Below are 71919 nucleotides of genomic sequence, written 5' to 3' on the forward strand. Positions count from 1 at the left end.
ACAATAAAAAATAAATAGGGAAGGGTTAGAGTTAACATCAATCAAATTTAAGTTGCTTGCTGCTTGAAAAAAGTCAAAATGTTTTAATCATCACCATATTGTTGTTGCTGTTGTACAAGCCCAGTACATCAAAAACTGTGCCATTATTAAATTCAGGACAACATTTACAGCCATTGCAGCTGAAAGTATGGCTTTTAGGATAGAAGGGGGGAGAGACAGAACTGGGTTGAAAACATTTATTCAAACAATTAGGCCACCATTAATCTATACAAAAATTCAACTGTCACATTTCAAAAGAATGAACTAGCTTACAGGAATATTTCAAAATCAGGTGAACAAAATTAACAATTCTTGGCTACGGGTTTTTTTAAAAAAAGATTTACAATATACCCAATGAAAACATTATGACAACAATATTGTCATAAAACAACATTTAATCCAAGGATTAGTTTGTTTTGCTAGTAGTAAAAGTTTCTGATCAAGATTAAGTTGACCTGCAACAAAGAAAGAGATTTTAGACATGTATTTGCATTTCTGTAATATTCAGAATGAATTTTTAACTTTCAAAGCAGCAGATCCTTATAAAATCTCAAAAAGATTTAGCATTTCCTTATATTTCAAAACATGTCAAAACAAAATTATTACAAGAATTTTAGAAATCGTAATAGAAAAAGTAAGTCAGGAGCTATTATCATTTTTATTATTGAATGTGCTTATTTTACTGGATCACTATAAAATGTCTATCGCATCTGGATGAAGAAAGGAATAAACATGTAGAAAAATAAATTAAACTTTCAGAAATTCATTTATAGAGAGAAACAAGTCCAAATAGATGCCTGTCTAAATGCATTGCAATTATGTTACAATTATTTTGCAAATAAACAGATACAGAATGCTCTGCCTTGTCTCAGCTCATTACCGATTCAAACAATTTGCCCTTCTGGGATCAATTGTTTACTAATAAATAATTGTTTGCAGCCACAAAATGATATTAAGTGCTATTCTTATTAGTTTTGCTTCTACATCCTGTAATAAGATTCAAAACTAACCAACTCCCAAGAGTCCAACCTTAACCTTGCTGTTTTTAACAGCCCAGGAAATGATGAACCATCTGTTTCAGAAAATAATGGACAGCTAAGAGGAAATATTGTTTAATTGCAGATTAACCTCCTCGAAAAGCAGAATGAAGCATCCCTATAATTAGCAAGCACAACACAAGTATCGAAACAGCTGAATGTAAAGTCATATGGTTGTCTTCACTCTACTAAGAGTTTCCCATGTTAAATTCTCGCAATGCAAATAATTTACAGGAAGACGCCCATTAGAAAAAGGATAATATGATAAGTGAAAACAATTGCACTAAGCTGATTTTTACACTTTCTGCCAAGCATAACAGATCATACACAAAAATAAACTGACTAAAAAAAATAAAATATAAAATGTAGAATTATTATGATTGACATATTAAAACACAGTAAGTCTAAGTCCTGTTGCTATTGCTACAGTGCTGTTTTGGGATGCTGTGGCTGTCTCTATCATTTCTGACAGTATTTTTAAAGAAATACATTCAAGCACAGCAACAAATTTTCACACAAAAAAATCTCATATTATTCAATGGTACCCTTAACTAAAACATTAAAACTTTCTATTGGGGTCTCTCTCTACACAGATAGAATACCTGAATATATTAACTAAAAATGTAATGAGCATTTGCTGGGACTGTGGGCTATATTTAACTGGCTCCATTGTAAGGTCATGTGATGCTGCTTTAAGAGAATTCTGGAAAAATGTGACTTGAAATGCAACGCTACTTATATATATATATATATACTTGAAGCAGATCCTACAGCTCAGTGGAAAAAATGTACACAGTACTGAATTCCAGGACAGCATGCAGTTTTAGATTAACCTATGGAATATCATCACTTTAATCCTTTATTGTAAACTGCATTCAGAAATGGGGTTTGGGATTATTTTTATTTTACAAGTACGGTTGGGTAAACATAATGAATTTTATAAGTCAAAATAAAATAAATTAAATAATTATTATAAATAAATAATCTTTGAAATCTAAACATTCTTCACAATTCTAGTTATTTTGCTTGAGTGCTGCATCATTCTAACTGAACTGACTGACTTTGGAAATAACCTTCCATAAATTCTGTCTCAAAATGCAGTAATCAGGTTAAATTTCATATTGTGAGATACTTTTAATCCAATTACAAGTTTTAATGATACAAAAGATACAATGTGATTCACAGTCTCTTTAACATGCAAAATTTAAGATGACTCAAAACTTTCCCAATCACAAGAGCTCAAAATGCAATCTAACTCTAAATTGAGAATTGTACATGTATCTTTTTTTCTCATATAATATGTGACTATTCAGATTTTATATTAAGAGATTTACCTTTCCTACAGACATTTAGGCAATTGTACATATGTACCTGCCCTACCTTTCCTTCCAAAAGATCCATATACCAATGGCAGTCAGATACTTGTAAGCTAATGACAGCAATCAATATCCTATTTTAAAACCTTACAAGCATATGCAATGCATTTTCTTATTTTAATATACACTAGAAACAATATAGCTGAACAGCACTAATGACAAAAAAAGTCACAATATATTTAGTTTGAGAGTACATATAAAAAATCTGTGCGCCTTCCGATTTTGTCTGTTACCAGTGGTGGCATAATTTTGGATATCAAAGGATTTAAAGTATTGGTGGAGCATTCTTACTTGGGTTTTGTCTCTGCATCAGTCACTTGGCGAATGTAGATACCATCTTCAGGATGTTCAATGTCATCCATTTCATACATATATGAGGATGCTATTGCAAGAGTAGTCCCATCATTACTGAAAGCTAGTGAAGCTATACTGGTAGGGTACCGATGAAATTGGCAGAGTCTTTTTTTGTTGAATGGATCCCAAATATTGACAAAGCCATCGGAGCCACCTACAAATAGGTGTGTAAGAAGGGAGCTATTAAGGACTAATTATACATTCTTCTATAATCTTATTGCAAACTTGTAAGGTTAGTGCAAAAAGTTTTATTTTCTTTATAAGAGTAAACAAATTCAGAAAAGAAACAAGCCCAACAATCTGAAATCAGTGCAAATCAATCATAAATTTTAAATGGCATTACACACTGTACATTTTCCCCCTCAATTTAATATGCTGCAAATGTTCAGGAACTACAGTTACAGCCAATTAAAATAAGTTCAGGCACTAAATACTAGTCCAAGACTTCACAATATCCTATATTCAAAAAAAAATAATCATAAAATGGTTCAGGGCTTGCTGGAGAAATCCAAGTTCCAAGCCACTCCACAGACACAGAAACTCATTGCATAACCCTGGACATGTCAAGTTTTTGAAGAGAGTAGTAGCTGTGGAAGAAAAATACCATAAATAGAAACCTATGTATGCTGCTTAGCTACCAAATAAATAATAAAATGGATGAAATATTGCATATGAAACCAGGATCACTACCCATACAAATCAGTTCTGAATATCTATTACAAGTGATACAATAAGAAAATAATTACCTGTAGCAAATGTGTTATGGACATTATGAAAAGAGATGGCATTGACAGGGTAAATCTGCTCAATGTTATTCTCCTTCAATCTGTGGCATTTGAAAGCATATTTTTTCTTCTGCACCTCCAAACTTGGGTCCAAATATTCAACTGCAACCCGACCTTCTATGGAGCTCAACACATAACCCTGTCAAATGCACAAAGGTCCTTCAGTTATTACAAACAAGAATGTAAAGTTTTCTTTTGTATAAATACTTCTATCACATTCTACATTTGTGCACTTCAAAATGAATCATGTACTGTGGAATAAACGATTCCAAAGATAATTGGAAATAATTTCCTACTTCATGTCTACTGAGAAAGATTAATTCAGAAATCTTGGAAAAAGAAATATATCCCACCTTTTCAAAAATGAAAAGCCATCTCAAAGAACGTATTTGTCCACAAGTAATATTTGAAATTAATTCCTTCACTGCGTTAAAAAAAGAAATCTACTTCTAGGACTCCTTACTATTTTTTAATCAAGAGCACAATTTGTTTCCTTCTTTTTTCTTCTACCACAAGAATAGAAAATAATGCTGCATTGAATCTCATAAAAAATAGTAGTACAATAACCAAAACAAAGACTCTCTTGTTTCAAAATTAATTTTCTTCATAGTGTTGACAGGTTCAGGAAAAAGCCAATCTAGAAAGGGCTCCTAAGCAAGTAGTTTTATGTATTTTCTGAAAGCCTAACTTTTAGAGGAATAAAACCATATTAAGCATGATACTGTTGTAATATTTGCTGTACATTAATTGAGCTGAATTTTCATACACTAGAATTGATTCATCAAATTTGATTGACTAACTTCAAAACAACTCTGGGCATGCAAACACATAAACACAAAGAAAAATAGCAAAATTCAAAAGTTTCAATAAGCCAGGAGACAGCTAAAGTAACAGCATGTTTCATTCCACCAGCTTAAATCTGAAACATTGCTATACAAGTTAAATACCTGTTTGTTGGGAAATGCCCTGATGCAACGGGTCTGATATTTAAGACTTGATTCTCTTCTCTGCTGAACATAGCCCATGTTCCGTAAGTCCCACACCAGAACTCTTCGACCAGCTGTTCCCACTATCAATCTGTCACCAGATACAGACAATGTATACACCTTGAAAAAAGAAGGAAAATATTGCATTAGTATATGGGCTGCTGAAGTTTGTTATACCAAGAATCAAACCCTTGCCAGCATTTCAAAGATATTACATATATGCTTTCCAAATAGGCCCAAAGAGGAAAATATTAGTCCTCAATTTACAACTACAATGGAGCCCAAAATTTATGTTGCTAAGTGACACATTTGTTAAGTGAGCGTTGCCCCATTTACGACCTTCCTTGCCACAGTTGTTAAGTGAATCATTGCATTTCTTAAATTAATAACGTGGTGGTTAAGAAAATTTCACAATGTAAAATCTCAGGACAATGACCTAATCTGGGAGGTATTTTAATTGCTCAAAACATTTTAGTTGCTTGTAAACTTAACTGTTCTAAGTGAACATTCTTGAGAATATTGAACATTCTATTTTTCCTCCTGATCATACTTGTTTGGAACATCCAGATGTTGTTCTACGAATGTTTCATTCACAGAAAAGTAAGTTTTGCACATCTCTATTACACTTGTTATTTTTTAACTATGCAATTATACGTTTATTGATATCTATGGTAATCAGAAGAATTAATCCATGTTGAAATGATGTACAGAACTCTAAATAATTTAAGAACAAACCTTTTCAGGCTGAGAAAAAGTTCCCGCATTACAAGGTGTTCTTGGATCCCATAACTTGACTGTTTGATCCCAACTTCCTGTTACCATTACATTCACTTCTGGACAATATTCAACACATCTTATAGGCGCATCGTGACTGCCAACAAGATTTTCTGTTTGGAAAAAAAAATAATGCATTTAGCTTTACTAGATTCAGGGATAGTGAAATGTAATAAAAGGATTAAGGCAATATTTATGCACAAGTATCAAGGTTTGACAGGCCATTCATTAATCTATGTAGATGCTGGGGCATCCTTTAAAAAATGCTTGATCCTCTAATCTTTGCAACAGATATACACTCCTGAAGTGTTAAATGTAGACTAATAGGTATCAACTCACTATTTCAAAGAAGCTTAGCAGGGAAGTTGGTGCCCATGCAGAGGTTTTCAAATGAATAAAAGATTAATGCACATAACTGCTGGAGACAACTGAAAATTCTAGTCATGAACAGCTTATCAGAAAGGTCTAATAATTGTGAATGTGACATGACATTATTAGTGCATACCTTTGCTGCTATTTAAGATACAAAACAATTTCAACAAACCATTGTCGATAAGCTCTTCTTCTTACATTACTATTCATTTTATTAACATAGTAGTATTAAACTGTTTAGAACCTTTTACCGTGATGTTTGATACAATTTTTAGTTTAAAATCTTTTATTGCTTTAAATAGCTTTTTCCTTCAAAGTTGCAGCCGAGCTTTCCAACATCTTCAATTTATGCAAACATCCTATAGAAAGTTTTATTAATTTATGTCATAGCATCTCACTTCATTCAGCTGGTCTACTTCCAAATATCTACCGTATTTTTTGGAGAATAAGACGCACCTTTTCCCCTCTAAAAGAGGGTGAAAATTTGGGTGCATCTTATACACCGAATGTAGTCCCATCCAGCCTCTGAAACAGAAGTTTCAGAAGCTGAAAAAAAGCATCTTAAAGGGAGGTTTCAGAGGCTGAAAAAAAAAGCAAGACGCAGAGCTCACAACCAACGAACCTGTTGCTAAAGTTCACCTCTGGGAACAGCTGATTGGGGGGTATTCTGGGAGGCCATCCACCCACCGATCGGCTTATAAGGTGTGTCTTATATTCCGGTGCATCTTATAGCCCGAAAAATACGGTAAGTGCCTGATCGTAGTTTCCAATAATATAGGTGAAATTTAAATAAATGAAGTTTTTAAAATGAGGATGGGCATTAGAAGATATACTCTTAACAAGTTACATGTTGCAATTATATACTATACTCACATATCACAAACTTAATAAACTGCTTTCTTCAGATTGCACCATTAGTCTCCAATTTTTTTAAAAAATGAGAAAAACTCTCATGAAAATTTTTCAAAGAAAAAAATCAACCAAATATAAAGTTCACTTTAAAAAAATATTTGAAAGTTCCTCTTTAACTAAACGAAGTTTCAGGAACAATTTAGCATAATTTGAGTAAGAAACTGTCAAATACTGGGATACACATGGACATGGTATTTCACTAATTTATAGATGAATGAATGCCTATTTTTCACAATCTCAGCAAATAGAATATTGTGAAAAGGAAGCCTATGACAGTAAATTGCCGTGAATACAACCTAGAAAAGAGAGAATAAGTGAAACAATCACTGCCTACAGTATGAGAGATAATATTCGTTGTCACCTCCCCATGTTTTGTTAGAAAAATGAATAAAAGATTAATGCACATAACTGCTGGAGACAACTGAAAATTCTAGTCATGAACAGCTTATCAGAAAGATCTAATAATTGTGAATGTGACATGACATTATTAGTGCATACCTTTGCTGCTATTTAAGATACAAAACAATTTCAACAAACCATTGTCGATAAGCTCTTCTTCTTACATTACTATTCATTTTATTAACATAGTAGTATTAAACTGTTTAGAACCTTTTACCGTGATGTTTGATACAATTTTTAGTTTAAAATCTTTTATTGCTTTAAATAGCTTTTTCCTTCAAAGTTGCAGCCGAGCTTTCCAACATCTTCAATTTATGCAAACATCCTATAGAAAGTTTTATTAATTTATGTCATAGCATCTCACTTCATTCAGCTGGTCTACTTCCAAATATCTACCGTATTTTTTGGAGAATAAGACGCACCTTTTCCCCTCTAAAAGAGGGTGAAAATTTGGGTGCATCTTATACACCGAATGTAGTCCCATCCAGCCTCTGAAACAGAAGTTTCAGAAGCTGAAAAAAAGCATCTTAAAGGGAGGTTTCAGAGGCTGAAAAAAAAAGCAAGACGCAGAGCTCACAACCAACGAACCTGTTGCTAAAGTTCACCTCTGGGAACAGCTGATTGGGGGTATTCTGGGAGGCCATCCACCCACCGATCGGCTTATAAGGTGTGTCTTATATTCCGGTGCATCTTATAGCCCGAAAAATACGGTAAGTGCCTGTTCGTAGTTTCCAATAATATAGGTGAAATTTAAATAAATGAAGTTTTTAAAATGAGGATGGGCATTAGAAGATATGCTCTTAATAAGTTACATGTTGCAATTATATACTATACTCACATATCACAAACTTAATAAACTGCTTTCTTCAGATTGCACCATTAGTCTCCAATTTTTTTAAAAAATGAGAAAAACTCTCATGAAAATTTTTCAAAGAAAAAAATCAACCAAATATAAAGTTCACTTTAAAAAAATATTTGAAAGTTCCTCTTTAACTAAACGAAGTTTCAGGAACAATTTAGCATAATTTGAGTAAGAAACTGTCAAATACTGGGATACACATGGACATGGTATTTCACTAATTTATAGATGAATGAATGCCTATTTTTCACAATCTCAGCAAATAGAATATTGTGAAAAGGAAGCCTATGACAGTAAATTGCCGTGAATACAACCTAGAAAAGAGAGAATAAGTGAAACAATCACTGTCTACAGTATGAGAGATAATATTGGTTGTCACCTCCCCATGTTTTGTTAGAAAAATGAATAAAGATGAATAAGATGTTTAAATAAGTTGACTTTGTAAAAATATACAAATAGAATGAGACTATTGCCTTATACACTGTAAGCCGCCCTGAGTCTTCAGAGAAGGGCGGGGTATAAATGTAAACAAACAAAAAAAAAATAAAAAAAAATTACACTGCAGCTGGTTTTAGAGGGAAAAAAAACATTTTCTTTCAGAAACATCTATAGCAATAATGTACAAAATTTGGCCAAAATTTTCTATTTTGTTGAATTGTACTGAAGTCCCATATCTTGACTCAGAAATAAGTTCCAAGGATTTATAGAAGTCTATTCTCAGATAATAAGTAATGGTTTGGTACCCTCATGGTTCAGCTATTTAAGCATATTCTGTTTTCTGACTGCAGACTCTATGACACTATCAGGTGAGTTTACCTTGATCAGTGTTCAAGTCATGCATTTTCAGCTGCCGATCTAATCCTCCACTCCAGGCATGTGTTGGGTCCTTCAAAACAAAGTTATTTACATGTTCTATAATTGCAGACTAAATACGGTAAAAGCCATTTTTTTCCTCCAATGATATATATAAAACTTTAAAGCATATAAATGTTGCATACATGTGGAATTAGTAGGTTGCTGTCTTATTAATTATTGTGATTGGGTTCCCGTGTTATTTTATGGTAATGCCAACAAGACACATAAGCAGAAAACGTAATGAAAGTTATGCAGGACCCTCACTGTATATGAGGAAGGAATAGTAGCTCAACTTACTAGAGATGAGTTTATTTTCAACCACATTGAAAAATAAAGATTAAAACATAAGCTCTCATTCAACAAATTTCTCAACAATATTAACTGGATTAATGTCTACCCATCTTTGTGTCAAGAATCATCCTGACTTCTTTCAAAATCTTCAATACAAGCCAATTATCTGGGAGTCATTTCAAGATGCAAAGTAAAAGGGAAGATTGGAAATAAGGCTATTCCATCACCCCTATTAAAATGAGCTCTCTTCATCATCCTTTAATAGTCACCTAGCAACAACCATTCCAACATGCTACACAATTAAAGGACAAGGGAAAAATCATTCCAGCACCTCTGAAAAACAATCTGCATTGTATTCTTGCTCAACTATCAATTAGTTAACAGTACTTCCACCAGGCTGAAAAGCAGGTTAGGAACAGATCTAGATTTCAGTTTTTAGTCCTTTTAAATTGTGACGCTCACTCTTCCTGCTGCCTAAACTTTAAGAATGAAACAAGAAAAAAATTAATTAAAGCATTGTGGCAACTAATATGAAGCACTTTTGTTTTTCTCCTCCAACTTTTCATCCTTGTTCTTTATGTCTTTTAGATAGTTGCCATCTTTGAGTTTACAAGATCACTTTTGTTATTTATAATCAGCCTGGAACTTGCCTTTTTTCCAATTCCCCAAATTACAAAAAAAAGTTTTTTATTAGTGTGAAATATGTCAACTCATTTGAATATGGCAGTATACATATATAAAGAAAACCACCAGAATTATACCAATACATAACAAACGTGGTTCATATTTTCACCAATTAATTGAAGGCCTGGATAAAGAGTAGCCCATGTAGGAATGCAAAGATTTTTGAGGATAATATAGACTATTTCCAGAAAGGAAGAGCTAAAAAGTCCACATATGTGCAAAACGCTAACATGTTTCAGAATACTGTCCAGCCCAAAGTTCTGATAACCTATTAGATGAACTAAGTAATTCCTTTGTGTTTTCTTGGTAGTTTCAAATTTCAAAACATGAGAAGAAAAAACTTACATAAAAAGCACAGTCAAGTACTGCTCCAGTGTGTTGATACTTGAGTCTCATGGTATTAGCAGGAACATCATACAATCGAACAGATGTGTCCCAAGAAGAAACAAGCAAAAACTGAGATGTGTTTGGATTGAATTTCACTGACGAGATTCCATCTTCTGGAGGTTGATTCAGCTTAAATTCATTTGATCCAGTCATCTGATAAAATTGTGCAAAGTTAGATGTTTACTTTTAAATTATTGCTTAAAATTTCTAGGTAAACATGTTTGGAAGTGCAATTACTAATCATTTCACTACAAAATTCTTAATTGTATAATACTGACAACATGCACCTGCACAGTATGAATTTAATTGAAGAACTTTGTAGCATTACTATTATACTTCTTGTTCATTTTGATGAGTACAAATTCACATTATGCATATTTGTGGCAGTGGAGTCATTGGTGCTCCCTGAGGTTAGTTATTTGCTTGCAGACGTTTCATCATCTAACTAGACAACATTATCAGCAACACTAATATGCATGCCAGTGGCAGAGATGATGTTACCTAGTTGAATAATGAAATATCTGCAAGGAAACAGCCAAGCTCAGAAAGCACCAAGGACTCCATACAGTTCAACCCTGAACTACATATATTCTCTTCCATTGGTATATGTGTGACATTTATGTTGTAAAAATTATGTTATGATTTAAACTAAAAAAAAAAATCATTCTAGCCATAAAGTTTTTAAATGTATTGATCATTTTTCCTACATTACTAAAGACTACATCAATTATTAAAAACAAATAAGTTATTATTGAAATTACATTTACATACATACACACACACGCACACACACATCGCATTGTGAGCCACATACGTGATTTATTAGGATGTTTTTTTCCTTTGTGGAGCCACGGTGGGCATAGCCTGCCCTGGCCATATTTGGTTTGTGGGTCGCCATTTTGACAGGTCTGTCCTACACATAAAATCTTTTTATGAGGCATTCATTCTCTCTTGTAATAATAGCATCTGAAATGTTATTTTGCATCTTACAGCAAACCTGCAAAGCGGTCTTTAATGCTGTCAGTCAAAGAAGGAAATACAGTTGACCTGGAGTACTGTTCAAACCACCAGACTCTTTCCTGATCAAACTCAACCCTCAAATTACTTTAGAAAACAGGTCCAACTTGCTCTTTAAGTGGGCAATATTGTACATGGTTACCTGACATCAGCACATCATTCACTGCAATCGGTTTTTTATATCTCACCTTATTTTTTAAAAATAACTCAAGGCTGCAAACATATCCATCACACCTTTCACCTTCTTTTGTCCCCACAACAACCCTGTGAGTTGGGCTGAGTGTGTGTGACTGGCCCATTGTCACCCAGCTGACTTTCAATAACTAAGGCAGAACTAGAACTCACAGTCTCCCACTTTCTAGTCTAGTCAACCACTAGACCAAAGTGACTCCACAAGTCATACCACTAATTCTCTTAAAATAAAAAGAATTAAAAGGGGAGGGGGGGACAGAAAAGCACAGTAACAAAGTACAGATAAACAGAATTGGGCTTTATTTAAAAAAATGCACATGCACAGCAAGAAATCCTGTCTTTGATACTTTTAGTAGTGAGATTACCCACTACTAAATCTGGCCTATAAAAACCTAGATAACCCATATAAATGACAATGAAGCCTTAATGCCTGGCTGCCATCTGCTAATTGTCCAGATGTTTACAACCAGCTCTAGTAGCCCTTCACCTCTTCAAATTCAAATTCAGTGCCTTTTCCTCTAAAACTCATTCTGTCTTTTATGACTCTGGATAAACCTTTTCCTAATATGAAAATTCTGGAAGTGGTGGCCCTAAAATTTCTAAAGAGCTTCAGATGGCGAAAATCTGTCAAAGCATGAACACTTTTATTACAGTGACCTCAATTTACAATTGATAGTCCTCGATTTAAATTGAGCCCAAAATTTGTTGCTAAGTGAAACATTTGTAAAGTGAGTTTTGCCCCATTTTGACTTTTTTATTGTTAAGTGAATCATTACAGTTGTTAAGTTAGTAACATGGTTGTTAAGTGAATCTGGCTTCTCCATTGACTTTTGCTTGTCAGAAGATTGCAAAAGCTGATGACATAACCCCAAGACACTGCAACCATCATTAACGTGAACCAGTTGTCAAACATCAGAATGTAAATCATGTGACCATGGGAATTCTGCAACAGTCGTAAGTGTGAAAAATGGTCATATGTCACTTTTTTCAGTGCCACTGTAACTTTTAATTGTCACTAAATGGATTGTTGGAAGTTAAGGACTACTGTATACCTTTCTCGTTTAGTGCCTGTGATCCACTGTGGGATGCAAGCTGGATACTCTCCAAGTTTACGAAGCCAAAGACTGCCCCGACTTAGGCAGCCTTGAAGGCAGGAAAAGACAAGTAAGGAAGGGAGGGAGGGAGGAGGGAGGGAAGCCATGATGGATGGATGGATGGATGGAAGGAAGTGTTGGAAGAAATATCCATCTGGGTTCAGTTCCAAGTGGGGACAAAGACACTGGAAACATGGAGGCTGCTTGTAAAGATGGTTTAATGGTGGCCAGGATCACATGGCTTGAGATCCTGAACAGAAAAGGGATGAGATCCTGTGCGCTCCCTGGCTTTATGCTTTTTCTGAGCTTTGAACTTTTTGGGGCACAGGAAGAGTATCCTGATTGGTTGTCAGACTCCCAGGGGGTGGGGGTCTTAGCTAGCCTTGCTGGCTGATGTAATCTTCCCAGGTGTCATGTGGTGAGTTTCAGTTGCTAGATGGGTCCTATTATGTTGCAGATGATGGCCCATTGACAAAGGTGGGGAGAATGAGTTTCTACCTCTGACCCATTGACAAAGGTGGGGGGAGTCAGGAAGCTGCTTTGTCTTTAAAACATGTTTCTCCATTTCTCATCCAGGGAAATATATTCTGCCTTTTAAATATTTTCTAAAATGTTTCATTCTTCTAGGAGAGGGGTGGGTGCTAACTTCCTACAGAAGGAAGGGAGGGAGGAAATATGGGAGAAAGGCAGACAGGAAGGAAGGAAGGCAGGAAAGAAGGCAGGAAGGAAGGAAATATATGAGGGAGGGAGGAAACAATGATGGATGGAAAGGAAAGGAAAGGAAAGGAAAGGAAAGGAAAGGAAAGGAAAGGAAAGGAAAAAGAAAACTGGGGCCCTCAACTCCAGTAACGTGGGGATGGATTAAAAGGCCTACTTCGTTTTTCATGGACTGCTCTCTCGATTTGAAGGCACTAACCCACCACGAGGCTCACCCTCCCCACTTACCTTGTCCTCCAGCGTTACTCCGAGCTACGCCTCCCGCGCCAACCGCTCTTCCGCTCCGCACCAGACGTAGAGTAAGGAGGGCGCGCGCGCGCAAATCCACCGGACCGATTCTCCCTCCCAGCAGCCTCAGCGCCGACAAACGAGCTCCTGGCCGGGATTGGCTGGTTTGAATAACTCAGCGGCACGCACGGGCAGACCAGCACGCTCCGTGAAGCTAAGACTACAACGACCGGCATGCAGTGCGCCCCAGCTTCTCGTTGGCCGCCTTCACTTCGTGCCGGGGAAATAGGCGTTGCCCTTCCATGTCAGTTGTCTCGTTTCTAAGGTCTTGGTTTCAACCGGCGCTGTCAGCCTCGGGACAAAATAAACTGAGGGAGAACTTTTAAGGAACCACCGATTTAAGTTTGCGGGTGTTTTTCCCCTTCGTCGGGACGACCTTTACGGCATTCAAGCCTAAAGATGAAGTTGTAGTTAGCACCTCTCGAGTGCAAACATCCGAAGGATCGCTAGGCGGCAATAAAGAGACGCTGTGTTTGTGTTGGCTGCGATTTTTTTCAATCCCAAACCCGGTAACCCATGTCAACCAACGTGAACTCATCTATCTACCTAATTGGCAGACGCATAGAAAGGGGAGCATGATTGCAAACCTCCGTAATTCGGAGAAGCAGACTCCTGGAAAACGGAAGGGAAGCACCAGTACAAAATGTATTCTTCTTTAACCAAGATAAAAGACACTTTATCAGGATGCTCCCATTGGGGAGCGAAGATTTCACATAAAGCAGCAATTTCTGCCTGACCTAACTCCCACCCTACCCCACCCCACTCCACCTTGCGATCAGAGGTTCCCTTGATTTTAGTAAGAATTCGGTTCAAAAGAACGAGTAGACTTTTACCCGTTGCCATCAGGTCGTTTAAAAATTCATGGACAAATGGAACCAATTCTATTTTTCGATGTCTTCTTGCAAAACACACATTCAAGCCACTTTTCGTCTTGAGAAGCCCAGCATTTCCAGTAAAGCCTACCGTATATGCCTTCCAGCGCAGAAGAAAATAAGTGACACTGACGTTTCCGCGAGGAATTCATGATTCCTATTACATCTTTTCAAAGCATATCCTACTTTTTTTTCTCATTGTGTTCAGGATATAAAATAAACATCTCATTGGCCATTAATACAATTGTCAATTTGCCTTCCAAAGAAGACACTTTTTAATCCCTCTTTTCTGCTGTTAATGGATAGATTCTTAATAAATCGTATATGGGCTACTTCTGTTTCTCCGAATTTTCACATTTTTCTCCACGTGAAACAATTTTATTATCGTTGATAATAAAAATGTAGTTTTTGTAAATTCCTCTGGTGTTTTGAAGTTTCATACCCTATGTCGGGAAAGGCGCTTCTTCAAATTGTTTTTCCCCTCCTGACTGATTTACTTTTAAACAAACTTGGACAAAGTTTTCCACATGGAAAGAAGGCAGCTCAGTGAGCCTTAGTGATTGTGGATGAGTCAAGACACTTCACATTTACAGAAAAATTATAAAGGCGCTTTAATGCGGGGGGAAATCCATCATCTACAAAGAAAGTGATATAGATCTTCCTCCCAAACCTCTGGCTTTGTCACTGATTCAAAGCGAGCGACCATGTCTTCTCCTCCTTAAAAGCTGTAGGTATAAAGTGCTTAATTCTTTATCTCCGCCGTTCTACCCAGCACAATCAGCTCCCAAGTTTTTAAAGTACGAGGGATTAATCCGTGATGTGATGTTGCATCTTGCCTTACCTGAAACAATATTTGTTTTGATTTAGATGGATTTGGTCCTGAAGTTTGTGGATTCTAGGCCGAATATCTGAGGCTGAAGAATACATTTCCTCAGGCTCTAAAAATGAATATGTTTTTATTTTATTGCTACTACTGGAAAACCTAGAATGAGAGCTAATCTACTATCTAGTATTTACCATTTGTTGGATGGGGGGGAATTACATGGATTTAATATGAAGCATCTCACTAGCACGTTTAATTTATCTGAGCAAAGAGAGATAGGATTCCTACTTTTTAAATATTTTTGTTGTTAGTTGCGAAGTCGTGTCCGACCCATCGCGACCCCATGGGCAACATTAAATATTAATTAAATATTAATTTAATATTAATATTAATATTAATTAAATATCAATTTCCCCAAAAAATGCATATTCCGTTGAGGATGTGGAAGCTCTAATCCCCATCTCCTTTTTTAAAAAAACATCGTGAATGTAAATTTTAGATAGAGCGGAGATACTCGCTGCATTTTCAGATAGCCTTCCCTCCTAAGATCAAAACTAACCAAAGAAACAGGTGGCTGCACTAACCACGTAAGAACTCCTGCGATTTAAATAACACTTGATAAACTATTTACTTTTTTTTTTCCTTAAACGATTAGCGGTCTCCTTTCGGCAGATCCGAGGCTGCAGGTGTTTTTCAGCGCTTGGATGAACGCTCAGATCAATCACGGGTGGGCTATAATGTCACTTTCTGGTTTTAAAAGGCCTGGTGAAAGTACTTTACTTGAGATGGTGGCATTGAACAGAATGCGCCTCAAATTCAGAAGAAAGCCCATTTCCGGAAACACTTGTCAATTCGGATCACTTAATAGAGAAGATACACACACACACCCTTTCAAATAAAGAAAAGCAGGAACCGCTTCAATCTAGGGGCGGCTGAAATTTGCGCGTCTGTTTATCAATGGAACTTTCCTGAACATTTCAATGGGGCGATAGTTGTTAATAGCAGTTGAAAATGAGCAAGGGTTTCATCTGGGGGTTATAGAAAGGGGCACAGAAATAGACGTAGATGTTTTCGTGAATATCAATAGAGTGGCTGAAAATAGCATGTTTAAGTCATCCGAATGTGGTTAAAGCCATTCAAATCAACCGTCACCTTTAACTGTTCGTCCTATTGATTTCGAAAGGTAGCTCTTCCAGCTGAATGGTTTATATTAGTCCACGATCTACACTGCCATGAGATATTTTTTTCCCAAAAAATGATCCACGTCAGAATTCTCTAAATTAAGTTGCTCTGTTGCTTAAATGATAAATTCTCTAAATTCTGACGTGGATTCTAAATTCTCTAAATCAAGGAATTACCCTAAGTGAGATGGAAAGAAAAAAAGAAAACCATATAAATAAAGAAGATTCAGTTTCAAATAAATCCTATTTGTGTGAATAGAATAGAATAGATTGGGGAATTTAAAAATCAAGGACTGATGAACTGAGCATGCGGCCAAAATTGTTAGAAACAAGGCTCCTAAACTTAATTTAATCACCAGGGAGCTTGAATCACAAAATGTAAACAGATTGTTTTTAGAAGAACCCTCTTATCTTTTTTGTAACCCAGCCAAAACGCCTAATTGTGAAATATCAAACCTTAACCATCGAGCGAGTATACAGTATTTATCCATCACGTTACTTAAATGATAAAAAGGATTCTAACCATTTGGTCACGGCGATGTCTACTCAGAAGTAAGAGTTCTTAGACGTATACAGTACGCTTTGTAAGAGTAAGGTAAGGTATGTGTCTAAGCTAAGCTCAGAGATTTTCACTTCCAAGAAGACAAGCTCATTGATCCAAACAATTAAATACTGTTGCCTAAGAAATCAGAGAGGCAAATTTCCTCTCCTTGTCCCTCCCCTGGTCTATGGGAGCTGTGTTGTAGGCCCTGCGAATTCCAGAATAACTAATATTTCACATTTGTTTTGATCAGTGCTCAGCCTACTATTGATTTCCAAGTAATGCCGGATTTTTAGAACACTGACGATTACTCAAAATTCCCTCCCTATCTTCCTCCCCCATCCCCCCAAAAAAGAAGCCCTTTATGCTCAGAGGAAACTTTTCCCCAGCGCCCAGATTTGCGCTTCCATCCCAGAGCTGCTCGAATCGTGGCAACTCCTAAGCTCCAAGCGTTTTGCCAAGGGAAAGCCAAGCAGGCTACGTCATAAACAATCTAACCCAAATTAGCCAACGACGCTTTAAAATTATTTTATTTTTCTTGAAAAATATGTACAGGTCTGAAGTATGCCTCTTTTGAGCCCACCCACCCAAACCCTTTGTTTTGCTTGCTTTCCCGCAAGGCATAATTAATGCTCGGGGTGAAGCGGAAGGGTGAGAAGAGCCTCGGGAACGGCAGAGGGTTTCCAGCGCCCTGACTTTGCCTACCGATGTACGAAGGCGCCCCCCACCCCACCCCAGCAGCAGCAACAAGCTGGCTTAGGTATGTCTGGACCAGGAACGAGACCAAACAAGAGAAGACGGAAGTCATATAATTCTTTCTCCAGCCTAGAAAACAACCGAAAGAAACCACCCCAAAGAGGATTCCCATAAATATTTTAAATATATATATATATATATAATATAATAGCAATGAATACACATGGTGTATTTCTTAACAATGCCAAAAGCACAATTCTTCTTTCCGATCAACAACAGACTGATGGGTGAAGAAAAGGGCGCAAGGGTTGAGGGCCAGGCTGGGTCGGGGCCGGCTGGCCTCCAAGATTGTCCGAGTCCGGTCTCAGTAGTCGAGCTTATTGTAGAGGTTGTAAAGAGGTAAGGCGGACAGGTTGCTGCCGGGATAGTATAAGGGCGCCGGGAAGGCGATGGACCTGGGCACGGGTACCCTGAGGACGGAATTGTCTCTGAAAACCAGCGGCATCCCCACCAGAGTCTGGGCCGAGGCGTGGGCCATGTTGGCCGCCTCCAGTTCGGCCGAGAGCTGCCGCTTCCATTTGTTCCGCCGGTTCTGAAACCAGGTTTTCACTTGAGTCTCTGTCAGTTGCAAGCTGGAGGCCAGGCAGGCCCGCTCGGAGCTGCTCAGGTAGCGCTTCATGTCGAAGGTCGACTCCAGCTGGTAGACTTGGCTCCGCGAAAAGACCGTGCGCGTCTTCTTCTTGGCCGAACCGGCCTGTCTCTCCGCCCCGTCCCTTTGCCGGTCCGCCGAGCAGGCAGGCGAATTCGGAGCGAACGGCTTCTCTTTCTCTTCCTTAAAATCCGGCTGGGACGGAGAGAGGAAAGGGGGCGTCCGGTCTGAACCGAGCGCTGCGCCGGTCCCCTTGGAATTGCCTGGAGTAAAGAGGAAGAGAAGAAGAAGTGGACATTGATACTGCTATTTGTCCTGGGCGGAGGAGAGGGGAAATCTAGCATAGCCCACCCCAAATAATACACTCTGGGGGGTAAACCGCTGGGGCTTAAACCCTAACCCTTACACATATTGCTGTGTTGTGTTGTGTTGTAATCTATCTGTCTATGTCTATCTACCTATCCACCTCAGAGAAGGGGGGATGAGCGCATTGGTCTCCCCACTCCTTCATCTTTTTATGGTTGTGTACAGATCCTATTTGTAGCTCTTCCGAGAAGTTGATCTGATCAATTGCAGCTCTAGACTCACGAGCCGAGTCTCCTCAGTTGCCGCATCCTGTTTAGATTCGTTTCTACTTTCTAGATCGCGCAAGCCTTCTCCCAGGCGTGCTTTCTCGGCAGGAAGTCCCACCGCGTCGCTGGGGTTTGCTCTCCACTAGGTTCTGCCTTGCACTGGGCTGTGGGCAGTTCTTACCAACCTTCCGTGGCTACAGAGCTCAGAGAAGCGAACAAAAGGAATCGAGTGGAATTTATTCAGACTCTCCTTTTCGCAATGAATTAGGAGGGCCGGTTGTGTTGCTTTTTACAAAGTACACCACCCTTTAAAAAAAAAATATTCGGAGCTTAGTCTGTAGATTCCTTGCTCCCTTATTTTAGGAGAGGCCAGAAAGTCCAAAGACATCGATCAGAAAAAATGCGGGTGGCATGAGTAACCTTTTTTTTTTTTTTTTAAATCGCTCTCCCTAAATCGTTATTTTAAAAAGGGAAGAGACACCAGAGATAATTATTGAAATTATCACGACAAAGGCGGGGGGGGGGATCCAAAACTATATTCCCCCCATCCCCACCCCCGGATCTCTTAATTTAACCCACCGCCTTCTCTGAAGAGTAAAAGAAGAGTAGAAAACAGATTTGTGGATAACTCTGCACCAAAAGTAAAAATTTTTAAAAAAAACACCCCAGGCTGAACTTTCGTTATTACACCGTCCGCCTTTATAAATAAGATGCACCTAGAGATCATTCTTCCTAATTAGGAAGCAAAGGGTGCTTCTATGAGCCCCCCCCCCCCCGCTTCCCCGCCATCCCGGGCCAATACTTACTGAGACACGTGAAACCGAGAGGCTGATGCTTGTGGCACGTTTCTTCAGGGGCCTGCGAGTCGGAGCAGAAGCAAGTGGGATGTTTCCAGCTCTCGTCCGGCTCTTCTTCTTCGGAAGAGACGGACAGGCTCCTCTTCCTGCTCGGCCAGGCGGAGGCGGTCTGCTTGGAGCTGGGCTCTCTGCCTCCTCCCGAGGTGCTGCTGCCTAAGATCGACTGGATGGTAAAACTGGAGACCGGAGCTGCCGCAGGACAACCCTTGCCGGCATCTTCTTTGTTGCTCATCCTGGGCTCATAAGAAACGAGAGAAGTACACCGCTCGCGTTAGAGGCGCGCTGGGGAGCAGGGGTCAAATCTGGGCGTAGGGAGCTGCCGGAGGGGCTTTATCTGCCTAGCCTGGCTTTGGGGAGACCGGTTTGGGGGGCTTTTTTGGCGTGCCTCGGCAGGTTTTCCTTGAGCTTGCCGAGTCTGAATGCATGCTCCTTTCTCTCTCGGATCTCTATTGATCTACGGACTGCGAGGTGGCGGGGCTTCATTTGCATGGAGGTTACCTCCGCCTTGGCCAATCACAAGCCGCCAAGCGGCCCCGGAAAGTTTCAAAATTCTAGATCACAGACAGACAGCTGACTGCAGAACACCGAGCTCTCCTTCTCATTTAAACCGACCCACTAGAAGCGGTGAGCAGCTTTTTTTTTTTCCTTTTTAGCGCACACGGAGCGCTTGTGTGTAAAAAAAAATTTTTAAAATCCTTTGACGCGTCCCCTTCCTTTCAGATCGCCTGCCCTGAACCCATTTAGGATAAAGTAGTCTTAAGTGAATCTATATGGCCCTGAATGCGTTGGTTTAAAAGATGGGAACGAGACTTGGGAACGACCACCTTGCTTCGCAGCGCTTAGATCTTGGTTCCCGTAAAAGACAAGCAGGGTTTAGTCCCATATATCAGGCAGGTATAGGTGTTTTCTAGAGCACAGGGGTTGCCCTCTGAAGCACACTTGCTCACGAAGGGAAGCTTACTTCCAAGTAAATGTTGTTTACGGATGATTCCAGAAACTATTCAAGGATGTTTTGCCTTTTATCCAGAGTTTATTTTAAAAATTAAAAAAAAGCTTTACTAACCCCTGCTCTATACTTTCATTTTGAGCAGAGAAATTTTCTCACGCTTGCGCCTCGTTTAATTATTCTGAATTCATTTCCAGAATAGAGCTGCAATAATTTAAACGAAGAGAAGAGCTTAAGATGAATGCTTAAAACCAAGATAGCATTGTAGCAATAAAACGTTTCCCCCACGACTCCCAAAAGGTTAGCTGAAAACTGATGGGGTGGGGGCGGGAGCGCGACGATTTCATCGGTGAATGAAAGTCAACGTTTGAACCCCGCTGTTAAACCCTCAAGCGCACGGGATCGTCACTCATCTCCGTCCCTCGGGAGCCAAGGGAGGGACGGGGTGGGGGGTGGGGGGAGAGCCAGGCAAAGATACTGCTTTTCCACGGATGGGAGATTGCAGGCGACGCTCATTCAAGTTGCCTGGCGCCAAGATGCCTAGGCAAGGAGCACGCATGGGGGGGCGGAGGGGGGGCTTAGCTGGCAACCCAAACTGAGAAATTATCTTCTCTTCTCCAACTCTGACAGATCCAGCTCTAACCTTCCCCTTGGGATGTAATCTTTCCCGATGGGTTCAGGACCAGGATGATTATCAGGACCATCTAAGAATAAGCAATTATATGGCCTTTCTACTCGGACTGACACACCTTCTTTCCATCGCTTGTAATACAATCGCTCCGCTTCCTCCGGATTTGTACATCTTTGATCAGGGTAAAAGGGAGGGAGGGAGGGAGGGAGATAGAAAAGAAAAAAAATCTTGATTTCTAAAAGTTTTCAGCAACTTTTCTCTAGAGAGCAGGGGAGGAGAGGCAGAAGATGCACACCTGCATAAACAGACTTAGTGATGAAGAAACATTGTGAGACTGGTACACGTTAGTATAATAAATCAATGATATCAGATGTGCTTGTTGACCTATCTAACATTGGACATATGTGTGTATATATATGTTTGTGTGTATGTATATGTCTCTGTTTTTATTTATTTTTATTTGCATTTATATCCCGCCCTTCTCCGAAGACTCAGGGCGGCTTACACTATGTTAGCAATAGTCTTCATCCTATTTGTATATTTATATACGAAGTCAACTTATTGCCCCCAACAATCTGGGTCCTCATTTTACCTACCTTATAAAGGATGGAAGGCTGAGTCCTTGGGCCTGGTGGGACTAGAACCTGCAGTAATTGCAGGCAGCTGTGTTAATAACAGACTGTCTTACCAGCCTGAGCCACAGAGGCCTCTATGTTATGTCTCTATGTGTGTATGTGTGTATATATGTGTGTGGGTGTGTATGTGTGCGTATGTATGTGCAGAGCCATGTGGTTAGCAAGAACATAATAAAGTTGGAAGGAACCTTGGAGGTCTTCTAGTCCAACCCACTGTACAAACAGGAGACCCTATACCCCTCCCTGATGGCAAACCTATGGCATACAGAGCCCTCTCTGTGGGCATGCCAGCTGTCACCCCAGCCCAGCTCCACCGCACATGCGCTGCGGCCTGCTGGTCTTGGGTCTCTGCAGCGCATGCGAGGGGGGGCGGTCTGCATGCATGAGATGCCTGCATGCGTGCGGAGTGGGGCACATGCATGTGTGTGTGTGTGCAGGTTGGGGCAACAGGCTTTACAGGCCCAAAATGGGGCACAGGGGCTGTGCAAGGCTTCCAGGTTGGTGCAGGAGGCTTTCCAGGCCCAAAACGGTGCGGGGTGGGCGCCCCATTTTGGGCCTTGAAAACTTCCTGCACCAACCTTGAAGCAAAAACAGGGCATGGGGGGGGGGCATGCCCAGGGGGGCCTCATGCACAAAGGATGCACATCCAGGGGGGTGCTCGCATTGCATTTTGGGGGTTCTGGCACGCGCGTGTACATTCGCACTTGCACACTTTAGACACTCAGCACCAAAAAGGTTAACTATCACTGCCCTACACCATTCCAGATAAGTGCTGTCTGATCTTCTTAAAAGCCTCCAATGATTGAGCAACCCCATCTTCTGAAGGAAAGCCATTCCACTGGTTAATTGTTCTCTTTGTTATGAAACTTCTAGGGTGCTTCCCTCTTTGATTAGCTTCCATTCATTGTTTCTTGGCTTGCCTTTCGGTGCTTTGAAAAATAGGTTGATCCCCTCTTCTTTATGGCATCTTCTAGGATATTGAAACACTGCTATCATGTCACTCCTTGTCTTTTTCGCTAGATTAGAGGAGCCCAATTCCTGCAACTGTTCTTCATTTGTTTTTCTTCCAGTCCCCTAATCTTTGTTGCTCTTTTTTGCACTCTTTTCAGAGTCTCTACGTTTTTTTTAATAATATGATGGCCAAAACTTGATGCAGTATTCTAAGTGTGGTCTTACCAAGACTTTATAAAATGGTACTAATACTTCACATGATCTTGATTCTATCCCTCTGTTACTGCAATTTAGAATTGCATCTAAAAGCATCAGAATGGTCATTATGTTTTCTCATAACATTTGCAGAGCAAAGGGGTGGTTGATTTTTAACATCTATAGGAGACATATATAAATAATTTCCCCCTAATAGTAATGCTTTGGATAGAGTAGATCAGTTTTTCCCAACTGGCATGGCAGATCTTATCAGCCATGGTGATGGGAGTTGCAATCAAACAAATGTACATGGACTGCTGACTAAGAAGTCTAAGATTTGACCATAACATAAAAAAGTAAAAACCCAATGAAAGAGCAGCCTTCACCAAAAAGAATTGCAATCTATTCCTAACCCCAAAAAAGCCCAACTCCAATCCTTTTATTCCTAGTTTCAGATGACCAGCCAAGCAATTCTCAAGGAACCACTCCATTCTATTTCACCTCTGAACATTTTCTTGTGAACATTTTCTTTTCTTTTTTCTACTGATTCAACAATTGAGCATGCTCAGTGTTATCAGACTGCTTATTTCCTTTACAAGAGGCTATGGTGGAGGGGGGGTGGGGATAGGAAATAAAGGAGCTTGACTTTTATTTTATACTCCTGGAAATAAAAGCTTGTCAATGCATCATTCTTGCTTCTTCATGGTCTCCTTGTGGGTGTGGGCACTCATTGCTTGAAAGTGCTATCAGAGACCGTTCAAATACAACTGAAGCAAACTATATGATTTGACATTGAAATCACCTTAGAAATTGCATCTTACATTACAGAATGGTACAATTTAAATTGTAAAGGCTAAGAGATCTGATTGTTTTAAGCTTCAGTCAGATACAGGCAATGGTAGCCTCCTTGAAATTTATCCGTTGGAGTTCACAAGTCATAAATAGATCCATAGATGCCCCAATTCTTATACTGTCTGGCATAAGAAAGGCAAATGACTTTTCTATGGTAGCTATTCTGGACTGCAGGATGAATCAAAACAACAAAACTTAAGGTTCCAGGCAGGTGCAAATTCCCTTTTATATAGAATTACTGTTGGTAATCGGCAAGCTCTTTTCGCTGCTTAACAACTTTATGCAGTCTGCAAATCTCCCTCTGGGTTAGAATACAGATTCCAATACAAGTATATGTTGCTCAGGCTTGAACTGTGAAATCCTGAGTGGTCTCTTATATTGATTGCTGGCATGCAGATTTTTTTTTAGCTATCCAACTAGGTAACATTTTCAGTGCTAGAAGGAAGTGGGATGTGCTCTCTGTTTCTACAGAGAGAGAAAGCAAACCTCCATTTATAAACAGAATATATCCCACTCCCTTCTAGCACTGAAGATGCTACCTAGTCTGGTAACTAAATGGCTGCAAGCAAACAACCAACTCAGAGAGCACCAATAACTTCACAATATGTTCCACTGGATTGCAACCCTTTTGTAGATCCCTAGATTTAGCTCAGCTCTTTTGAAGATCCCTAGATTTGGAAAAAACTATTTTATGGTCTGGACTCTGGAGTGAAGGCGGGACTAATAGTACCCTGAAGTCAAACATTGTACAGTATATGTTAAAGGCTGATGAGCACTGTATACTATTACAATTTTGAAAAGGGTTGTATAAAGTATTGCTTGTTCTGAGAATGATTCATACAGAGCTCAAAAGTAGCTTAGATCCCATAATAAAGTAGGATGAAACCTGAATGCTCCTACTACTAGGCTGTCAAGTGCAAGTCTCAACTAAAGCATTTGCTTTTATTATTGTGAGTACCCCACATCTCTTGAGATAGAATGGATCTATGGCTTAGGGTGTCCTATCTCTCCCAACTCCAAGGGTGTGCTTTCCCCTTCTGCAATTTTTAAATCCATTCCAAAGCATTGCAATCCAGACTTCAATCCAGAAGCTGTTGGACATTCCTGGGATCAGTTCTGAATTCTGAACCTGGGCTAAAGACTGCAGGATGCTTACTGTGTTCCGTCAGCCCATTCACTTGTAGTGCTTGAGGGGATGGGATGTGGAGGGTCCTAGTCACTCCTGCCATTCTTTCTCTCATAGAAAATGGCCTTGAAACACCCCAGTGATTTTCAAGCAGAGCTGCAATCCAGGATTTGCAGAAGGTGCTTCTTTTGATTGCTGGATGGATTGCCAGGGATAACAGGATATAGGGAGCCATCAGTGAAGGAAAGGGGCTCAGTTCACACAGCACAAACTACAAAGTGGTTACACTAAACAGGCAAAGAATGGCCAGGCCAAGGGTATTGTTCTGCGTTCATTTACAAGTAAGTGCATGTCCTCCATCTCAACCCAGCTCCATTCTTTTCATCCCAAATCACAGGGATGGAAGAAGCCTGGACAAGAAGAGAGGAGGAGGGGAGGGAGGGACTCCTGTTCTTCTTTCCTTTTGGTCCCACCCACTCACCTACCCACCCACCCATTTTTTGCTCAGCTGAGCTTTCTTAAGGGTTGTGATTCTCCCTCCCGTACCTCAAAATACATAAGGAGAGATATAAGCAAGATCCCAATCAATACAGACAAATGTCAAGATTCTTCCCCATGACATTTTCATTAACTCCCAGCCCCCCCACGTTATGGCCGGGCCGGCATATTGAATCAAGCACTTATCAAATAATTAGGGGGAGTGAGCTGCCGCCTGGGTGAGGCAATGGCGGGCGATCATTCACTCTTTGGCTGCAGCAGGAGCCTCATTAAAGGGCCTAATTGATTCAAGGAAGTGTGGCCCGGCTCCTCCCCTCCTCGTGCGGGGCAGGTGCTCTCCTGTTTTACCACATTAACCTTTTCAGTGCTTTTCAACAGGCTCCAGACACATTACAAATGGTCAGCTTTAATCATGATGTCAGCTCATTAACCCGGAAAGACCTCGCATTGAAACATAATGTAAGGGATCGTCCTTCACTCCGCTCTGCAGGCTGGGCCTAGTTTGCCTCTGAAGCCTGCCGAAGAAAGGGGACTTTCTGTCTCATCCAGCAAAGAAGTTACTGCTTTTTAAGGTTCAGTGTCCTGTGTTAAAGAAAATTATTTATCCTTGAATAGCCATCACATTTCCTATCCCTATTTTTGATGTGTTTTAATAAGGGAAGTGGAGCATTCTTCTGCGAAAACCTTAACCAAAAACCCAGTCTTTGGTTTGGATTTCAAGTTTCGTGGTTGTGCCACTTGTCTAACCTAATGCTCAGTTTCCCTCTAAAAATAGGTTGGAAATAGAAATATTTCCCTTTATCTTCTCTATGAAAGTATTATCAAAAACTGAGGCAAATCGAGGAAGGTGTGACCCATTCTATGGAAGGTATTCATTAAAATAATAATAATAATAATAATAATAATAATAATAATAACAACAACAACAACAACAACAACAACAACAACAACAACAACAACAACAGAGTTGGAAGGGACCTTGGAGGCTTTCTAGTCCAACCCCCTGCCCAGGCAGGAAACCCTATATCATCTTAGACAGATGGTCATCCAACATTTTCTTAAAAATTTCCTGTGTTGGAGCATTCACAACTTGTGCAGGCAAGTCTTTCCACTTATTAATTGTTCTAACTGTCAGGAAATTTCTCCTTAGTTCTAAGTTGCATCTTTCCTTGATCAGTTTCTATCCATTGCTTCTTGTTCTATCCTCCGGTTCTTTGGAGAACAGACCGACTCCCTCTTCTTTGTGGCAACCCCTGAGATATTGGAACACCGCTATCATGTCTCCCCTAGTCCTTCTTTTTATTAAACTATACATACACAGTTCTTGCAACTGTTCTTCGTATGTTTTAGCCTCCAGTCCCCTAATCATCTTTGTTGGTCTTCTCTGCACTCTTTCTAGAGTCTCAGCATCTTTTTTACATCGCGGTGACCAAAACTGAATGCAGTATTCCAAGTGTGGCCTTACCAAGGCATTATAAAGTGGCACTAACACTTCACGTGATCTTGACTGTCCCTCTGTTTATGCAGCCCAGGACTGTGTTGGCTTTTTTAGCAGCTGCTGCACACTGCTGGCTCATATCTAAGTGGTTGTCCACTAGGACTCAAAGATCCCTATTTGTAGTAGTACCTGTGAGTTGTTGTTTTTTTTCCCCTAAATGTAGAACTTTACTTTTTTCACTGTTGAATTTCATTCTGTTAGATAGTGCCCAATGTTCAAGTCTGTCAAGATCCTTCTGTAACTTGAGCCTATCTTCTGGAGTGTTGGCTATTCCTGCCAGCTTGGTGTCATCTGCAAACTTGATGAGTTCCCCATCTATCCCCTTGTCCAAGTCATTGATGAAGATGTTGAAGAGTACTGGGCCTAAAACAGAGCCTTGGGGAACTCCACTGCATACTTCCCTCCATGTGGATGTAGTTCCATTGAGGACTACACGTTGAATGCAGTTGGTCAGCCAATTACGAATCCATCTGGTGGTGGTGCTGTCTAACCCACATTTTTCTACTTTATCTAGTAGTAGGTTATGGTCTACTTTATCAAATGCTTTACTGAAGTCCAAGTAAATTATATCGACAGCATTCCTCTGGTCTACTAATTTTGTCACTTTGTCAAAGAATGTAATAAGATTAGTCTGACATGATCTGTTTTTGACAAACCCATGTTGGCTTTTGGTTATTACTTTGTTTGCTTCTAGGTGTTCGGTAATTCATTGCTTGAATCTTTTCCAGAATCTTCCCTGGTATTGAGGTCAGGCTGATAGGTCTGTAGTTTCCTGGATCTGTTTTTTTCCCTTTTTTGAAGATGGGAACCACATCAGCTCTTTTCGAGTCCTCTGGCAGCTCTCCTGTGCTCCAGGATCTTTGAAAGATATAGTTCAGTGATTCTGAGATCTCGTCTGCCAGTTCCTTCAGAACCTTGGGGTGTAATCCATCCGGTCCTGGTGATTTGAACTTGTCTAGGGTAGAAAGGTGTTCAATTACCATTTTCTTCCCTATTTTAACTTGTGTTCCTAATCTGTTTTTTGTGGTGCTGTTTTTGAAAAGTTGGATTGTTTTTTCCTTTTGTGTAAAGACAGATGCAAAATATGAGTTAAGTAGATCTGCTTTCTCCCTGTTGCTTGTCATCTTCTTGCCACTTTCTCCCAGCTATGGGCCAATTGTTTCCTTGACTTTTTTCTTGTTTTTAACATGTTGGAAGAAGCTTTTTTTGTTATTTTTTACTTTTTTCGCTAGTATTTGTTCATTGTGAGCCTTAGCTTTCCTCACTTCATCTTTACAGGCTCGGGCTATTTGCTGATATTCTACCTTAGTTATTTGCCCCTCTTTTAAAATACAGAAGAACTATCTGTAAGTAAAGCTACTTATGTTATAATAATGATTTCTTGTTATCAGTTCAGCCTTAAGGGCAGAGAAAAGTCTAGAAAGACAATATATTGGCAACTCTTCACTTCAGTTTATATTAGCTGGTAGATCAAGTGGCTATGTTTGCAATATATGTTTATATATAGTTTATTAACTTAAGCACAATTAATTGAATTAACATTACTATTGACCAAATTAGAAACCATCAGCCTGAATTCCCTCTTAGGCTAAAATGTGGTTGTATAGTGTGCTTTAATCCTAAACCTTTGCATTCCAGAAATGAGATGGAATAAAGATTTGAATGAAACCAACTTTTTATTTACAGTCCTGAACAGGAGAATCCAGTTTAAACTGAACTGTGAAAAAGATGCCAACTTTTTGTGCAGAAAGGACACAGGGATAATTGATGCCATGTATGCTATAATTTCATCACATAAAGACAGAAATGATGCAATTCTTGTTACTTGTGTAATAACGCCATGACATACAGGATATGGCTGTCTTTTGTCCCAGTGCTTAAGCAACTTCATTGTCCTAGAAATCAGACTGCATCATCACTTACAAATAGCTACGACACAATCATAATCCTAGCATTATCTCTTTTCTGCTCTGTCCCAGTGATACTTCCTTCATTTCATTCTAAGCCCAAGTTGACTTTAGCTGTACCATTCCATATAATATTTCCCTCTTTATTCTAACACTATCCAACAGCTTGGAGGTATGTAGCAATTGCTACACAGTACCTTGGAGCAAAATCATGAGACTGACAATGGCTCTAGTCACATTATGGTATATCTGCAGCATCCCCAGCATTATTGAAACAATAGAAATCCTGTCCCCATTACTGTTATTTTGGCACAGTGATAGTGGGGTAACTTTAAAAGATGTTATGAGTTATTGGTGAACAAATGATCAATGAGTGAAAAGAAAAGCATAAAGGCAGAGAAGGGATTGGCAGTGGGCAGAGTAAATGTAATGCCAGTAGAATTTTCCTGTCACTCAAGGATCAGTGGGTTGTAATATAACTCTCTAAAGATTCACAGGCAATCCCAACAATTAGAGAGTTACCCAAGGTTAACTGAAAATAAATGAAAACTACCCCTACTGACACTGGGCCCACATATACCCTAATTATTTGCTATCGTCTGCTTAAACCATGGGTCTCTGAATAAAGGCCAATATGCCTAAGCAACATAATCAGCCATATTGTAATTAAGGTTTTCATGATTTATACTCCATTTCATTCAGAAGAAGCAGAAAGACTGTAGTATGATACAGTAGACCACTGATCCTGGGCATGAATGCCATAAAATACAACACTAAAGCAACCTTTCACATCTGCTGCCTTCTAAATACACTGTACTTCAGCGTTCATAATTTCCCAATTCCATAATGGCTAAAATACATCTATGGTAGAAGATACCTTAGATTCAAGATTTTATGGGTCATTTTGTTATTTTCTATTACTCACAATAAAATAAAAGGTCAAAAGAAGAACTACATGATCTAGGACCCATTCATGACTAGAATCCTTTCTAGTCATCTTATGACCATTGCCAGAAAGTTACATAGAACAAACTGTTGATTATTAAGAGCTTCCACTTATTTGCTAAAGGATGTCCGTCCCAGTGATTTATTGTTTTATCCAGAATTTACAGTTCTGTGATGGGCTTCAAAAACCCCAAATGATTCAGATGACTACAAAAAGTCTGTCTGTTATTAACACAGCTGCTTGCAATTACTGCAAGTTTAAGTCCCACCAGGCCCAAGGTTGACTCAGCCTTCCATCCTGTATAAGGTAGGTAAAATGAGGACCCAGATTGTTGGGGGCAATGAAGTTGACTTTGTATATAATATACAAATGGATGAAGACTATTGCTTAACACAGTGTAAGCCACCCTGAGTCTTCGGAGAAGGGCAGGATATAAATTCAAATAAAAATAAAAAAAATACAGGACAGATCTGGTAACCCCATGTAAGCAGTAAAACCAGATAAAAACTATATTTTGTTTACAATCCTAGAAATGTCTATAAGAGAAACAGTGCAGTTAATTACAGTGGCTGCGCTTTTAGATAAACATAAATAGGATGCCCCTGTTTGGCAATTTTATCATTATTCCTTTGTCTAAAATACATCTTTCAGCCACCAGTTTTATTTCTGATACCAATCCTTCTCCCATAAATCAGTCACTTTTTACAGCTTAAACTACTCCAGTTGCCATGTGAAAACTTTCTTGTATTTTTTTTTTCAAGGAAGTACATTTGTGTGACCAGATCAACCTTGAGTAGGTATTAGTAAAGTTCCTGGGAAGGGCCTGTATCTTAAAGAAGACAGGAGATATCCTCTCCTAGCTAGATATTCATCAGCAAAACAATGTCCTCAATACATCCTTTCTACCATTACATCAGTGGCAATAACCATTTCAGTATCTACAAAGATCTGGACCAGCATTTTATGTTAACTTGGCAGGAGATTATAAACAAAACAGGAAGGGATGAATTTTATCAAATATGTCTAATTAGGAAAGGCTCTAGGAGAACCCAAAATAATTTACCATAGGATCTATGTTGGAAATTTGCTCCTCGTAATTTGTTTAAAAGCTTAATTCATAGTTTATTTGCATTTACTTCACCTCTGAAACTTAAGCTCAGTCCTCAGATTTCTTTGTCCTTTGTGGGTTAATAAAATCTGACATTGTCTCAGCTTTGTCTCCCCATAAATTTTTGGGATATACATTTTTGTCTCATCCTATTCTATGTCTTCTCCATTGTGCTTAACATAACTTACTCCAGATAAAAATAGTTAAGGGGAGCAGGTAAGCAGCCCAGTACTGCATGCATTTAAAACAATCCTTTGGAGGGAATGATTCAAGAGGTAAGCGGTCATGTTGGATCAGGGCCTAAGTCATCATTCCAGACCAAATGAATGGAACATTCAGAATGGTAGTAGATAAGGCTGCTTTCAAATGAGACATTTATCATCTAATTCTTCTATTTAGTTATAGAACTAAATAAAACACCAGCGTATTCCTTTATTTTTATTTTATTATGGGCTTCATAATTATCGGGAGTATCCTAGTTTGGAGAATTACTTTTGAACCTTTACAGCCTGGCTGGGTTGTCACTCCCAGTTGCAAATGTGTCCAAAGCCATTTCTTTACTAGTGATTTACAGATTCACCCAACCATTACTTTAGTGATATAGCAGCAGCAATGAAGACAGACTTCATATCGCCGCAATAGTGGCTGGGCCCTGCTATAAATCACTAAGAAGGAAAGTCCTTAGATTACTGTTTATTTTCAATTCAACTTTATTTATAAATGTTGAATAGAATTAATCTTAGTTAGTGCCACTGTAAAAATTATCATTCTATCCCTATTTTTTTCTTTCAATTTTTATTATCAGTTCATAAAAGACCAGCTTGATGCTTATTAAAACGTTTGTAAAAACCCAAATATATAATTTCTCTGGAACAAGGCCAGCCCCATTATTAGGATCAATGGGGCAGCCTCAAACAAGTGATTCTGGGTTATAGGAAAGAGTAACAGATGTTTAGGAGTTTGATTATAAAAATACGTTTATCCATAGATATATTTTTATCTAAAATTACATTTGTGAAATTTTCTGCATTAAGCACTAAAATAAGCTAGCCAGCTACAAGTACAATGAATGCTATCTTTAAAGGGGAGAACTATTTTTGCTTTACCTTATAAATTTAAAATGTTTTGGACCAGCTGGAAAGGTTTTTAGGAATACAATTATTGTTTCTTTTTCTACATTGTTAATTATTCTACATTTAATTTTGTTTTTTCCTTTCTTGATCTGAAGTTAGATACACACATCTGCATTCCTTCACTTTCCCAGACTCATTTCTAAAAAATATTCTGTTGACTATTATTTCCTCTAATAAGGCAGAAATTGTACGAAGTTGGTTTTTTTCTGTGAATAGATTAACAATTTTATAATTCAGCTCTTTCAGAATTTCAGGTTTGTGCTCTCATTCTCGGTTGCTTATTCATTATTAATTTGACTATTAACCTCAGAATTTTATATCTTGCTATAATTGGACATTTTGGGATACCATAGGCAACCTGTGACTATCTATCCAAGACTTTACAAGTAAAGACGAATGCAAGTATTTCAGTTTTCATTAATAACTTATTCTTTCTATGGCTTATCTTCTCCCTGGATAGTTTCCAATTTCAGATGTATTCAGAGTCCAAAGTATTTCACGTTCTAATGTATACAAAGACCTTTATTCATTTCAATACTTGTAGTAACTTGTTTCTCATTTTTCTTACCATTGGCTAATCTTAATTTCAACTAGCTAAAGTTTCTGCTTTTCATTTTTCTCTTTGGTCAAAGAAAACCTATTTGTCTTCTATAGTTTCCTAGATGGTGCTTATTATAGATACTGACACCCTCTTGAACTTGTTTTATCTAAGGGTATGATATTTTATCTGAGCTTCTGTTATTGTGAATTTAAATAATGTCAAACTTCCGGAAAGTATTTGACCTCTTGACCCTCCTTTCAATGAATCTTCTCATTTCCTCCTTCAAAATTAAATGAGATTATGTTGGACTTGGCAGGTGAAATCCTGCTAAAATATATAACTCACATCCATGTTATGTAAAAAATATTTCCATTGCTATTTCTAAGTGGTATTTTAATGCTTGCTCAGTGCATCAAATCTTACACATCTCTAAAGATTAAAAACAAAATTGCTAACTTTCTTGTAACTTGAATATTATCATTATTATTATTATCATTATTATTATTTATTCAATTTTTATACCGCCCTTCTCCCGAAGGACTCAGGGCGGTGTACAGCCAAGATAAAACAAAACGGTACAATATACAATTAAAATACAAATTAAAAAACTTATTATATAGTTGGCCTAAAAACTTTAAATTTTTTTAAAACTAAAAAAACCCTTAAAATTAATAATAGAAATTTAAAACCAATAAAATTTAAGCCAGCCCCGCGCGAATAAATAGATGTGTTTTCAATTCGCGGCGGAAGGTCCGAAGGTCAGGTATTTGGCGTAAACCTGGGCGAAGTTCGTTCCAGAGGGTGGGAGCCCCCACAGAGAAGGATCTTCCCCTGGGGGCCGCCAGCCGACATTGCTTGGCGGACGGCACCCTGAGAAGTCCCTCTCTGTGAGAGCGTACGGGTCGGTGGGAGGCATAAGGTAACAGCAGGCGGTCCTGTAAGTACCCAGGCCCTAAGCCATGGAGCGCTTTAAAGGTAGTAACCAAAACCTTAAAGTGCACCCGAAAGGCCACAGGTAGCCAGTGCAGTCTGCGCAGGAGCGGTGTTACACAGGAGCTACGCGAAGCTCCCTCTATCACCCGCGCAGCTGCATTCTGGACTAACTGAAGTTTCCGGGTGCACCTCAAGGTCATCTTTAGCTCATGTGAGAATACATTGGTCCTTATGACAATATTTTCTCCTTTAGTTGCACACCTGTTCGTTGCTTGTTTTTCCTTCCATCTTAAAGATAATGAGAGCATACAGGTAGTTCTCGGCTTATGACTGGTCATTTTACAATCATTCAGTTATAATGAACATGGAACAGCTGCTTTGCAGCCTGTAAAACACTCCCAGACCACCACCACCTAAACCATGTGACTTGTTTGGTTAGCTTTGCCACCTGTTGTGGCATTTGTGTGTGTGGGGGGGTTCAGTCAGTTTCTGGAATTTTTGTCAGTTTTTGGCAAAAAAAAAAATCTACTCAAAGAAATGGATTCACTTAATGATGATGCCATTCATTTAATGATCGCCACAAAAGGCTAAATGGTTATTTCATGTCCTGTGGGTGCATCAAAACCATAATTACTTCTGACTGGATTTCTGACCCCAGTTACGGTAGTAAATCAAGGACTAACCATATCGTCAGGTGGTATTTGGGACGTCTCCATTTTTATTGCTGACCAATACTTGGAAGGACTGTTTTGTTTCAATGAAAGTTTATGCAAGGAATCTCTTTGAAGTTCTTCATGAAGCTTCCACCTCTAAAAGTGAAGCTACATTGCCTCATGCCTTCCATTGGACCATTTCAGCAGAAGAGAATGCAGTGGGGTGTGCAGTACATAAAGCCTCTTCCTACTAGGTACTAGAGCTGCTGGACATGACCACAAGACAATCTGAAGCACTCCATCAAGGTGTTTTCACTTCCTTCTATTAATAAGAAGACACACATTGCCTTTCTGGTCCAAAGGTCCTCCTTGACACAAAATACAGCTGCCTTGCACAGACTTAGTATTTTTCCAACACATGTGTACAAGAACACTTTCCCCTTTTTCTTCTCCTTCATACCAGACCAAGGGAATTTGGGTCTCTCTGCCTGTCACTGTATTAGAACTCCCATTATTATCATTTCCCATCAGAATGGCCAGCAACAGGAATGAAGAATTCAAGTATCTGGCATTATTTTTAGAGAGATGATATTGTCTTTCCTTCCTGGAGATTTTATGCAGGGGGAGGAAAATCATAGATCCTCTCTTTTCCTGTTCCAAAGTACTTCTGCTATGGGCATCCTCTGGCTAAAGTCAGCTGCAGTCTAGGAAGCGGTTGGTGTTGTGACTCCGGCCCCTGAGCCTGTTCTTGTGGAGGAGGATGACTCGGAGAGTAAGGGAGAGAAGCCTACAAGGCCTCCCTCTCCAGGTCCCTCCTTCCTGGCAATGCCTCAAGTGCCAGCAGAAGGCCAGGAAGAAGGCGTGTCAGAGCCCCCACAGATAGAGGACAAGGAGGATCAATCCTGGATTGATCCTAGGCAGAGGAAGAGGTGTGGCAGGCCCAGAGAGTGCTGAGTCACTGAGCCACACCCCACAGGGGATAAAAGCAGGTGGAGGTGCCACCTGGCACTTGTGATGGACAAAAGCTACCAAGTGCGAACTGCAGATCAGTCGTTTGGGAGTTAAAGGCCTGGACTGTGCAAAGGCTTTTTTCTGTGAGCTCTTGGCAACGGATCGTGGACACATGGCCTTCTGTCTCCGTAAAAGATAAAGAACTTGGAACTTGGCAGGCCGTTGCACTGTAGATGCCAGGTCTTGCTTTCACTACAGAAAATCAGGTCTGTTGCAAATATAAAGGACTGTGGGACGCTGTGTCTTCTCTGTGAAGTGGGGAGGAGGACACAACAGTTGGTTTGGTTGTGGCAAAGCAGAAAGTATGAGCCAGGCTATTGCAGGCTTGCAGGATAAGTAAATAACAGAAAAATTGTGCTATTTAGTAAGTTGTCACAAAGTTGTTGGTGGAATAACCATATAGCTTCTGCAGGCCACAAATAAAAGACTGGAAGTTGTGTGCAACCTTTGTTCTCCTGCAAGCTTTTGTGTAAGGAAGAAAATAATAAAAGAGCTAACTTTGGGAGGGGAGAAGGGGAAGTAGAATTTTGTATCTTATTGTTAAGCACAAACATATCTTGGTACAGGGCCACATATGTGTGTATATGCATATATATGATTAAACAATGTGCATATAAGTATGAAAACTCTGGAAAGATCTACAGGTAGTTCTCAACTTACAACAGTTCATTTAGTGATAGTTCGAAGTTACAATAGCACTGAAAAAAGTGAGTTATGACCGTTTTTCACACCTACAACTGTTGCAGCATCCCCATGGTCATGTGATCAAAATTCAGCCACTTGGCAACTGACTCATATTTATGAGTTACAGGGGTCTTGTGATCCCTTTTTGTGACCTTCTGACACAAGCAAAGCCAGTTGGGAAGTCAGATTTACTTAACAACTGTGTTAATGACTTAACAACTACAGTAATTCACTTAATGACTGTGGCAAGATAGGTCATAAAATGGAGCAAAATTCATTTAACAATTATCTTGCTTAGCAACAGAAATGTTGGGATCAATTGTGAACGTAAGTCAAGGATCACCTGTATTTAGGATATGGAGACACTGGAGGATTAAATGGTCACCATAGTATATATAGTATGTGTATATATATCTTCAGGCTTCAGCTTCGTGCTTCTGGGAGCAATATGTGATCGCAGCTGTTTCTTCCTTTTAACTGCTAGTGGGGGTTTGAAGCACGAAGCACGAAGCTGAAGCCTGAAGATGACAAATGAGACTTCCTCGAAACGTCGCCAAGACACTTCCAATTTTACATGGGAGAAAACCCGAATAACCAAAGACCTACATACAAACACCCGCGAAAACCTCAGAAAACAAATATATATATATATATATACACACACACACATACATACATACATTCATACATACATAGTACATATAACTCATTTCAGTTCTAAGAAAAAATAGTCCACTCTATAATCACCATTTTGCTAAGTAATCAAAGGAAACAGAAACTCTCTCATCTCTAGTCAAGGTAATACCCCAGAGTAGAAAAGTATGAGAGACAATTGGCAGGAAAGAGAATTCAGGAAGGTGGGTGGCAGAAAAATCCATCCTTGTATAATTAATATGGTCAACCTTGGTTTCAAGAAAGAACACCATGCCTTAATCAACTACACTATCCATGGAAGAATCAGGACCAAGCAGGAAGTATTAAACACTGGAAAGAGTAATGATAGATTAAAAGTCATATACAAATGAAATACTCTGTGGATTTTCTCAATGTATTAGAAGTCAGTGGGCTACCTCTGCATCAACTGAAATTTTCAATAGGCGAGATTGTAATACTTTGCAAATATAAACTCAGACGGGAATGATGAATGGAACCTGGCTACAAATATTGAACATCCACAAGAAAAGCGTAAAAGTTAATTACATAGGAAGCATCTGAGATTCAAATAGAATTTCGGAGACTGAATTTAACCCCTCCAGATGTGTAATTTTATTTCAAACTGCAAAGATGATAAGAAGTTCTTATAAATCCAGCATTTAATAAACTTTTAGGATAATATATATATATTGGGGTCCTTCAAACAGATGGAAATACACCCTATCCTTATTGTGCATAACATTAAAAGTAATATAACATGGATGGAAGATGGACACTTGGAAGATTCAAGAGCCACGTCCTCTTTTGCATCTGGCCATTGTTCTATCATATTTGCGTAGCAAGAAATTTTTGGAGCTGTCTTCTCTGGAGAGAGAAATTTATCCTCTTTTACAAAAGCAATGTAGACCAGAATCCTATTTCCAACAAGGAGAAGATGCTTCTTTGACATTCAGGAAGCTGTCCTAATTTTGTCCTTCAACACCTGATATTTTTTTCCAGTTCTGTTCATTTTTTTCAAAAGCAAAGAGCTGTGAAAGTGTAATGACAAAAATATGTTATTGTAGATAGACCAGTTCTTCTATGAATTTTGCCGTGCTCTCAGTTCAATTGTCGAGTCCAAAGATAATGATGTGGAACTTATCCAATCATGCAGAGACTACAGCAAGAGGCATAAATACTTCACTAGAAGAAAGAGAAAACAAAAAAATGTTTGTGCATGAAGTTTTGTGTGTGTGAACACATGTATGCACACAGAGTTTTGCAAGCCAGGTTCAATTAATGTTGCTCAGATGTTCCCAAAGCCACTGCTTCTGAATCCACCTGGCTTCCATTCCCGTCCCTCCCTGAAGCAATCAAGTCCTTTCAGCTCAGAGCCAGCTCACGGCTCTTTCTGCGCGCATCCAGGCACGGTGACTGCAATGCGAGCGAGGCATATGCTCCAATAGGTCAGGAGGAGCCGTGGGTGAAATGGTGATAGATTGGGCCTGGAGAAGAGGTGGTGGAGAATTTACAACCAGGCCAGACAGGGCGTGAAATCTGCCCTGTCAGAGCTAAATGGGTGCATTTTATACACCCATTTCAGCCTAAACTTGTTAAATGGCCACATCTGTCAGGAGAAGAGAGAGAGAGAGGGAGGAGCCTCTCTAGCAAGCAGGAAGCTTTTGTTGATGTCCTTTATGGATGCCTGGAAATCATCATCTTTACCAAACAGCCATTTTACTCTATGGATTTTTGTTCAGTCAGGGAGGAGAAGCGAGTCTCTACTCTCCGAGAGTGGAAATGTCTCTGGCAGCCGTTTTGATTAGGACTTTCTGATCAATAAAGGGAAGGAACTGAATCCAAAGATGGCTTACAGCCTGGTGAATTATGATTTTCATTTAGGGGTTAACGTCTCCCTCCCCACCCTCCTTCTTCTTCCTTGATTCCAGGCTGGTGTTTTGCTCAGCTTTGAAGCAGACAGTTCTTGAACTCAAAACTAAAGGCCGGCTGCCCAGCACTCTAAAATGATTTTTTTAAAAAAATCAATTTCTCATGTTCAAGGAGTGTGGTGTATGGGTGTGGATGTGAGTGTGAGTGCGTGTTCATTGCCAGGTGGGGTTCGAAGGGTCATTTCAGATCCAAAGCCCAGTGATGAGGCAGATGAGGCCTTTTGTCCTGGGGGAGATGGTGGATGCCTTTTCACCCTTCATGGGGAAAAGGGGAAGAAAAAGGATACTCTGTTTGGAGGAATCAATGGAGAATCTCAATCACTATGGACCTTTAGGCATGATTGAAAGGGATAGTTATCTGCTTGTTTATTTGCTTTAAAAACTTCAAAATATCAACTTTGGGAAAGGTTCTGTTTGAAAAGGTTTCTTTTTGACATTACTATCTGATTTTCCCTTTTGCCCTACTCCTTAGGCCTCTTTGAGTTTCCAAGAAGGGCTGTATTATCTCTGCTTAGGATACAATATATTTTTTCCCAGCATCATGATCTGCAGTTTTTAAAAAGAAGATGGTTGCTTATTTGCCAGTTTCTTTATTCAACAGGTTTGAATCCTTTCCTCACCCAAATAATTGCCTTGCTTAGTTCTGGTTCCATTTCTCCTGCTCTATTAGACCTTCCTCTTATCACCACCAACATCCCTCTCTAGGACTGCTTCTGCCCTGATGCCTTCCTCTGTTTATTTGACAGTATTTTAATTTGGGTGATTCTACATGTGGGAGGAAGGGGAAGGGAGACTGGGGAAGAGAAGCACAAACTTACTCATGGAAGCTTATTCAGAAAACCCACTCCTCTCTTCTGGACTCTAATTGGCAGATTCTTCCCAACAACCCCAAAGTCAAAGAGGAAAGCTAATCTACTGGCCTGCAATGTGTTCTGGTACAGTATTAAGCCAGTGGCTCAAACTAGGATTGTAACATGGGCAAAGAATGAGTGGTAGATACAACAAAGCTGTATAAGTATTTGTGTGCTGATTCAAAATCCAATAAGAAGCATTGAGCAAAGACCATCAGTAATGGGGAAAACATTCCGCACATCCAGGAACTAAATGCTCTCTCTGATAGGGCAGAGGCAGGTTTCAGGGGGATGAAAATCCAGGACCATACTTGGGGAGGAAGCACAAATGTACCAAATTTCAAGGTGAATGAAATCACATACATTGTAGTTCAAAAGAATGGGGAAAGGGTATAAAATGATCAAATCCACAGCTTTTAAGAAAGGTCCTTAAATGCAACACTTTAGGGCCGTCTAGAATACCCCAGCTAGCCTGCGATGCTGAAAATCTAGTCAAGGACATAAGGACATTTGCCCACCCGTCTTGTCCCCAAGTTGCTTCTCTCTATATAACCTGTTTTTTTTATAACAAAGTTTTTCCTTTTGGTTTTGTATACCCCACTATTGAAATAAAATGATGAAGAAACTGGAAACTGTGGCAATTCTTAGGGCTTATTGTATTTAAACTGATTGCACTTGTGGTCTTGAATGACACTATCAATCCACCTGGCTTTTTGAAATACAGAGCCATCTTTTGGATAAGAATTTCACACGGGCTTGAAGCCTGGGGCAATTAACCCTCATTGAGCCCCCTCCCCATTAAAAATGGTCCTTATTCCATCCCACTCTTGCTTAACAGAAAGCAGTGGAAACAGAAGCAAAGCAATTCGTTTGCTGAGGCAGGAAAGACATGTTGGGAGCCAAGATCCTGCAGCTTAGGAGTAGCGTCAGTTCTTCAAGTGGCCCCCGAGCAAGCTTTCAAAGGTCCCTAATAAAAATTGATCTTCCCTGCTTTTGCAGCGCCTAGAAAATAGGCTTGTTGAGAGCCTGTAATATTGGGAGCAGGTTTTCCCCCTGAAATGACAGATGAAGTCATAAACAAGTTTGATCTCCGAATCAAGCTTCGATAAATATTAAACACAGTCTCCCCCCGCCCGCTCCCCCCTTTGCCACGTGTGGATTATGATATATGGAGCGTCCAAACTTTAAAATAAGGAAATACCAGAGAAAATGATCTCAATAAATTTTCTAAGTATAAACGTTGATTATGTTTCGATTTTCATTCAAGAGGCTATGCTGGCTGGGTTTCCCCCCCTCCCCCCAATTCTTTCTTTTTTCTGCCAGTGACATCTCACCATAGGCTTCAGCAGTAGGGGTGGGGTGGGGTAAAGCAGAGAAGGTCCCCTCCCTTTGAAAAAAAAAGAGTTCTTGCGGTCTACAATTTATGTAATCTGTGGCTGGAAAATGAATTGTGTAATTTATTGGAAAACAGAAAAGTCAGGCAGATTGGATCAGCATAGCCTATCCGAAGCCCCCTATCCATCAAGTTCCAATTAACAACCTAACCAGAGAGCTTTAATGTGTTTCCAATCTAGTGGCCTGATAGACTCATCAATTCCTCAGGGAGAAATTAAGAAAATCGACCGCCCCTTGGTGTCGCAGTGTCATTCCTTTCTGCAACTATATGTCAAATTAAAAACACAATTAAAATTTAAACTGTTTCAATCAGAGGGTGCCCCGCAACCTATGTTTCACTTAATAGAACTTTGATGAAAATCTGATGCTTCCACTCCATCATGAAAGCCGCACTAGTTTAGGAAAGCCAGAGACTCTTTGGATTTATTTTAAGTAGGAGAGTGGAACAGAGACCAAGTGGCCACCAAACCTGAGAAAGGAAGCCAGAGGAGAGAGCCACCAGCTCAAAGGGAATCCTTTCAAGGCTTATGCCTTAATACCTTCAACCCTCAGCCTCTGGATCAGACCTGATCACTGAATTGGTTAGGATCAGCAGTTCCACCATAGCCTAACTTACTAGCTGATAAGCAGAGGCCTTGGTTGATGTTGTTGGACTATAATTCCCACCTCTGATGGAACTGGGAATATAACATTTGGAAAACACAGCCATCCTACCCACCCATCATAGTTTATGTGAAAGTCTTGATTCCTCTGCAAGCCATATGGAGCTGGGGGGGCACACAAAAGAGGGGTACAAATCTAATGAAGTCTAATGAAGGTTTACACAGGAATCAGCCTCCGAATTTAGAGAGAATTGTGGTGTTAGTTATATTCAATGCCCCTTTCCCAAACCAGCTCCAAATTTGCCTTCTAGGCATAGAGTCAGGGGGTGGGTGCTAGAGGATACCTTCTTTAATCACTCGGAGATCATTCTGTGATTAAAGTGGAGCTAATCCCGTGTTAAACCCTTTCAGCTTCCAAGAAGCATTTTAGAATTAAGATTCCCATGTGCATTTGTTTTGTTGTTTTCTTTCACATGCGGGAAAGCAGTCCTTCTTCGGACCCCTAAACTTTACCCCGCCGCCTTCTAAATGGCCTGGCTTTCTGTTCAGAGTGAACGGTCGCCAAGGTGGCGCCCGCTTGGAGGCTGCACGCTTCTTCCTTTCCTCGGAAGGGCCTCCCGGGGCAGTTCTTCATTTGAATAACAGATATTCTCGCCTACGGAGGGAGGGAGCATGGGTGTATTTGAAAAGCACGAGAAGCGCCCGCCGTTCGCAACAAGGCCCTCGGCACTTCAAACCTTCCCCACCCGACCGCTGCTTTTGCTCAAATCCTATTAACGTTCGCTTTCTATGATCCGTAATTAACGGGGCCATCGATTAATAGCCCCGGTTTCAGATTCGTCCCAAAGAAGCCCTTTTCCGCTTCCATCCCCTCTTTAGTCCGTAATGATAGTTAAACAACCGAAATAGAAATCCGAACGGATTCTTCGGCGGCTTTCCTCCTTGCAGGGCGGGGTGGGGGAACAAAATGGAACTGGGCCTGCAAGGGAGAAGCGATCAATGGCCGCCCGGAGTCTCCCTAAATAAGCAACTGAAGGCTCCTCTTCTCCATTGGCTTAGCTTTGCCAAATCCCGCAGAGCTGCAAGCCGAGACTCCAGCACATGTTGAGGGCATCATGTAGGGGAGGCTTACTTAAAACCATTTGGCCAGGTTTTTGTTTTTTTGTTTTTTGCGAGAAATCCTTCTGTGTCTCGGTGGGCTCTGCCCAGGGTGTTATTAAACTGGATTTTTACTTTTTTTTTTTTTGGATTAAGGGCTAGAGAAATCTCAAAAAATGCAGTGGGAGGAAAAGTCCCCCATCCCAGGGGTGAAATCCAGCAGGTTCTGATAGGTTCTGGAGAACTGGTAGTGGAAATTTTCAGTAGTTCGGAGAACCGGCAAATACCATCTCTGGCTTGCCCCAGAGTGGGGTGGAGATAGGGATGGGGATGGGGATTTTGCAATATCCTTCCCCTGGAGGAAAGGGGAGGGGAGGGAATCGATATTTTGCAGTATCCTTCCCCTGCCACGCCCACCAAGCCATACCATACCCACCAAGCCACGCCCACAGAACTGGTAATTAAAAAAAATTAGATTTCACCACTGCCCTATCCTCTACCTTTGCAGCTTTGGGGTCCAATAAGCCATATTTCACTGAGGTTGAATCCACCAGCGGGTTTGAAACTAAACCAGGAAAAAGGGATTGCAATACAGGTAGTCCTTGATCTACAACAGTTCATTTAGTGACCATTCAAAGTTACAACAGCACTGAAAAATGTGACTCATGACCATTTTTCACACTTATAACCATTGCAGCATCCCCCATGGTCACGCGTGCATTCAAAATTCAGTAGCTTGGCAACTGACTCATATATATGAGGGTCAACTGATCACTTTTGTGACCTCCTGACAAATGAAGTCAATGGGGAAGCCTGATTTACTTAACAAGAAATATCCTAAAATGGGGCAAAATTCACTTAACAAATGTCTCACTTTACAAACAGAAATTTGGGGCTGGATTGTGAACATAAATTGAGGACTACCTGTATTTCTGTGATGTGATGAGAAGCTGGAATTGCCTGCAGCTAGAAAACCAGCTCGTGAGGAAACAGGAAGGTCATGTTTAACCCTTTCTCCTCTACTAGCCCTTTAGCCACTGGATTTGCTTACCCTACTTCACGGCTTAGAAACTTTTGTTGGCTAGGCTATATGTAATGAATTGTGCAAGCTGACAGCTGCACTATTCCCCCCTCCCTCTTAACATAAAGTATGTTAACTCTACTTTAGGGCATACTTGTTATAGTTTCCCATTTCAACAATGACAGAAAACCATGTCCCCACTTTCGGGCAACTGGCATCAGATATAATTCTAGAGGCTACAAAAGAATGCATCGATGTTTCAAACTCAATTTGTAGAAATCAGTGCAATCCAAATAACCTCTGGTTAAGCAGATGCATTTACTCCAGGAAATGTGTAACTGCCAGGCTAGAAAACTGGGAGACTTGTCAGTTCTAATCCTGCTTTAGGCACAAAGCCAGCTGGGTGACCTTGGGCTGGTCACCCTAACTCTTTCTCAGTCCTAGGGAAGGAGGCAATGGCAAGCTACTTCTGAAATTGATGCCAGAAAACTGCAGAGACTTGCCCAGGCAGTAACCACAAGTCAAGGCTGACTTGAAGGCACATTTTTATCCTTTGCTCATGCCCATATGACTTTGATTGGGCTAGCAAGCTTTCCAGAGCTGTCGTAGCTTCTCCCTCCCTCCCTTTCAGTTTCTGGAAACAGTGATATGTCTCTGAAATCACACTTTGCGTGCTGCCATGGGAACAGCCATTAATAGACCTATCCTCTTTGAATTACTCCAATCCTTTCTGTAGTTGTTGTTTAACTAATGATAGCAGTGGATATGGAATTATGGTAATATGGTCCACAGTTAAAGCTAAACTCTTGCACTCATTGAAATTAAAGGGACAGGTATGGGACTTGGTGGGATTTTGCTTGTGTATTCCAGAGCTTTATATCCAGATATACTTAATACATATCACATCAAGCACAGTGAAATTTACTTTGGAGTTAACTGGTCTTCCCAATGCTCTTCAAAAGTCCTGGGGCAACTGGCAATCTCTCTAGGAATTATGGAATTCGAGGATCAGAGACTGAAGAAGGCTCAAATAAAAAGTTCTTTGGTTTTTCTTCCTGAACCTATTTAAGGTGTAATTATTCATTCTATCAAATCCTTCCCCACTGGGTGCCTTCCAAATGTATTAGTCTATAACTCTCAGCATCTGTGGCAGGAACTGAATAGTGCCAATGGGACCTGTTGCCCAACATAAAAAAATAAAAAAAGGGATTAAAAAAAAGGGCAGAGAGGGAGAGAAAATCCCGAAGAGCCACTGACTGAGTGGGAGACAGCTTCTGTTGTTCATCACCATGCTATTCATAACATTACAATCTTTACTAATGAATACATCCACAACTTCTTGCATATTTCCTGACAATACCAGCATTGCATATATAGGTCTTCCTTCGAATAAACAAATCTCTCAAGGGGAAAACATGTACTCCTCTAGTCCCTTGGGCACAAAAGGTTTCTTCTGTAGTTTTTTTAGAGGTTAAAAGAACAGTCCCAAAGGACTGATAAAAGAAATCATGTGACTTCCCTTCACCTAATGCAGGCATTTTTTTCCCCAGAACAAACTATAATTGACTTCAGTGGGATGTTGGCTGTTTTGACTTGTTTGCCTTTACTATTTGTAATAAGGCAGCATACATATCCAACACACCATTCTCCTATTTTCCACACACCAATCCTGTGAGGTGGGTTAATATATAACATTTTTAAACACCACCTGGGCATTGTACAGATGATGTAAAACTGGTTTTCATTAATGTAAGCATAACAATAGTTGGTTTCTAATGAAATCTTGCCTCAGTGGTATAGATCTACCTATCTATGTACACACAGAAATGTCATTTTATTTTCTATAAATGGAAAACAATGATATCTTTCAAAATAGGCCAATTTGAGCTCAGGAGAGGGTTGGCAGGGGAAATTTTATTTACTTATTCATTTGAAACATTTGTATAGCTGATTTATGAATTTAAGATTCTAATACCATGCAATTAAATTCTCATTGGAGTAAAGTAGAACAAATGCCTCTTTTCCCTAAATAGTGTGTTTTATTCATCAAAAAGTGGCAATAAGTATCTAGGACTTCTATGAGGTGTAACTTGCTGGAGTCAAACTGGAAAAATCTGCTTTGGTCCACTTAAAAATAATTTATATGTGTAGGGGTGTGTGTGTGTGTGTGTGTATATGCTGAAACTGAATTCAAAGTGTGGCTATAAAGGGTTCTAGCCATAGTCACTATGGTATAGCAGAGCAATTCTTAAAGCATTTTCAAGCATAAGCCAGGCATTGCTGCAGAGATGTAAAGTCACTTCTCACTATTATGTCATCAGCACATCAATAGCTAGATGGATCAAGAAGATGCTAGAAATCACATGTTGGGTTCTTGCTTTGCTCTCATTACTTGCATTACCAAGACATTCTTTTGCAATATCACTCATGACCTTGCATTTAAAAGTGTGGTGCACTAATTGTATCCTGGGCTTTGACCACAAAAGGCTCACTAGCTTGAGAAGTTTGAATGTCACTGGGCTACTTCCATGAATATGGAAAAATAAACCTGGGCCCTGGTGCTCTCCAAGTAAGTTAGGATAAGAATGTCCCATATAACAAAAAGAACATATTTCATTTATCTGACCATGACAATTTGTACAGTGATGTCTTGCAACTATAAAGAACTCAGAAATAATTAACAAGAATGCTGTATTTGCAAGGTTTGTTAAACCATGGTCCACAAATCACAGCTAATGATACACATGATACTTATTAGGATGCCTTGGCCCACACCTCACATTAGGATTTAGGATGGGTTCCAGTGATACACTGAATCACAAAAGAGTTGGCCACATTTTATCCCAAAGTATTCAGTGTATCATACAACTTCCCTCCCAAATAATAGAAGTGTTTATTTTTTTCTATTTTACTTCTTTCTTTTCCTTCCTTCCTTCCTTCCTTCCTTCCTTCCTTCCTTCCTTCCTTCCTCCCTCCCTCCCTCCCTCCCTCTCTTTTCAGCCAGAATCACAGTGTTTGAGCAGGGAAGACATATAGATATTTTAAAATTATTTTTAAATAAATAAGAACTCAGATGCTCATGGTCAGCAATAGTAGAATCACAGCTATTACTCTTCATTTGTATTAGCGTAGTATGTTATGCAAATACAGGCACTGTTGATCCCATTTCCATCTCCTCCCAAAGATTTCAGGATCCTTCATTTATCTTTCCAAGCAGACAGGATGTGGCTGCTTTAAGAATATCTAATGAGCTACAGGACTGAACGGGAGTCCACACATGAATTGGCGTGGCTCAAGGCAACCTGTGGTTAGACCAGAGCAAGCATGGTGTAATGCTACTTTGCTCTCAATTCCAGACCACACCACAATACCTAAAAATTGTCCCTGCATGTAATAAGAGGAAAGAGGTATGCTAAACTTCTTTTTTTCTGGATGACTCAAAGTTTATGTATGGAAACAGTTTTGTTTTACTTTGATTTAAATCACGAGGAAGGATTTTCTACATATGCAATCAAAAATATTGCAGATAATGCTTTAATTCATTTCTACCACCTTTTAATAGCTGACAAAGGGCAAAAGTGTTGTGTTGACAACCAAAGCCAAGCATAAGGTCAGTAGTGAAGCGATAGTGAAGGCTTTGTATTGGCTTCCCTACATTGGTACTTTCTAAAGTACCAATGAAAACCGACCCCTTCCCCATCTTCAGATTCCTCCATCTCAAGTTCAGCTAGCACAGATGCTGCTGAGCTAAAAATCCTGCCACTCTGGAAGCTCTTGTTCAAGAACATTTGGGATAGAGGGGAGGGCAGAGATTTTCCACTTCTAGTTGTGTCGGAGAGGGAGTATCAACACTTGCAGTTTATGCTGCTGAAATTCCCTCTTCAGCACAAGTAAAAAGGCCAGCATCCTGTCATCCTGCTCTAGAAGACTCTAGATTCACCAACAAAGAGAATGACTGGAAGATCTGTTGCCCTTGTACACAAGCAAGGCTGTCTATCTAATATGCTACAAATTGTATCCCTCTAATTGAAGAAGTTGTTTGGTTTTCTAAAAGGCCAATTCGTGCAGTATTTAAAATTCTCAATATTTTTCAAGGAGAGATTGGACTCCCAGCAAGAAATGATAGACCTACCATCGGGATCCTATTTTGGGGCTGAATGACAAACTCTTTGAAATACTGTGAGCTTCTGGATTTATTTCCAAATAAATATTTCGGTGAGAATTGCCCTGTCAGCCAGGGTATTTAAATAGCTATGGTATGTATAGCATGCAGAAATGTTATCAGATTGTTTAAGTTCAAGTTAATTTCATATTCTGATTATTGTGACCTTATTCTTCTAGTGTGTGTGAGCGAGAACGAGGGAGGAACCACTGTGCATATCTATGAATAACTCTGATTAACTCAAACAGTCTCTATATTTGCTAGCTTAATCTCAAGCATATTTGTTTATTGCTAAACATAAGCAAGGCTTATTCTCAGAGTTCCTAGCATTTTGTTTAGATCTAGGCACTAAACGGCACTTAATATCTTGGGAAATACATCTTTTAAACGTGTCCATAAAAAGTACCAGGTTCGGATCAAAAGAGGGAAAGTGAAATGGTCTTGAGGCCGTTTGGCAAACACATAGAACATAAAATAATAGAGTTGGAATGGACCTGGAGGTCTTCTAGTCCCAATCCCTCCACCCCTGTTCGAGCAGGAGATCTTGGCCTATACCATTTCGTGTTTGTGGATTTTAGGTTGCGTAGTTATGACTCAGGAGGAGAGCACCAACTTGGGCAATGCTGATCTTGGCCCTCGGTTGCCTCCAGTCTGCCTGGTCTTTCAAAGAGATGCCCATTGATTCCAATGCAGTGGCGCGGTTAGCTAAGGTTAGGCTAGGCTGGGAGTAAGTGTACAGGGTTGATTCCCAAACATTGTACGGTATGTTTGTATGGGGGGGTGTCTCATTTTGTCCAGATCCTGCCCTCCTGGCGCCACTCTTTGCAACCCGAAAGCGCCGTCGATGCCCGGCATCTGCCCGAGCTGCGCTTCTTGCGCCTCCAGCGACAACTTGATGCAAAGCGAAACATCAGCAGGTGAACACTTTCCTCTCCCTGGTAGTTCCCTGCGTCCAAGTGAGGATTGTCCCTTCTTCAGATGTGCTCATTATAAAGGCATCGGCATCATCTCCAACCCCACCCCCCCCAAGAAGTCTGGACTGAGTTTGAAATCCTCCCCTAACTTTTCACCCCACCTCACACCGGATAGAGGAGAACGGAGCGGGTTTTCGGGCCGATAACCGCTTTGAGCCGAGATTGAATTTGATACACAACCCGCGATGTAGGAGGAGGGATGGTAATCCTTGTTCCCGTTTGGGCTGAGATGCCGCGTCCAGCGCGGCATACCGAATTAAACCGCAGTTTGATGAGCTGGGTTGGTCGCTTTCCGCAGGCCAAAGAAAATCATTTTGGAGTTGGGCCGAGGAAGGAGCTCTTCAACCGCAGCCCGGATCTCCCCGCCGCATCTCCCGAGGGCCCCTGTGCCAGGCCGAGGTAGTGGTGGTGTGTGCGGGAGAGAAGACACCTCCTTGCCCGGGATCCTTTGCCTGCCTCCTTTTGCTAGCCTACCAAGGTCATTAGCGCTGGCGAAAAGAGCACCGGGGAACAATAGCTTCATTCGAGACCATATTTTACAGACGTTTGGCGATCAATACGAGCTGCTGTATTATGCCGCGCCGATCTGTTAATACTCTTAATGGGCTTCTCGCTCCTTTTTTGCACACTCCGCGCCACGTCGATAGAGCAAAGTGATTGTGAAAGGGACACTTGCAGCCGAGTGGGGAGGGAGAGCGGAGGGGAGAGGAGGGGAAGGGAAGAGAAAGGAGAAGAGAGAAGAAGGAGGAGAAGAGAGAAGAGAGACGAGAGACGAGAAGAGAAAGGAGAAGAGAAGAGAAGAGAAGAGAAAGAAGAGAGAAGAGGGAGGAGAAGTCCATCCCTGGACTGAATTCCCCAGAGAACCATATTTCCTCTCCCTTCCGCGCCCCGTGTCCTCGGGGTTCGTTTGCCGCTCCCTTGACCAACTTTTTTCCCCCTTCCTCTTGAAGTTCTCCCTTTTTATTCTCCTGGCGTAATTTCCCCACCCTTCCTTCCCCTATTGGCCGGGACTTGCAAAGCCAAGAAGATACAAATAAATCTCCTCTGATGAAATTAAAGGCACCCTTTTTCACTTTTCACCCGCCTGGAGCGAACGAGATGCTTCAAACAAGTACCAACCTCTTCAACCGCTGATGTTGTGCTGCTGCTGCTGCTGCTGCTACAACGGAGCGCCGCCCGCGTGTGCCTCGCCTCGCCTCGCCTCGCCGCCTCTGCTCTGTGTTCTAATCTCCACTCGGAAGGTTCTTCCCCTCGCCAAGCTCGGATGGCCGGGGAAGTTTTATAACTTGGCACTGCTGTTTGCTAAACACGGCAATTCTCTATTTACGCCTAAATAAAAGAAATACATATGTGTTGCTAATACAAACAACCCGAGCGAGTTCTGTTCTCTCCTGCTCCGGAGGAAGGAGAGGGAGGCGGCAGGAGAGAGGGGCCGAACGGAGCAGGGGAGGGTGAAAAATGGAATCTCTCCCTTGCAGAGATTTGTCATTTCAGCAATAAACAGAAGTGGTGGGAGAATGGCTGGTGGTTAAGAAAAGCCTTTGAATTGAGACCAAACAGCCTTGTCTTGGTAGTTTCCAGGTTCGTATTTTGAACCGTTTCCGAGGGTACAAATACGCTGGAATTAACACTTCCCTCCCTCCCTTAGCATCAGCATCAGCATCAGCATCTAAAGCAGATGCTGTTGGTCAGTAAATATTTTGTATGTTAATCTTTTCCAGGCACTTTCAGGTTCTCAGTCTTACTTCCTCTATCCTGGCCAAGATGGACAATATATTAATTTAAATGCACCACGAGTTTTCTTTTCTTTCTTTGATTTATATGATCAACCAGCTTCCAAACAAACAAACAAAATACATAAACCTCTGGAAAAAAAACACAGAATGACCAAGACCACTATCCATTGCATATTCCATTCAAGATCTTTCATTTCTGGATGTTCATTCCATGCTCTGGTCCAATGCCTGTGTGGAAATCAGAATTTCAGAACTTTATAGAAGATCAACAGGGTCCCGACCATCCAAATCTTGGGAGGGGGAAGGTGTTATTCCATCAGGCACTCAGTGACAGAGAAGGCATATCTTTTGAGTCCCACCAGATGTCACATATAGTTACTTTTCATGATTGCCCCTTCTGCTGGGTATCATGGCATTGGCAGAGATAACTGAATACAGGTAGAAATAACTTAACAATATGCCGTGAAGGCTTTTTGAGTGATGATTAGCACCTTGAGTTGCACCTAGAAGCTTATAGGGAACCACTATAAAAAATAATGTTGTGACATGAATGAGTCAAGGGCTATGCCTTGTATTTTGAACCAACTGCAGCATACAGGTGGTTTTCAAGGACAGCCCTATGGAGAGTGCATGGTCATAGTCCAAATGAGAGGTACCTAAGATTTGAGTTACTACAAGCAGGTTCTCCCCAATTTCATGAAAAGACCCAACTAGTATACAAACATCTTTCTGGTCTCAGCTGCCATTTGTTTTTCCATTTTGATCCAGTAATTTGGATTCACACATCATACCAAGGCATGTCTTATTATAGAAGCCACATTTGACTGGATTCTCATTCTATATGGAAGCAACTTCTTACACCATTGATTAAAATACAGTGACTGAATTCCTTTCCCTACGACTCTACTGTCCTGTATACCACAACTTTTCTGTGACTTAGCACAGTGTAAGAGCCCAAACTTAGGTTAACCAATCCTACTGTAGTCCTTACCTTTCCGCTAAAAAAAATTGTCACTGAACCCTCATAAGGGTGGTTTTGAGTGCAATTCTGGCTTTCACAGGTGAGCACCTGTACTCCACACCAGCACCAAGTTATATAGAAAATGTGTAAGAAATAACTTTTTGCCCTTGCTGCCAAGGATGAATCACTTGCATCATCCAAGAGACCTCATCTAGACCTAGCACTGTTTGGACTCAATATGGTCCATCCAATAATAAATACTCCACAAAGTGCTGTTGAAAGGACAGAGATGTTATTTCAGACAAGAGCCACAGAGGGGCATCTCAGCAAATTTTGGAGAAGCTACTTTTGGGGGACCATTTTCAGAACAGGCCAGGAGATGGGGAGAAGCACGAAATTTGGGGCACTTTGGACCAAAGTGAAATGTAACTGTTACAAGGCTGACAAGGGTTATCCCACAGCCTCTTAGTGCAATATATTAAGTTCACTGTGTGACACATATTGTAAAGTGCGTGCCTGGGGAAGAGGGTGGAGAAGAGCTAGAAAGGAGGAAGGTGGAGCAAGGCTGCCTCCACAGTTACCCCTACAAGAACTCCAGGTAGTTTAGCCAAACTTGATCAAATGTTTTCCTACCAATGCAGGACTAAGATTCGAACCCACCAGGTTTAAGGAAATGAAGGTGAGAGAGGAGGAGGAAGAGGCAGTTTACTTCATTGTGCAAGTGACCAAAAAGCCACCTTACTTTGCCTCCCCCACCCACCCACCCAATAATCTAAACGCCCGAGAGAAGTTCTTGATAGCCCCCGTGTTATGATTTTAATCCGCTCCGATGCTTGGGGGAAAGTTTGTAGCCGACAGCAGCAGCAGCAGCAGCAGGTGGAACATATAAAAGCGAGATAATGAAGATGGGGGTACAAGTTGCACAACAAGCTGTGCTCGCCTCCAACTGGTCCTTTCCCGATCGAGTAAAGGCAAAGTGAGCCAGGCACCGTTTTTGAAGGCACTAACCACAAATAGAGAAGTTATTTTTCCCCGCGTCTAATAACATTGCGTCCCGGTGCTAGCCAATAGAAGGGGGCCATGTGCTATTGCAACAGGCTATTTTAATGGATTGCTGGTGGCTTGGCCTAAAGTTAGTATTGCAAACAGCCCAAAGGCATCCTGATGTTTGTAGGTGACACAAGGAAGATCGTATTTTGACTCCGAATTTCTGTTTATTTTCCATTTATCACGCAGGCCAAGAGGTTTCAATCCCAAACGAAAGGAAAATAAATGGTTCTATCTCTTTTTTCGTTTCTTTTCTTTTTAATGAAACCTTGCCTCAACTGTATACATACATGTACACAGAAAAATGATTCATGCCAGTTTTCTATAAACGGAAAACGATATTATCTCTGGAAGCAGGCCCCGAAAGGAATTGTACTAAATCGCACACGCCCTGAACCAGTTGAGTTCACAAGAAGCCTGCCAGGGGATCACCGGCGCTGGTCCTCCTAGGCCATTAAGATTTTCTTTGGAGGGAACGCAACATGCCCCTTTTGCAAAAACAGGACGTTCCGGATTCCTTAAAAAGCGAGAAGTAAATTTTAAGGATTTATAGGAGACGGGGCGGGGGCGATACTCAACCGCAATCGGAAGGAAGAGTTTGCTTTGCGCTCTTGAAAAACAATCTTCAGGAACACCAAACAACAGCGAAAGGGGATTTCAAGAGCTCCTATTCAGGGGCACTTGTGACTTTGGGACGCTGCGTCTGAGCGGATCTTCCCCAAAACTCAACTGAAGCCCACGGGGGGTTTTGGCCCTAAGCTTTAGGAACTCTCCTGCAAAGGGACAAGCGACCCCTGAGCGGTTCTGCCAAAGAACTACTCAGCCGATCCTCACTACGAGGATCTCGGCCAATCGGAGGCCGGGAGGCGGAATTTTCTGGGGGTTCGAGGTTCTGAGTTCGAATGTTGATGGGGGGGGCGGCGGAAGGAAAGCTGCCCCTCTTTCACCGGGTGTAGCACCCCCTTCCTTCCAAAAGGCGCAGAATGGCTCCAAATCAATTCCTCCTCGCCCCCCCCCCCGCGCCCGGCTTTCTCTGTCTCTTAGCTGTGACGCGCGCAAGGTTTTAACCCCTTGTTCTCCGCGAATGATGTAACCGCTCACCTAACCACCACCACCAGTTGGGGTAGGAAAAGAGGCTTTCGCAAAGAACCCGCAATAGAATAGGCAGCCTTGATGCGGCAACGACCCCCGCCTCCTCCTTCTTTTAAAGCAGCCCTCTCCTCTGAGGTATCTGGAGGCCTTCCGGCGTCGCACACCCACTCACCCCCGTTCCAAGAATGAATAGATATTAAATCTAATAAATAATAATTTCTGGACCGGAAAGTTTTGATGATCGGTTTGATCGAAGTTTCCTAATTACGTAGGATGGATTCGGAGGCTAGAGACCCTTGACCTTAAAGTTTAGGTAGAGTTTTATCAGGCAGGCGTGGAGAGAGAGGGTTTAATCTTGGCTTTTGCATAGATTACCCGGAACAGAAGTAGTTTACCTGGAACTAATGTAGGATAAATCCTAAAATCAGGCGGCTCTCCATAAACGGGCCAGAAAATGCTTATAGATCCCGGCAGAAATGTAGTCAGGTCTACGGAGGCAGGGGAAAAAATGCTTTAGGAAAAGCCCTCGCCGCGGTGGCAAACCTTGCGGCTGTTTCCTTTTTAAGAGAACAATAGATCCTCTGTCTCTGGCGGTTCACCGAGGCCCTCGGAGCTCTGGGGCGGGTTTGTGTGTCCCACCACATTCACAACACCTGTTCTCTCCGATTTCCCTGCCTTCCATTAATAGACTTAACACACACCAAGGGAATCGTACTTAACGAACAGGTCTTCTTTATTTTGCTCCCCTTTCAATCAAGACATTAATTTATAACAATTTTAATCGTTATTTTAAAAATAGGAATGATCCCTGCTAGAGTGGCGAGGAGGTGGGGGTGGGGGAGGAATAACAGAAACCAGGGTCAGACAACAGGTGAGGAAAAACCACAGACGGGGAAAAGAATTAGAGATCGCCACTCAGGCTAAAAGCCACGCACTCCTTGAAACTGACAAGAAAACTGTACAGAGTAGCAAATAAATTACAATTCGTCATAACAGACTGATTGTCCATCACTTAAAGCGCCCCACATTCCCGATTCCTTTCGAAGTTTGGAGTCCTGCAGCGGCCGCGTTTTGTCCTTCCCCTTTTCAGCGTCTCCCCTCTTTATTTTGTGTACTCCCCCCTTCCCTCAACAAAGAATATACAAAGCAAAATAAACAGCACCTTTGCTCTCCTAGGCTACCCACCCACCCCCAACCCACAAACCATCCCACAGTGCTTTTGGAACTGTTCAATATTGCACAGGTCAGGGGTGTTTATCCGGTGAGCTTTTTGAACAAGAAGGAGAAGAAAAGGACAGCAAATATAGCAATGTCTCGGAGGGAGGGAGGGAGGGAGGGAGGGAGGGAGGAAGGAAGGAAGGAAGGAAGGAAGGACAAGACCCATCCCGAATGAAATAAAATAAACTGAATAAATAATGTTCAAAGTGTACATTGTGAATTTCTGAACTAGTAGAGCTTCCTTCCACCCTGAAGGCTGCCCATATTTTGGAGGCTGGGAATGCCTTAGCACAACTGTTCCTTTCCAACTCCATAGATCTCTAATCTAAGGGGAGGGGAGGGATTCCCATGAACCAAGATCCCACTTTTCCACTGCTTTCAAGGGACATTTGGCACCGTCTGGAAAAAGGACTACTCTCTTTTCCCTCCCCTCCCCTTTCCCCAGCGCTTCCTATTGCCCTTTTTGCATCCTCGCTTCATTCGAACAAAAAACTACCATGAAATCAGATTCTAAACACACAAAGGACAGCCCCGCTCCCTTGTCACCCCCTCTTTCTATGGGACCCAGACTCTGGTTCCTACTCCTTTTCCTTTCTTTTTTTCAAAATATTCTGGTTCTTCTTAATGTGTGCCTCCTTTCAAAGGGCAAGAACGGCGGGAGAAGCTGGCTCTCCGTTCGGCCTGCGCATCCTTGCAAGAGTCGCTGCTGCCTTCCAGATGCTCTTGGAGGGTGGGGGGAGGGAGCCGAACTCTGCGCCTGGAAAGGAGGCCTGGTGGCTCCGCCACAACGGAGGCCGACTCTTTCTCCCTGTCGGGTTGCTCAGCCCCATTTTCTGTCCATCCACCATTCCTCCATTCCTCCTTTCCTTTGCTGCCTGTCTCTTCCCACCCCGGCCTCTCTGGCTCGCACGCTCCCCCCCGGGCCTGCCCAAAGGGTCCCTGGCCCCAAGCAGTTTGGCGCAGTTCTCAGACGGGCCGCAGAAGCGGCACCGAGGTGACCACAGGGTGCGAGTAGTAGACCGGGTGGGGAAAAGTGAGCAAGGGCTGGCTGACCGGCGCGCTGGTCGCCCCCGCAGCTCCCGACGCCCCGGTCGGTCCCCCGCCTCCGTCGGCCCCGGCGCTCTCGTGGTAGAGGATGGGCACCCGGACTATGCGCTGAGCGGCGGCGTGGCTCAGGTTGGCCGCCTCCAGCTCGGCCGCCAACTGCCGCTTCCACTTGTTGCGCCGGTTCTGGAACCAGATCTTGACCTGCGTCTCGGTCAGGTGGAGCGAAGCGGCCAACCCGGCCCGCTCGGAGCTGCTCAAGTAGCGCTTCAGGTCGAAGGTGGACTCCAGTTGGAAGACCTGGCTGCGCGAGAAAACTGTGCGCGTCTTTTTCTTGCGGCAGGGCGGCTTCTTCTCCGGGCTGCCTGTCTCCGGCTCGCGCTTGGGCCAGTCCTCGGCGCCGCTCTCGTCCTTCTTGGCCTCCTCCGAGTCGCTCTCTTCCAAGATGATCTCGTCGGGGCTCTTGGAATCCAGCGCCTTCTCGGCCTTCAGCAACGGCTCCTCTGGAGAATCTCTGTCGGTGCCTCCCGACGCCGGCGAAGAATCTCGGAGCAGGCATTTCTCCACGGAGGCTGGAGGGAAGCAAACCGCACAAAAGACAAGTCAAGAGCCAGCCTCACAAACCAGGCGCCCAGATTCCCCGGGGGCTCGGCAAACGCTCTCACTCCTGGTTCTAAAACGGCGTCCTGGAGCCTCCTGACACTCGGATGCCCAAAGATACTAACTAGAAAGAGGGTGCACTGGCTGGCGCAGCAGGGAACTCTACGCGAAAAGCCCCTCATCTACAGTACTTCTCCAGACGCCCTTTTACAGTTCTTGCGGCACATGGAAAAACATAGGAAGTCGTAGCTGAGATTTCTGATTTGCCGCCCAATCAGTACAAGGATTTCCCCAATCTCCTTCGCCCCTCAAAGAGATTGCAACCCAGGCCACATTTGCTTGGGGAAGTACGACCACCGAATACTAAAGTCTCCTAACTCACTCAGTCCTATAGTCCAAGTACATGGATTTGAGGGAAAGCCCTGTCTGATTTTTGAGGAACTTACTTTCACGTAATCGAACTGAGGATTGCACCAGTAAATGGGAAAGCCTAGTTTAAGACTGCGATCCTAAATGTCCGAATCGGCGCTACCCTTTTCCCAAAGCACGGTGGCATTTCAGGAACGGATTCATTCAGCAATTGGGGGGGGGGCCTCACCGGTTGTAAAACCCCGATTATTTTGACTAGGCTTATTTCTAAGTGAGTATCTTTGAGGTGAGAAAAGGAATCAGCTTAGCTCTCGGTTATACAAAGCATCAGAGATTCCTCTTAATAAGCTACATTGCAACCAGGCTTTCTAAGGTGGCGCGCAGGTTAACGACGCAGTAACAGAAACAGAGGAGAAGCGGATTTGAAATGTTGCTCCTCTCCAGTACGTAGCTGTCTGAGGCTGGAGGACACTGTCCTCTCCACTTTCCCTGGTCCTGCTGTGGGCCAGACGCCAGAAGTGTAGGGAGAGCCTTTTCTTTCTCGACTCCCCAACTGACTCGAGAAAGCCCACTGGCCAAGGAAGTTAGGTTAAGGGATTGGGGTTGGTAGGAGAAAATCCCTCCGGAAGAACCTGGTCGATACAAGGCAAAAGTTGACCCAGCAACAGAGGTGAGCCCAAAAGCTTCGGCTCCCTCAGGAACAGCCATCCATTTCCCGGGCTCATAGAGGGAGGGTGGGAAGACGCGGGACGATGTTCGCCAGTACCTTCCGGCCTAGGCAGGTGCCCTCCCGTCAAGCTGTACGGATACCACCAGGCAGGGGATCGCTCCAGGTAGTGGGCAGGCAGAGCAAACCTCTGAGCCGGGATCTCGAAGCGTGGGAAGGCGAGGTCCCCCATCTGCGAGAGGGCGAAGCCAGCCCCTTCCAGAGCCCCCTTGGCGGCCGGAGAGAACAGCGCCCGCGTCTGCTTGGAATGCGCCTTGGGGTGATGATCCCCATTGAGCAAGTTCTTGATGGAGAAAGGCGATTCTTTGGGCAGCGCGGCCGAAGGCGCTGCCGGCGGCTGCGCCTGGCTGCTAGGGGCGTCCTGGCTGGTCTCCGGCATTTTTCTTCCTTGTCTTGCGCCCCTCTCCCCACTTTCGGGACAGCGTTCACACTGCGTTAGGTAGTCGCTCCGAATTGGCCGTTGGCATCAGGGGAGGGAGGGAGGGAGGGAGGGAGGGAAGGAAGGAAGGAAGGAAGGAGTTGGATGGGTAAGAGGAAGGAAGGAAGGAAGGAAGGAAGGAAGGAAGGAAGGAAGGAAGGAAGGAGGACGCCCAGCCCGACACTACCCGGCAAGCCAACAAGGGCGCCGCCGCCGCTGTCGCCGCCGCCACAACCGCCGCTGCGGTGATTTCTCCTGCGTCAATCCGGCGCCAAATGCTAATGCAGAAATCCAAATGTCACCCCAAGTTAACTGTTAGGAGTGCGCGGGGGTTGGGCTCTCAGAATGGCAAGCGGCATCGGGCAGGGCAGGGCAGGGCAGGGCAGGGCGGCGGCTGGGGCCCCCGGACTCTCCCGGTCCCTCTAGGCAGGGTAGAGAAGAGTGAGCTAGTCAGCCAGCGGGAGTGGAGGCGAGAGGCAGACGCCCCCACCCCCGTTTGCCCGTGCACTCTCTCGCCTCGCGCACACGCGTTAACCCCCCCCCACAACCCAATCCACACACCCCCGGGCGATCCACGCCCCCCTTCGTTTTGGTCCTTTGCCTTCAGGCTAGGAGAGCTCGCCTCTTATTGGCTTTAGATAGTCCAATTAAGGCAGCAAACGAGGACCGGGCTATTAGCACAAAAGGATATTGGCTCCAGCGAAGCGGCGCTCCAAGAATAAGGAGGGGGACGGCATCACCCAACCCTCCCGCAGTATCTCCCTCCCTCTCTTTATCTCGGAACCCCCCTTCGCCCCCCCTCCCCCGCCGCGCTTTTTCGATCCAGGCAAACTCTCGAGCTCCTCAGCCGAGAGACGGAGAGAGAGAGAGAGAAAGAGAGAGAGAGAAAGAGAGAGAGAGAGAGAAAGAAAGAAAGAAAGAAAGAAAGAAAGAAAGAAAGAAAGAAAGAAAGAAAGAAAGAAAGAAAGAAAGAGAAAAGAGGGTAGAAGAGGCTTAGCCAACCTGTCCCCTCCCAGAAGCGAGGAGGCAGGGAGCTGCTCCGCCCGGGGCTCCTACTATAGGGAGCCTCGTTTCTTTTCCTCCGAAGAATCTAGGACGAGACGCAGCCCTTGAAAGGCTTCCGGAAAAAAACGCACCTGCAACTCGGTGACGAAAGTCGCCTGGAGTTTTGCCCAACCGGCGCGGAAGCCCGGAATTCGAACCCGCCACCCACTAGTCCCATCGCCTCTTCCTCGGCCTGGTTTACTTGCGCAACTGGGAGGGGAGGGGGAGAGAACCGGGCGGAGTGTGATCTGTCCCAGGGACAGAGAGAGGGTCGACGCGATCTGTGAAGCTCGAGTTTCCACCCACCTCCCCGAGACAGACGTGGACGAGACCTAGGGGATCTAGTCTAGAGAGATTTAGAGGCCATCCGGACACTGTCTGTCGCCAGTCCAAACGGTACCAGCAGTTTGGGACTGAAGAGATAAGAGAAAACAAAATCTCAGACGTCGGTCCTAAGCCGCGATCCTAATGTATATGGGTTTCAACATCAGTCTCGGCAGTCTGATCCCCCTTTCGTGGGATCAGAAAAATGACACCACAACACTCCGGAATCTGGTCGAAGAACTTCATCCGTTTAAAACTCTGATCTCGTTTGTTGCTGGAATTATTTTTCTATCTTAATCTCACCATTTTGGGGGGGAAAGAAAGAACGTTTAAAACGTGGTACCATCAACATCATGAAAATCAGATTATTGCAATGGCAAGACCGCACCATCTCACTTTTGCCTGATTTAGCTTGGATATGAATTTTGCAAATATTGGATTTATTCCTTCTCTCAAAATTTGTTTGGAAGAAATGTAAAGGGTTGGTTATGCAGAAAAGTGAACCAAAATAAATGGGGGGGGGGAGAGGGGGAAGGAACATCCTTTATTCCCTTTTCTTAAAATAAAGCCATACTGCTTTAAAAATTCCAGCACACATCTAATTTTTTTCAAAGGTTTGGCATGTTTTGTTTCCAAGAATTAAGTCAAATCAAGGGGTTGGTGAGAAGCTGATACTTTGCATCTGAATTACAATTTTCCACTTCCCTTTCTTGCTTCTGGTATTTTATTTTCCGTATGTTCCCAGGAAATCCTTGTAACTGTCCTCACCATTTCAAAAATAAACCTTGGTTACCTATTTGTGTGCATGCCCTTATGTGCATTTTTCCAGAGGTCCGAATAATGATGATGATACATAACATCATGATTATCATCAACAACAGCAACAACAACAACAAAAAAAACAGTAAAAAAGAAGAGAACCATATTCTCATTTTGGAAAAAAAATGTGTTAAATGTCTATGTATCCCACCAGCCCATCCCCAACTGTCCCCAGAAGAAGGAGACCAAAGACAAGAAAAAGAAGAGCGGATGAAATCAACAGTGTTTCAGTTTCTTCCAAAAATTGTGATTTTCACAGCCTTACATGTCTTGAGACTAAAAATAGGACATTCATAGATCCAACTTTTATCTCTCCCTGATAAGAAAGATTTAGGGAGAAGGAGGAGGAGAAATTTGCTGTTTTGATTATTTATCTGTATGGGTAAGTTTTGTAAAGTGGCACTGTATAAGAAATAAAAATTGATAAATGGCTGCTTCCTATAGTTTGGGAAATGCAAACCAAATTAAGACACACTTGCTTCCTTTAACAGAGATCTTTCCAGATAGGAAATATGATATTTTCCCCCTTTCAGACTAGATCACAAATGTAACCTTGGGCTGACACAATTTGACCCTTTTCCTCCTCTTCAAGTGGGACGTTGCTTACAATTGAAACCATCTTGAAGATTTCTTGGCATGATATGATTCAACAACACCAGTGTTTGCATTACAACTTTTCTCTTAACTTACAACTGCACATAAACTTCTCAGGGATGGGTAGGGGGACTAAATTTTAACAAACTTAATTGGAGTTACCATGTCAAAGATTGTATTGATAGTTTGCAGCCTTATGTTCCTTTCCTTAAAATACAAGGATCACAAGTTTATTCATAATGTTTGGTATGTTATTGGTTTTGAACCCCATTCCCAACACTTTGTGCAGCTCCTACCCTATGTGGGATGGGGAATTTATTCTTTCAGGCTATCTGCCCAGTACTTGTGTCCACTCCCTCTGTTAAAACTAAAGCACACAGCGCCCTCTGTTGATCTTTCCTTTGATTAAAATAGTTCCTACTGCATGCATAAATTGCAAAATAGACCCAGCCAAATAGCTGAACAGGAAGAAACCACCATCAAGACCCGCAAAGAAGAGCCCTATGGGACCTTACAGACAAGCAGGTATGTCTATACATCTGTGTATGGGACATATGTGAAGTCAAAATATTTTGGGGAGCAGGAGGTTACTCAGTTTGGTCTAAGCAAAATGAGAGCACACTGTACTAAAATCCCTAACTAGGTAATATTTTCTTAGGACCAACCAATATTTCACAACATTTTCTAGCTCTGAGATTTTTTTTCATCCCATGGGTCAATCTAGTGACTATTGTTTTTTTAATGTACTTTAAGAATAGCAACTTTTTCTTCACAGAGATGTTTCTTAATTTCGAATGAAGCAGGGTGTGCTTTAGTTTTAACTTTGCCACAATAAGGCGGCTGCTGAGTGTTTTTAATGGATTCTGCTGCAGAAAAACTAAATAATGCAATCCTCTGATCACAGGCTCACTCCCAAGCTCTGCAAAGGTGAACATGTCTTATTTCCAAAGCAGCACATGTCCATTTGCAGCTTTATCATATAGTCCTTGGTATATCTACTCAGGTGCAACTCCTTTTTCATTTATTCTATGGTCAGCATGATTTATGGGTAAATAAAAGAGCACAGATGGACTTCTTCTCTCTAGCTCTTTTCGGGTATGTTGAACCTTCATCATACCTAGGGAGTGGAAGTCCAATATTTCTAGAGAAGATCGCTTGATGATTGGGAAGCTTGAGTACATTTTATATAGTATTGTTCTTGATATCCCGACATACTACTGAATCAAAGAGACTCAAGCTATCTGAAAGTCTTGTGTCTGCTTAGAAGGAAGACCGTATAACGCCTCCTTCAGGCCCAGGAAAGGAAAATTTTTATGGAATGCTTATGGAAGAATAAAGCTGACAGTGCTTTGTGAGTGTTTGTATTTCCAGAGTTATGAAGGTCTAGCAACTACTCTTGAGCTTTAGTCCTAGACCCGTGGTGGCAAACCTATGGTACGCGTGCCACAGGTGGCACGCGGAGCCATATTGCTGGGCACGCGAGCTCAGCTCCAGCCCGAGCTGATTTTTGGGCCTTCTGGGACACTTGAAGTAGGGAAACAGACTGTTTCCCACCTCCAGAAGGCCTGGAGGGTGGGGAAGGCCTGTTTTTTGCTCTCTCCAGGCTTCTAGAAAGGCTCTGGAGCGAAGGAGAGCAAAAAAACGGGCCTTTTGGTCCCACCAGAAATTAGCAAACAGGCCATTTCTGGCCTCTGGAGAGCTTCCAGGGGGATGTGGAAGGCCGTTTTTGCCCTCCCCAGGCTCCTAGAAAGCCTCCGGAGCCTGGGGAGAGCAAAAAATCAGCCTACCAGGCCCATTGCGTGCCGAAAGCGGAGGGAATGGGGGGGGAATCTTGTGCGCATGAGCGGGAGTGGGGTGGGGCTCATAGAATTATGGGTGTGGGCACATGTGCGCACGACCCCCCTGCGCTCCGCCCGCTTTTGGCACGCAATGGCAAAAAGGTTAGCCATCACTGTCCTAAACTCATCAACAGAACATTAAAATGTTTGCTGCATTGGGACTGAAGCTTTCCTATTTCATAATAACATTAGGAGTATGTTGCTTTCTTTTCATTTTTTGAGTGTGTGCCATGTGACCTGTGATGACATGGCAATGTTGAAAGTAGGGGAAAAGGAGACATATTATTATTGAACAATTCATTTTATCTCAGACCCAGGACTTTCGTAGTATCTTCTTTGGTTGAAGAGAGTAAAATGGAGGAGAAAAAGAAGTATTGAAAATTCATAGAAAGTTTTCACACCATGATTCAAAATAACAGAGTTGGAAAGGACCTTGAGGGTCTTCTCACCCAACTCCACACTCAAGTAGGAGGACCTATATCATTCCAGACAAATCATTGTCCAATCTCTTCTTAAAAGCCTCCAGTGATGAAGCACCCACAACTTTGAAAGCAAGCCCTTCCACTGGTTAATTGTTCTCATTGTGAGGAAATTTCCAATGTAAATATGAAAATTAATTAAATAATGTGCAGCATGCACCTTTCTTCCACCCCTTTTTCTCCTTTTCTATTTTCCTCCTTTGAAAAGTTATTTTGGATTGGTCTTCCTTGTCCTAGATTACAACTACCACCATGTCTCCCTCTACTAGAATGTAGGTCTCTAAGAAGAATCTGTTTCTCTGAAGCTGCCCAGAGCCACCTTGTAGAGGAGATGGGTGGCCTAAAATTTTAATAAATAATAAATAAATAAATTTGAGTCCGCACAATCAAATGTTTATTCATATCTTTTATCAAATCAATTTAATTTGCATATAAATAAAAATGAAGTCTAGAACAGGTGGCAGTATCTGGTAAATCATGGCCCATTTATAAAAGGTAGGCAGAATTAGACCTGGTTAATATTTGGATGAGAGATCTCTATGAAAGCCCAAAGTTGTAAATTAGATTATGAGGTAACCCCCCCTCCCCCACCAAGAAGTAACTTTATGTAAACCATTTCTGTACCACTTCCCATTAAAGGAAATGTCAAAATGGTTTAATTAGTGTACTGTTAAAGAAAACTATATAGGTACATAATTCTATATCAGTGGTGGGTCACCCAGGTTCAGACGAACCTTTAGCGGCGACGGCAGGAGGCTCCGCCCACACACCCAGACATCATCTAATACATTCTGCACATGTGCAGATGGGGTGCGTGCGTGAGCGAACCGGTAGCCAAGGTAAGTGAAACTCACCCCTGATTCTATATGTGCCCATGTGACCACCAAAAATTGAATGAATTTGAATGGAAGGTGTCTTTAATTTTTTTTAAAAAAATATGAATTTGGTCCATAAAAAACCTTAGCTGAAATACAATAATGGAAAATAAATTTCCTATTCCACAATCCTCCATGCCAACATCTGTCTTCTCTAAAATCCTCCCTGTAAAGTTAGGAGGACTTTTCTGAACAATACAAGATGGGTCAAGGAGAATTGCAGGTGGAGAGAATACTCTCACAAATTAGCTTTGAATCTCAAGATTAGCACATTTAGGAAAATCCATGGAAATAAAGGCTTTCTATCTTCCAGTATTGCCTTTGAAACACTGCATTCCAGACTGTTCAGAAAAAGCCACTCCATCCATGAGAGAGGACTTTCTGAGGTACAAAAAAGAGGCAAAACCTTTTTCCCCATGAAATCACCTTAAGGAAACTGCTGGGTCCCCAATATACTGCACTAAGGAGTAGCAATGTGCCCACTGACATGGTGCCTACCCAATTTCCTGTCTTCCAACTTTTTCAATTCATTTTTTTATATTAAAATATTTTTATATTAAAGAAAATGAATGGAAGATTAGCAATCAAAGCACCAGCTTCAAGCATAACTTGCAATTTGAACAGTATCTCTTGTCCCTCTAACCTCTCCCAAAATACTTTTAAAAAATAATATTGTGGATTGTGGGTTGTTGCAGACATTTTGCTTATCTTTTTGTGACTGGATATATTGAGTATAAAATAGTGAAAATAGAGGTAAAATTTCAAAACTTCAAAATTGCCTGGTTTGAAATGACTTGGGACCCCTGTGCTATTCCAGACAATATATCTAAAGCAAGAAGTACAATATATCTTTTTTTTGCCTTTGGATGATGCAACCTTTGGTTATAAGATTTTATAAGAAAGATGAGTACATATTTTAACCTCTGGTCCAGGTGACTGACCTAGATTGAATCCTAGTTAATAGTTTCTGGATTGTATCATTTCCTTATGCTATTCTCCAAACTGAAGTCAAATGTTGCAGAATATAACCTCCTGTTGTTTGGGCATAAGAGATGCTCAAAGGAACGTTCTCTGGTTCCTAGAAGTTTGATGTGGGATAGTGGAAGCTTTTTGATTCAGTACAGACTACCTGAAATAGATAGTGACAGCATTTTGCTGTAGCTTCAGCAGGAAAGAGCTCATGTTCTAGATAAACAAAACCAAGCAAACAATTTTATTTGCTGACTTGACCCTGGATGTGGTTCAAATCTTTTTGGCAAGCCACTAGCTCTTTAGATAGTGTTTTGTCTTGGACAGTTAAAGCTGAAAACTATTTCTCATCTGCCTCACTCCTAGCTTCTTTCCACTTCTTAATTTCAGTATACCTATTCCCACAATTTCAACATTATCAGCATGTTTTGAAAGATGAGGATTTATTGCTTGTAACATTCTTGCGCCAGGATCTCAAAAGTTCCATCCTGAGCTATATTTTAAGCTGGCCAGATTTACAGAGTGGTAAAATGGATGGGCAAAAAAATTAACTAACTACTTAATTAATTAAATAACATCAGATGGAATGTTCAATTTTTCTATATAGCTCCAAACTTCTCACCCACATGCCTCCATGCAACCCCCTATTTTGAGTTTAGAACTGGAGTTCAAGGATTCAAGGACACTATAATCCAGTGGTGGAATTAAAAAATTTTTTGCTATCAGTTCTGTGGGCGTGGCTTGGTGTGGCTTGGTGGGCGCAGCAGGGGAAGTATACTGCAAAATCTCCATTCCCACCCCACTCCAGGGGAACGATACTGCAAAATCCCCAGTCCCTCCCCACTCCTGGGGAAAGGATATTGCAAAATCTCCATTCCCACCCCAGTCTGGGGCCAGCTAAAGGTGGTATTTGCCAGTTCTCTGAACTACTCAAAATTTCCGCTGCCGGTTCTCCAGAACCTGTCAGAACCTGCTGAATTTCACCCCTGCTCTAACCCCTCACCTGGAAACAGAGTAAAGTCTGAAGCAAAACCCTTTAAATGGGCACCATACATATCTCTGGTGGAATTATCTTCCAGAGGGCAGAAGCAGAGACAGAGAAAGCACACTTCCTTGGTCCACAAGATGTTATAAGTACTTCTAATTTAATTTCCTGCTCTTCTATGATTCTATATTACATTATTATATTTTATGATCCATGTAAAAACAACTGTAAAGCAGTATCAAACATTTTAAATGTTAAAGTTCTAGCTTGGGAAGGATTTGATGGGTGGACAAAAATTCCAAATCCAAACTAAACATCACGCTGACTGTCCAACCATCCAATTTGATTAAATCCATCAATCATATGATATGCAGGATCTCATTTTGATCAACTTTCCATTAATAATACTATTTGCATAGTAATGTGGTGGTATTCAATGACTAATAACTATTCAATGATTCAATGATTCAATCAAATCTTTCACAGAACATATTAAAAGAAAATTGACTTCACAGTTCGTGGCAGGGTGGCACAGAGGTAGGAAGGGAGAGAGACATAGAGAAAGGGAGGGTGGGAGAGAGAGAGGGAGGGGGAGAGAGAGGGAGGGAGTTAAGTCTATTTTGGAATATGCATTATATGTTTTGTCTATTTGAACCATTTCTTAAACTAGCAGGAAACCATTTTCAACAATAAAAAGCAGAAAAGCCTTTGAGAACCATAAAAAACACCCCTCCCATGTAGGGTTTCATGCCACCCTGGGGCTATGCATTGTCTTCCTCTGGCCTTCGAATTGCTTGGGGCTTCTGTCTCCTGAACTAGAAGTTTCTAGAGAAAAAGAGTCTCTTAAACTCACAGACACATCAGCCTTTGAATCATAGCCATGAAGCAAATTCTTGCCTCCCAAAACCATCTTAAAGATTTATGACAGTCCCTGAAAGACTTGGGGTGTGTAAAGCTATGAATGGATTAAACTAATAATATCGCTTATATATTTTTCAATGGAGATAACTTTGTTTTAGAACACAATGAATAATAGAACAGAGCAGAATCAGGACTACTTACACCAAATGCAGCAATAAATATCGCCAAGGTGCCCGGTGTTGCTGAAAAGTGTGCATTAGATAGCTATATCACTAAAGGGGAATAGAAAAGAAAAGTAATATATCTACCTTAGAATGAAACAAAAAAAACAACAACTCTTACTTATCATGATGAAGTCTGAAGATTCTGAATACCATAGTTCTGTGTGACTTTTTTTCCATTTATAGCCATAGCTTTTACTAATTTAAATAATAAGAATAGGAATAGGAATAAAGGTCAACAGTGAATAGTTTAACCAGCTATGCTTTGCTAATGACATTTTCCTTTTCTCCAACAATGCTGAAAACCTTCAAAGTTAAGCAACAGAATTAAATGACAGCAGAGAGTTTCGGGATCGAAAATGAACCTGCAGAAACACAAGAAATATTTAGCAACTGTTAAATTGAACGATTTGAATATAACGATTTAAAATTATGAAGTGGGGAATGTCAGCCACTACATCTACCTTGGTCATGGAGGATAATATCACACAAGAAATGTTAAAGTAAACTAAAGAGACCATTTGGATTATTTTTTGCTATATTCCAAATTTTTATGCCAACCTCTTAAAAAAGTTGTTTAATCAGAGTCTATTACCTGTGTTGACATATTATTGCAAACCTGCAATAATGCAAAGTAAGTGAAAAGATGAAAGACATGAAAAGGACATGGGATGGCAAACGTTTAACATAATAAAACCTGACAGGAAAATAAACAGAAGATCTGTCAACAGGAGTATCTGACATAAAGAAGTGGATAGTCTCACAGAAATAAAAATATTATATGATGAACAGATCTGTATTGGACAAGTACAGTCCTTCACTGGATACCAACTGATCTTCAGACACAAAGAAAATGCCCAAAGAACACTGGCAGATGAGGTAACTCAGTTCAAAGGTGTTAGCTAAAACTTATCTGCAATGAGTCAACATGATAGAAGGCTATTGAAGAGGTCTTCATTCTACAATAGGTTGACAATGGGTTGATTTGGGGCTCCTGTTGATTATAATGGTCTATTACTAAAATGTAAATGTGTGAGTCTAAAGGAAAAATATTTATTTGCATGATACTGAAATATTTCTTTAATTGATAAAACAATTGAAACCATTCATACAAAATAAATATATCTCACTCAGTTACTAGAGAACCAAGAAAACACCTGTCTTTGTTTTGTTTATGTGCACAAAGCCAGTTTATTTTCAGGGCTCCCTGCTATGTCAGATTCAGTGGTGAAATGTAAAATTTGTTACTACCGGTTCTGTGGGCGTGGCTTGGTGGGGGATAATGTGACTGTGTGGACGTGGCCAACTTTTTTTTTTTACTTTTAAAAGCATTTTTTATACAACCTTTTTGGCCGAAGAGGTTGTTAAAAAATGCTTTTAAAAGGCTCTGACGATCCCAGCTGAGCCACACGATCATCAGAGGCTTTTTTTTAACTTTTAAAAACATTTTTTCAGCGAAGAAACAATGCTTTTAAAAGTAAAAAAAAACCCTCTGATGATCACGCGGCTCAGCTGGGCATGGGGGGGGGCAGGGATTTTTGCTAATAATTCTTCTCTGAACCACCCACCACCATCGCTACCAGATCGGGCGAACCGGTCTGAACCAGGAGCCTTTCACCCCTGGTCAGATTGAATAGAAGAAGCATGCACCATATCATCCAGGTTGCTACCCATTTAACCTTCCCAAAAGAGGTGAAAAACTGGAGAAAGAGTGAAGTAGGAGTTGGAAGAGAAAGTGGTGAGTATCAAAGGAGTTTGGTCACAAGGTAAGGTCTAGCGTTCCAAGTCCGGTCCACCCAGCTAAGTGAGTCCACAAGGTAGAATCCAGGCACAAGACAAATGTCAGTCCTTAGGACACAGCAAGAGACAGTTCTACAGGCAATGCAAAGCAAAGGGCCAAAAGCAGTCCACTAGGCAAGGGCAAGGCCCAAGACCAAAGTCAGAAAGCAGTTCTCAAAGCTAGGCAAAGCAAAAGGTGAAAAGCAGTCTTCAAAGCAAGGCAAGATAAAAAGCAAAAGGCACGGGGTCGAAGCTGGGGGAAGCGTAAGCCAAAACAAACAATTGTTCATGGCAAAAATTAACTCCCCATGGCTTCTCCTTAGGTCACTCCACTTCAGGTACTCCTTGTGAAGGGGGGTAGGGGGACCTTTTCCTGAGTAGCCTTACATACCTTCTCTAAGCTTACCTACACTCTGCTGTCCATGCCATTGGACTGAGTGGAGGAGGCAGCTGTTCCTCATCAGAGGGGATCTGCTGCCGATCAGACCCACTGCCTGTCAGCAGCCAATCCTCCCCAGTGTCTGTGAGGGCAGGCAGCTGTCTACCTGGTCAGCCACCTCCCCCAATGCCTGAGGGGCCCAGGCAGCAGTGAAATCCAATTTTTTTTACTACCGGTTCTGTGGGCATGGCTTGGTAGGCTTGGTGTTGCTTGGTGGGCATGGTTTGATGGGCACGGCAGGGGAAGGATACTGCAAAATCCCCATTCCCACCCCACTCCTGGGGGAAGAATATTGAAAAATGTCCATTCCCATCCCACTCTGGGGCCAGCCAGAGGTGGTATTTGCCAGTTCTCCAAACTGCTCAAAGTTTCAACTACTGGTTCTCCAGAACCTGCTGGATTTCACCCCTGGACCCACTAACTTAACCTAACTTAACCTAAGTTAGGAAGCACTAACTTTTTGCTTTTAAATCTCCACCAGCAGTCAAAGGTCCGGTCTAGAAATATAATAACTCCCAACAACCATACTTGAAAGTTAACAACTTTTTCTCATCATAACATTGCAATCAAAGGTGGACTCCATGGTTTGAACACCAATTTGTCTTTTCCCCAGTTTTTCCTTTATTGAGCTTGATAACAAGCTTTGGAGAATTATTAATCTAATAATTAGTTAATGTAGGAATCTGGGGAGTGAGTGTGACCAATGCAATGAACTCTTTCTATTTTAGCAATCATTCTTATTATAGGCAGTTGTGGACTTACAACCCAATTGAGCCCAACATGTCTGTTGCTAACTGAAACGTAAGTGATTTTGCCCCATTTTATGATCTTTCTTACCATAGTTGTTAAGTGAATCACTGTAGTTCTTAAATTAATCAAACTGTTGTTAAGTGAATTTGGCTTCCCCATTGACTTTCTTTGTCAGAAGTTCTCAAAATGGGATTACATGTCGCTGGGACACTGCAACTGTCATAAATATGAGTCAATTGGCAAGCATTTGAATTTTGATCATGTGACCGTGGAGATGCTACAATGGTTGTAAGTGTGAAAACTGGTCATAAGTTATTTTTTTCAGTGCTTTGTAACTTTGAACGGCTGCTAAATGAACTGTTGTAAGTCGAAGACTACCTGTATTGTAATTTGTTTGAATTTTTCAAAATTATCACAGAAAGCATCCTCTCTCTTATCTTGATAACTATTGTGGTATATTCACAAAAGGCCATCTGATTTTCACTTGGAAAAATTTAGTTCTTTGATGCTAATTCAGAAACCAATAATACTTTTAAGCTTCTCAGTGAATAATTTTTATTCCTTCAAATCCAGAGGCCTGCCACTGGATATCATTTGTTCCACTAAAATCCATTATATTCTAAAATACAGCAATTGCAATCAAGGACCATTCCATTATGGCACTATGAAATGCATACTATTGTATACATTTCTGTGAAATTGTTCATTTTTTAATAGGAAAAGCAGTTCCATGCCACAACTACTACATGAAAAAAAAAAAGTAACAAAAGTTATTTTTTAAAAAAATAAATTACATCTTCATTAAAAATCTATTAGATAGGGCTTAACTAGATGGTGCTATCCAGATGTATTTATTTTAACTCCCAGTATTTATAACCTGGGAACTGTGGAAATCTGGGAGCTATATATCAGATCTCTGAGGGGATCAGGATAAGGAAAACTGCTTTATGATTTATCATAATTAGAGCTAATTTAAGGATTGTACAATTACGGTGCTTGTATTTAAAGAAACTTCATTATCAACTGATTGAGCCTGCGTGGTCCAGATCTCAGCTTCATATCCATTAATATTATTCCAGCCTTCATAAAAATATTTGTTGCTTAATTAGTGTTATTACAACTGTACATACCATTGGATTTAGACAATTATTTTATTACTTTTCCATTTCAGAATTAATTGGCTAGTGTTCATATGGATCAATTGTGTAAATTTAATGTTTGGGGTAGTTCCTTATTGTGATTTAGAATGATTGTTTTTCTGCACTCTGCAGGGATTCCTGTCTGAAAGCTCTCTAAGATTATCATTTAGCTAGCCAAATGATACCATTTAGTTATAATAAGGTATCTGTTGGGTTCCAGGTAACACCCCCAATGTCTGACAGTATCATTTTAAGGAAATGATATCTTAAAAGCTTGAAAGAATAGCCAATAATTCTGTGGATTAGTTATGTGATAAATTTTAAAAAATTATGTTTATGCGGAAACCATCCATTCTCGCTATCCATTAGTCTACATAGCCATGTTTGCTAAATAAATAAATAAATAAATACATAAATAAATAAAGGAAGGAAGGAAGGAAGGAAACCCAAGACAATGAACCAAAGTGAAATAACAACCTTAAAACACCCTGCATTTACATTTGGGCCTTTAAAGTAGAAGGAGTTATAGCAGGGAAAGAGTTAACTTTTCTATTCTTTTACTTTAGTTTGAATAATGGTTGGCTTTGTTTTGCTTGCTTCTTTTTAGTGTCTAGATAGTTAATTAAGTATACTACCCAGAGGATGTTGTTAGATTGATAACATGTAAAAAATACAAATAAATAAATAGAGTGGTTGATTTGCCTTTATTCTCTAATGTGTAAAGGAGTACACATTTCAGTATTGCCTTTAGCCAAGTAATAGCAATACATACATCTTTTAGAAAAAAAAGTACATTAGGATATTACTAGTAAAAATAAAACAATGTTAAAATAATATTTATGGTGCTAAAATCATAGTCTTGAAGCATGTTAAAAAAATATCATTAAATATTTATTTATTCTGCAGTGCCTTTCCAGACCAAAAAAATATTACTTGTCCAACATGTCTCTCAGGAAGGAATTTCATGAAAGGATCTCATTCCTGCTTCTTCTCTCTTTTTTTATTCTCATTTTTAAAAAATAATGAATGAAATTTAGGTTAAAAAGTGA

General features: G+C 41.3%; 3 protein-coding genes across 4 annotated transcripts; all 3 read right to left on the reverse strand.

Annotated features, from left to right (window-relative positions):
* Nucleotides 1-222: 222 nt before the first annotated feature.
* BUB3 (BUB3 mitotic checkpoint protein) lies at nucleotides 223-13493 on the reverse strand. 2 transcript variants are annotated; one of them, XM_058189514.1, is made up of 8 exons: nucleotides 13359-13493; nucleotides 10069-10263; nucleotides 8710-8779; nucleotides 5313-5464; nucleotides 4539-4697; nucleotides 3553-3730; nucleotides 2744-2960; nucleotides 223-494 (listed from the first exon to the last, which is right to left on the reverse strand). In XM_058189514.1, exons 2-8 carry the CDS (start codon nucleotides 10261-10263, stop codon nucleotides 485-487), a joined length of 981 nt encoding a protein of 326 aa, XP_058045497.1. In that variant the 5' UTR covers nucleotides 13359-13493; the 3' UTR covers nucleotides 223-484. The 2 variants fall into 2 exon arrangements, with proteins under 2 accessions (XP_058045497.1, XP_058045498.1); XM_058189515.1 differs by lacking the exon at nucleotides 223-494 and having other exon boundaries at nucleotides 2740-2960.
* Nucleotides 13494-17895: 4402 nt separating this feature from the next.
* On the reverse strand, nucleotides 17896-19841 carry HMX2 (H6 family homeobox 2). Its single transcript, XM_058189516.1, has 2 exons — nucleotides 19559-19841; nucleotides 17896-18443 (listed from the first exon to the last, which is right to left on the reverse strand). The coding sequence occupies exons 1-2, from the start codon at nucleotides 19839-19841 to the stop codon at nucleotides 17896-17898; spliced, it is 831 nt and encodes a 276-aa protein (XP_058045499.1).
* A 35721-nt stretch (nucleotides 19842-55562) lies between these two features.
* On the reverse strand, nucleotides 55563-57715 carry HMX3 (H6 family homeobox 3). The gene is made up of 2 exons (XM_058189103.1): nucleotides 57376-57715; nucleotides 55563-56212 (listed from the first exon to the last, which is right to left on the reverse strand). The coding sequence occupies exons 1-2, from the start codon at nucleotides 57713-57715 to the stop codon at nucleotides 55563-55565; spliced, it is 990 nt and encodes a 329-aa protein (XP_058045086.1).
* Between the last annotated feature and the right edge of the window lie 14204 nt (nucleotides 57716-71919).

This window comes from Ahaetulla prasina, chromosome 6 (genome assembly GCF_028640845.1).
Source record: "Ahaetulla prasina isolate Xishuangbanna chromosome 6, ASM2864084v1, whole genome shotgun sequence".
NCBI lineage: Eukaryota > Metazoa > Chordata > Lepidosauria > Squamata > Colubridae > Ahaetulla > Ahaetulla prasina.

Excerpts from the sequence above, each read along its gene's own strand:
- BUB3 (XM_058189514.1), bottom strand. The coding sequence starts at position 10,263 with ATGACTGGATCAAATGAATTTAAGCTGAATCAACCTCCAGAAGATGGA. Across the intron at positions 4,698-5,312 it reads CTTTTTCTCAGCCTGAAAAG|GTGTATACATTGTCTGTATC; the intron begins GTTTGTTCTTAA and ends TCTTTTTTCAAG. Across the intron at positions 2,961-3,552 it reads CCATAACACATTTGCTACAG|GTGGCTCCGATGGCTTTGTC; the intron begins GTAATTATTTTC and ends ACCTATTTGTAG.
- HMX2 (XM_058189516.1), bottom strand. The coding sequence starts at position 19,841 with ATGAGCAACAAAGAAGATGCCGGCAAGGGTTGTCCTGCGGCAGCTCCG. Across the intron at positions 18,444-19,558 it reads TCTCGGTTTCACGTGTCTCA|GCAATTCCAAGGGGACCGGC; the intron begins GTAAGTATTGGC and ends TCTTTACTCCAG.
- HMX3 (XM_058189103.1), bottom strand. The coding sequence starts at position 57,715 with ATGCCGGAGACCAGCCAGGACGCCCCTAGCAGCCAGGCGCAGCCGCCG. Across the intron at positions 56,213-57,375 it reads GCACCTGCCTAGGCCGGAAG|CCTCCGTGGAGAAATGCCTG; the intron begins GTACTGGCGAAC and ends GCTTCCCTCCAG.